At 38.2% G+C, this 72,089-nt stretch overlaps 2 protein-coding genes across 4 annotated transcripts in view; one reads left to right on the top strand and one right to left on the bottom strand.

The window, feature by feature from the left end:
- Positions 1-22,690, top strand: part of LOC133560751 (protein tweety homolog 3-like) — an 89,680-nt gene extending 66,990 nt beyond the window's left edge. For both annotated transcript variants that reach the window (XM_061913638.1, XM_061913628.1), the window contains 3 exons: positions 3,195-3,368; positions 8,472-8,547; positions 14,972-22,690. In XM_061913638.1, coding sequence (XP_061769622.1) covers positions 3,195-3,368; positions 8,472-8,547; positions 14,972-15,106 — 385 coding nt within the window. In that variant the 3' untranslated portion in view covers positions 15,107-22,690. The remainder of the gene's footprint in view (positions 1-3,194; positions 3,369-8,471; positions 8,548-14,971) is intronic.
- A 3,633-nt stretch (positions 22,691-26,323) lies between these two features.
- LOC133560738 (beta-1,3-N-acetylglucosaminyltransferase lunatic fringe-like) lies at positions 26,324-52,627 on the bottom strand. 2 transcript variants are annotated; one of them, XM_061913617.1, is made up of 8 exons: positions 52,255-52,627; positions 37,684-37,732; positions 37,504-37,606; positions 32,601-32,757; positions 32,443-32,528; positions 32,196-32,355; positions 30,742-30,815; positions 26,324-30,545 (listed from the first exon to the last, which is right to left on the bottom strand). In XM_061913617.1, the coding sequence occupies exons 1-8, from the start codon at positions 52,591-52,593 to the stop codon at positions 30,491-30,493; spliced, it is 1,023 nt and encodes a 340-aa protein (XP_061769601.1). In that variant the 5' UTR covers positions 52,594-52,627; the 3' UTR covers positions 26,324-30,490. The 2 variants fall into 2 exon arrangements, with proteins under 2 accessions (XP_061769601.1, XP_061769592.1); XM_061913608.1 differs by having other exon boundaries at positions 32,443-32,757.
- Between the last annotated feature and the right edge of the window lie 19,462 nt (positions 52,628-72,089).

Genomic DNA, 72,089 nt, shown 5'->3' with positions numbered 1-72,089 from the left:
CCTACAATTAAAGTGACTTTAAAAGTCTTATATAAGTGTTATAATGAAGGCAACACAGTGTCTGTATTAGCTATATTAGCCCATCCATCCATTTTCTACCGCTTATTCCCTTTTTTGGGGTCGCGGGGGGCGCTGGCGCCTATCTCAGCTACAATCGGGCGGAAGGCGGGGTACACCCTGGACAAGTCGCCGGCCTACTATCCAAATGACTTTAAAGTCTTATAAAAGTGTTATAATGAAGGCGACACATAATTTAAGTGTCTATATTAGCTCTATTAGCCTACTATCAAAATTACTTTAAAAGTCTTATATAAGTCTTATAATGAAGGCAACACATGATGTAAGTGTCTATATTAACCTACTATCAAAATGACATTAAACGTCTTATATAAGTGTTATAGTGAAGGCAACTCATAATTTTAGTGTCTATATTAGCTCTATTAGCCTACTATCAAAATTACTTTAAAATCCTTATAAAAGTGTTATAATGAAGACAACAGATGTGTCTATATTAGTTATATTAGCCTACTATCAAAATGACTTTATAAGTGTTATAATTTAGGCAACATATGATGTAAGTCAGTGGTACCCAACCGGGCCGCAGAATAATTTTTTATTAATTTATTTTAATTGTATTTTAATTAAAATGTTTTGTATTTTTTATTAAATCAACATAAAAAACACAGGATACACTTACAGTTAGTGCACCAACCCAAAAAAACCTTCTTTTTCATGACAAAAAAATAAATTTCGGGAGAACATCCACACCGTAACACAACATAAACACAACAGAACGAATACCCAGAAATCTCTTGCAGCGCTAACTATGCAGGGATGCTACAATATACACCCCCCCAACCTCCTCATGCTCTCTCAGGGAGAGCAAGTCCCAAATTCCAAGCTGCTGTTTTGAGGCATGTTAAAAAAAATAACGCACTTTGTGACATCTATGATAATTAAATTAATTGTTTTTCCATAATTTGAGTTGATTTATTTAGGAAAACCTCGTTAAATCGTTTATCGCATCCAGCGGGGCATCACAACAAAACTAGGCATAATAATGTGTTAATTCCACCGCTGTATGTATTGGTATCGGTAATTAAAGGCCTACTGAAATGAGATTTTCTTATTTAAACGGGGATAGCAGGTCCATTCTATGTGTCATACTTGATCATTTCGCGATATTGCCATATTTTTGCTTAAAGGATTTAGTAGAGAACATCGACGATAAAGTTCGCAACTTTTGGTGCTGATAAAAAAGCCTTCCCTGTACCGGAAGTAGCAGACGATGTGCGCGTGACGTCACGGGTTGTGGAGCTCCTCACATCTGAGCATTGTTTACAATCATGGCCACCAGTAGCAAGAGCGATTCGGACCGAGAAAGCGACAATTTCGTGGATGAGGAAAGTGAGAGTGAAGGACTAGAGGAAAAAAAAAAAAGACTATACAGTGGGAACGATTTAGATGTTATCAGACAAATTTACTAGGATAATTCTGGAAAATGCTTCACGGTGGCAGAGGGGTTTGTACGTCTGCCTCACAATACGAAAGTCCTGCAGTCCTGGGTTCAATCCCAGGCTCGGTATCTTTCTGTGTGGAGTTTGCATGTTCTCCCCGTGAATGCGTGGGTTCCCTCCGGGTACTTCGGCTTCCTCCCACTTCCAAAGACATGCACCTGGGGATAGGTTGATTGGCAACACTAAATTGGCCCTAGTGTGTGAATGTCGTCTGTCTATCTGTGTTGGCCCTGCGATGAGGTGGCGACTTGTCCAGGGTGTATCCTGCCTTCTGCCCGATTGTAGCTGAGATAGGCGCCAGCGCCCCCCGTGATCCCAAAAGGGAATAAGCGGTAGAAAAATGGAAAAAAAATAAAATTCTGGAAAATCCCTTATCTGCTTATTGTGTTACTAGTGTTTTAGTGAGATTATATGGTCGTACCTGTACAACCTGAAGGTCGGCACCGCACCTTTATTCAGCACCAGTCGACGGACGGGCGGTGGCGATGCCCATCTCTACCCTTCCAAAGGGACCCACTTCGAAACACGATCTTTCGAAATGATCGCTGCATAATACACTGTATTTTGTGTGTGTGGTCCAATCCAACCGTGTTCGCTCGACATCTCTGTTCCATAGTAAAGCTTCACCGTCATCTTTCGGGAATGTTAACAAGGAAACACCGGCTGTGTTTGTGTTCCTAAAGGCGGCCGCAATACACCGCTTCCCACCTACAGCGTTCTTCTTTGATGTCTCCATTATTCATTGAACAAATTGCAAAATATTCAGCAACACAGATGTCCAGAATACTGTGGAATTATGCGATGAAGACTTATAGCTGGGAACGGTGCTGGAACAAAATGTCCTCTACAATGCGTCGTCATACCGCGACGTTTCAGCAGGATACTTCGGCGCGAAATTTAAATTGCAATTTAGTAAACTAAAAAGGCCGTATTGGCATGTGTTGCAATGTTAATATTTCATCATTGATATATAAACTATCAGACTGCGTGGTCGGTAGTAGTGGGTTTCAGTATAGGCCTTTAATAGTTGGACAATATCGGGATATCGGCAAAAAAAAGGCATTATCGGACATCTTTAACCAGGGTTGCTTTGTCGCATTGACTGAGGGCCAAAGAAAAAGCACAAGACGGGCAGAAAGAATCACTTTGAGGCACATTTGCCTGCCGAGTGTTTGATCGCGTGGCCAGAGATCCAAGTTCCAAATCATTTCATGATGAGTTATGATTATTTTGAAGCCTCATCTATCCCGTTGCTGCCGGCTGCTTTACATTTCTGACCATTTTTTTGTGTGGAAAATGGATTATTATTTTTTCCTCTCTCTCTCTCTCCTTGATTTCCTTACTTCTTGGTTTTTGTTTGCTTGAAGCTCCACGGAAGCATGAGTGCCGACGGCAGAGACGTGGTTGTGTGTTTAGCGTTGGAAGGCAGGGAGGTTCCACCAGGCTGCATGCACAGCGACCGCCTGCATGCTCGTTGTCCAGCAGGGGGCTTGTCAGCTTCTTTGGCGCTTGGGGGGGGCGTGGCCTGATGCTCAGGACCCGAGCTAGTCCACCGCTCCTTAACTCCTGTTTACAATCTGTTGTCTCCCCCTTCCTACTCCTCCTCCCCCCATCTCCCTCTCTCCCACCGCGCCCCTGACCCGACCCGACCCGGCCCCCCCTCCCTCACCCCCGAAGGACGGACGAGGAGGACGGCGAGGACGAGTCGGGCGCCTCGCGGGGCGGCGTTCACGATAACCTGTACCGCGTTCACATGCCCAGTCTCTACAGCTGTGGCTCCAGCTACGGTAGCGAAGCTAGCCTGCCCGCCACCGCCCACACCGTCAGCAATGCCCCCGTCACTGAATACATGTGAGTTAGCAACACCCGACGCCACGGTGCTCCCCCACCCTCGAGTCAGCCTACTTGCAAGTGTAGCTCTGTGACGACTTGTTCAAAAAGTATTCCACCAAGCGGTGCAGTTCGCCGCTTTTCGGCACCCTTCCCGTCGGGCTCGTAGCGGATCGAAAGGTGCGGGGCAATGTGTGGACACGCTACGACGTCACCTCGTTCGGCGAGCGTGTCGGAAGTACCGTATTTCCTTGAATTGCCGCAGGGCATATAGTAAGCGCCTGCCTTGAATTACTGCCGGGTCAAACTCGCTGCCCAAAATAATTAGCGCATGCTTAGTATTACAGGTGACACTTCACCTGTCATTTTCAAAATGGACGAGGCTGAATTCAATAACTTGAAATCGCATAAAGGGAAGAAGATTAAGAGCTATTCAGTAGGATTTAAGGTCCGAGCTTACATCACACTCAAATTTTTACTGCATGCCTTTGGTAAGTCTCGGAGTGAGAAGAGGTTTTAAAATAATTAGCGCATGCTTACTTTTACCGCATGCCTTTGGTAAGCGCAGAAGTGAGAAGAGGTTTTAAATTAATTAGCGCCCCGGCGGTAATTCAAGGAAATACGGTATGTTAGCGCTTTTAGTAACCCGGATTTTGTGTGTCTGTAGCTTTAATGCTAATGAGCAGTGTGTCTCCAAAAAAAGCGCTATCGTTCACTTTTGACGCTAACACTTTTCCTCTGCACCTGTCCAACATAAAAGATGCAATATATCACATACAACAACTTAACATGAAGGAGAAGAACAGAAGGAGATAAACATTAGCAACATTAGCATAGCTATTTGAGCTAAAGTGCTAACATTACACTCGCATTTTTTAAGAGTAACGAAGACAAGACAACAGATGCTATATATACATATACATAAGTCGTAACATGAAGGAGTAGGACAGGAGGACAGAGACGTTGGCCACACTAGCATAACTATGTGATGCTATAGTGCTAAAATTACACCTGCATTTTTAAGAGCAATAGCTAAAGTGCTAACATTAACGGAATGAAGACAAGACAATAGATGCTATATATACATCTACATAAGTCGTAACATGAAGAAGTAGGACAGGAGGACAAAGACGTTGGCCACACTAGCATAACTATGTGATGCTAAAGTGATAAAATTACACCTGCATTTTTAAGAGCAACAGCTAAAGTGCTAACATTAACGGAATGAAGACAAGACAATAGAAGCTATATATACATCTACATAAGTCGTAACATTAAGAAGTAGGACAGGAGGACAGAGACGTTGGCCACACTAGCATAACTATGTGATGCTAAAGTGCTAAAATTACACCTGCATTTTTAAGAGCAATAGCTAAAGTGCTAACATTAACGGAATGAAGACAAGACAACAGATGCTATATATACATCTACATAAGTCGTAACATGAAGAAGTAGGACAGGAGGACAGAGCCGTTGGCAACACTAGCATGGCTATGTGATGCTAAAGTGCTAAAATTACACCTGCATTTTTAAGAGCAATGGCTAAAGTGCTAACATTACACTCGCATTTTTAACGGAATGAAGACAAGACAACATATGCTATATATGCATCTACATAAGTCGTAACATTAAGGAGTAGGACAGGAGGACAGAGACGTTGGCCACACTAGCATAACTATGTGATGCTATAGTGCTAAAATTACACCTGCATTTTTAAGAGCAATAGCTAAAGTGCTAACATTAACGGAATGAAGACAAGACAATAGATGCTATATATACATCTACATAAGTCGTAACATGAAGAAGTAGGACAGGAGGACAAAGACGTTGGCCGCACTAGCATAACTATGTGATGCTAAAGTGATAAAATTACACCTGCATTTTTAAGAGCAACAGCTAAAGTGCTAACATTAACGGAATGAAGACAAGACAATAGAAGCTATATATACATCTACATAAGTCGTAACATTAAGAAGTAGGACAGGAGGACAGAGCCGTTGGCAACACTAGCATGGCTATGTGATGCTAAAGTGCTAAAATTACACCTGCATTTTTAAGAGCAATGGCTAAAGTGCTAACATTGCACTCGCATTTTTAACGGAATGAAGACAAGACAACATATGCTATATATGCATCTACATAAGTCGTAACATTAAGGAGTAGGACAGGAGGACAGAGACGTTGGCCACACTAGCATAACTATGTGATGCTAAAGTGATAAAATTACACCTGCATTTTTAAGAGCAATGGCTAAAGTGCTAAAATTACACTCGCATTTTTAACGGAATGAAGACAAGACAACAGATGCTATATATGCATCTACATAAGTCGTAACGTGAAGAAGTAGGACAGGAGGACAGAGACGTTGGCCACACTAGCATAACTATGTAATGCTAAAGTGCTAAAATTACACCTGCATTTTTAAGAGCAAGAGCTAAAGTGCTAACATTAACGGAATGAAGACAAGACAACAGATGCTATATATACATCTACATAAGTCGTAACATGAAGAAGTAGGACAGGAGGACAAAGACGTTGGCCCCACTAGCATAACTATGTGATGCTAAAGTGCTAAAATTACACCTGCATTTTTAAGAGCCATAGCTAATGTGCTAACATTACACTCGCATTTTTAACGGAATGAAGACAAGACAACAGATGCTATATCTACATAAGTCGTAACGTGAAGAAGTAGGACAGGAGGACAGAGAGGTTGGCCACACTAGCATAACTATGTGATGCTAAAGTGCTAAAATTACACCTGCATTTTTAAGAGCAATAGCTAAAGTGCTAACATTAACGGAATGAAGACAAGACAACAGATGCTATATATACATCTACATAAGTCATAACATGAAGTAGGACAGGAGGACAGAGACGTTGGCAACACTAGCATGGCTATGTGATGCTAAAGTGATAAAATTACACCTGCATTTTTAAGAGCAATAGCTAAAGTGCTAACATTAAAGGAATGAAGACAAGACAACAGATGCTATATATACATCTACATAAGTCGTAACATGAAGAAGTAGGACAGGAGGACAAAGACGTTGGCCACACTAGCATAACTATGTGATGCTAAAGTGATAAAATTACACCTGCATTTTTAAGAGCAATGGCTAAAGTGCTAACATTACACTCGCATTTTTAACGGAATGAAGACAAGACAACAGATGCTATATATACATCTACATAAGTCGTAACATTAAGGAGTAGGACAGGAGGACAGAGACGTTGGCAACACTAGCATGGCTATGTGATGCTAAAGTGCTAAAATGACACGCATTTTTAAGAGCAATGATAATGATAAGACAATAGGTGTCATATATCACATATAAAAACTTAACATAAGATGAATTTAAAGTTAAAGTACCACTGATAGTCTCACACAGAGAGGAGTCGGACGGGAGGACAGGAACGTTAGCAATGCTAACCTAGCTATGTGAGCTAAATGCTAACATTAAACTCGCATTTTAAAAAGTAATGATATTAATACTCTGGACGTCATATAATACATAAAACCACATTGCATTAAAGACTAGGGCAGGAGGAGACAAACTTTAGCAACATTAGCATAGCTATGTGAGCTAAAGTGCTAACATTATTCTCACATTGTTAAGTGTAGTGATAATAAGACAATAGATGTCATATATATATATATATATATATATATATATATATATATATATATAGCGTCAAGTAACAAAAATATGATAAATGTTAGCAACATTAGCAAAGCTATGTGAGCTAAAGTGCTAACATTACACTCGTAATCTAAGAGTTATGATAATATATTAGACGTCATATATTACATTACATATAACAACATAACATGGAGTAGAACAGGAGGAGACAGATGTTAGCAACACTAGCATAGCTGCGTGAGCTTAAGTGCTAACATTACACTCGCATTTTAAGAGTAATAATAATAATACCCACATTTGCAGTCCTCTCCAAGGTTTCTCATAGTCATTCGCATCGACGTCCCACTGTGTTGTGAGTTTTTCCTTGCCCCCATGTGGGTGCCAAACCTCGGATGTCGTTGTGGCTTGTGTAGCCCTTTGAGACACTTGTGATTCAGGGTTATATATATAAACATTGATTGATTGATTGATTGATTGATAAGACAATTAGCATGCTAACTTTTTTAACACATTTTTCAGGTACCATATTTCCTTGAATTGCCGCCGGGGCGCTAATTAATTTAAAACCTCATCTCACTCCTGCGCTTACCAAAGGCATACGGTAAAATTAAGCATGCGCTAATTATTTTAAAACCTCTTCTCACTCCGGCACTTACCAAACGCATGCAGTAAAAATTTGAGTGTGATGTAAGCCTGGACCTTAAATCCTACTGAATAGCTCTTAATCTTCTTCCCTTTATGCGATTTCAAATTACCGAGTTTGACCAGGCGGTAATACTAAGCATGCGCTAATTATTTTGGGAAGCGAGTTTGACCCGGCAGTAATTCAAGGCAGGCGCACACTATATGCCCTGCGGCAATTCAAGGAAATACGGTATACATAAAATATGTCGGTGCTACAGTCATTACGTAAGCATGCTAGCTTTTTTTTTAGCTAAATTTACAGGCGTACACATCAGTGTCATATAATTCGGTATTTCACTGATGCTAGATATAAGCGTGCTATTGTTAGCATGTTAGCATAGCAATTTTGTTTAGCTCCTTTTTCTCATATTTTTGTTACTTGACGCTATCTTGCCAGCGTGCTAACTGTTCGCTTTTCCGTTCCGCTTTGACTCCAAGTTCTACCGGAATGTTCTAGTTCTTTGAAGGTAAAAACTACCAAATTAGGTCCCTTTGACATTTTTCCCGTCTGTGGCGCCCTCAGTGGAAAACCCATGTCATGAGCGGTTTCTAAGGACCCATATCACCGTGTCTGCGTACCGGAGGACTTTTTTAACGAGCTGTACTGGACCGCTTGGTGGAAACGTGGTAGTCCCAACTCGGCGATCCTTTGTGATGTTTTGACTGCCAAAAAGCCTCCAAACAGAAGAACACATCAGATATTGTGTCCACAGTCTTGACTATTCATCTGCCCTTGAGCAAGCGAACGCGATCGAGCCCGTCTTGCCGTTGAGTAACCTCTGATTCTACAATGCAGGAACCAGAACGCAAACTTTCAGAACCCGCGGTGTGAGAACACCCCCTTGATTGGCAGGGAGTCCCCTCCACCCTCTGTAAGTGCACACTTTCTAGGAGACCCCCACCTTGTCCTGTCCCCGCTGTCTTCCAACAGCCACACCGTTGGGACTCCTCATACGTCCAAGGTGTGGCTATTGGAAGGTAGACCCCCCCACCCCCCCGTGCAAACCCCCCGCACCCTCTTGCCTGCACCATGGCCCGGATCATTTTGTCAGCCCTGGAAGTGGTGGATGATGTCATTGGATTAGTGAGTTGTCTATTTCTGATGTCGGCTTGGATGCTTCGTGGTGGTGGTGGTGGTGGTGGTGGGTGAGGGAGGTGGGGTGTGGTACTGGAGAACTCTTTGAACTTGTGCGGAAAAACACGTCCAGTCGTCCCCCGCCCTCCTTTGGTCCACCCCTCCGGTCTTTCATACGTCCGTCGAGGTGTACAGTATGTGTCCTCTCTTGTTTCTGTGACCCCTGACCACCTGACCCTCCATGACGAAACACCCCCCCCTCCTCCCTCTCCAAGGCCAGAACTTCCCTTTGATTTATTGATCTTCACTTGGTGCGACTACTAGACCACTAACTCGTAGCAACCAGGCTAACATCAGAACTAGAACGCTAAACTAACTCAAACGATCATGAATGATAACATCATCTCCACCTAATCAACTGTTGACTGATTATTTGACTCCAATCAAACCCCAACTGTGCAAATGACTGGCCTAAATACTGATTTGTTTGTCTCTAGCTAGCTAGCTATCTAGTTAGCCAGCTAACCAGCAAGTTATGTATCCAGCAAGCTAGCACACTATTTATCTAGGAAGCTATCTATCTACCTATAGCAAACTATCTTATCTGTTCATCTATCTAGCTGTCAGGTTCAAACACTGATGACATCTATTAAACAGACAAGAAGCAAGGAATCATGCAGAGACAGAGTTCAATTTAGCTCATGAGGAGAACGCATGGCGCTGAACACTTAGTCACAGTCTCGCCCTACGCTCTAAGGTTCAGCTCCTGCCTCCCTCTATCAGGCTATCTATCAAGCAAGCTATCTATCTCAACCTATGTATCGAGCAAGCCATCTATCTTCCTATCTATTTATCTACCTATCCAGCAAGCTTGCAAGCTATCGAGCTAGCTATTTATCCAGCAAACTAGTTTTTTAACAAGCAAATTACTGGTTCAAATATTTGTTTTTCTTCTTACCGACCTATTTAAGCTATCTCTACCTAAGCTATCCAGCCAATGACTATACTAAATATTAGTTTGTTTGTCTCTATCTATCTAGCTATCTAGTTAGCCAGCTAACCAGCAAGTTATTTATCCAGCAAGCGAGCTAGCTACTTATCTGGCAAGCTAGCAAACATTCTATCGAGCCAGCTAGCAAACTATCAATCTAGGAAGCCATCTATCTACCTATAGCAAACTATCTTATATGTTCATCTATCTAGCTGTCAGGTTCAAACACTGATGACATCTATTCAACAGACAAGAAGCAAGGAATCATGCAGAGACAGAGTTCAATTTAGCTCATGAGGAGAACGCATGGCGCTGAACACTTAGTCACAGTCTTGCCCTACGCTCTAAGGTTCAGCTCCCGCTTCCCTCCTTTTATCCAGAGTTCCGTAGTCATCATCACTGAGGCCGTATCTAAAAGGAGTGGTCACATGTATTATGCAAAGCAGGTCCAGGACGCACAGTACGTGACGGGCCTTGCAATTTCGCCTTGTCCCTGCTTCGTCGGCGTGTTGTCATCTTATCTTTGTTGAGGTCCTTTTATAAATTAGAAAAAGTCTAACTTGAGCAAACTAGCTAACAACTAAAGCAAAAGACTTTAAGCATATTAAAGTTAGTGTGATAATATGTACATAATTATTCTAACAATAGCAAGCTATCTATTTATGTCACAAGCAGTCAATCTAGCAAGCTAGCAGGCTATATATCAAGCAAGCTATCTATCTACTTATCTATTTATCTACCTATTCAGCAAGCTTGCAAGCTATCGAGCTAGCTATTTATCCAGCAAACTAGTTATTTAACGAGCAAATTACTGGTTCAAATATTTGTTTTTCTTCTTACCTACCTATTTAAGCTATCTCTACCTAAGCTATCCAGCCAATGACTGTACTAAATATTAGTTTGTTTGTCTCTATCTATCTAGCTATCTCGTTAGCCAGCTAACCAGCAAGTTATTTATCCAGCAAGCGAGCTAGCTACTTATCTGGCAAGCTAGCAAACTTTCTATCGAGCGAGCTAGCAAACTATCTATCTAGGAAGACATCTATCTACCTATAGCAAACTATCTTATCTGTTCATCTATCTAGCTGTCAGGTTCAAACACTGATGACATCTATTAAACAGACAAGAAGCAAGGAATCATTCAGAGACAGAGTTCCATTTAGCTCATGAGGAGAACGCATGGCGCTGAACACTTAGTCACAGTCTCGCCCTACGCTCTAAGGTTCAGCTCCCGCTTCCCTCTTTTTATTCAGAGTTCCGTAGTCGACAACACTGAGGCCGCCTCTAAAAGGAGTGGTCACATGTATTATGCAAACTAGGTCCAAGACGCACAGTACGTGACGGGCCTTGCGATTTTGCCTTGTCCCCGCTTTGTCTGCTTGCTGTCATTTTATTTTCGTTGAGGTCCTTGCATAGATTAGAAAAAGTCTAACTTGAGCACACTTGCTAATAACTAAAGCAACAGACTTTAATTATACTAAAGTTAGTGTGATAATATGTACATAGTTATTCTAACACAGGGGTCACCAACACGGTGCCCGCGGGCACCAGGTAGCCCGTAAGGACCAGAAGAGTCGCCCGCTGGCCTGTTTTAAAAATAGCTCAAATAGCAGCACTTACCAGTGAGCTGCCTCTATTTTTTAAATTAAGTTTATTTACTAGCAAGCTGGTCTCGCTTTGCTCGACATTTTTAATTCTAAGAGAGACAAAACTCAAATAGAATTTGAAAATCCAAGAAAATATTTTAAAGACTTGGTCTTCCCTTGTTTAAATAAATTCATTTTTTTTTTACTTTGCTTCTTATAACTTTCAGAAAGTTTTTAGAGAAAAAATACAACCTTAAAATGATTTTAGTATTTTTAAACACATATACCTTTTTACCTTTTAAATTCCTTCCTCTTCTTTCCTGACAATTTAAATCAACGTTCAAGTATTTTTTTTTTTTTTTATTGTAAAGAATAATAAATACATTTTAATTTAATTCTTCATTTTAGCTTCTGTTTTTCGGACAAAGAATATTTGTGAACTATTTCTTAAAACTTATGATTAACATTTAAAAAAAAAAATATTCTGGCAATTCTAGAAAATCTGTACAAAACATTTTTCATCTTATTTCAAAGTCTTTTGAATTTATTTTAAAATTTTTGTTCTGGAAAATCTACAAGAAATAATGATTTGTCTTTGTTAGAAATATAGCTTGGTCCAATTTGTTATATATTCTAACAAAGTGCAAATTGGATTTTAACCTATTTAAAACATGTCATCAAAATTCTAAAATTAATCTTAATCAGGAAAAAAATACTAATGATGTTCCATAAATGCTTTTTTAATTTTTTTCAAAAAGATTCAAATTAGCTAGTTTTCCTCTTTCATTTTTTTTCGGTTGAATTTAGAATTTTAAAGAGTTGAAATTGAAGATAAACTATGTTTCAAAATTAAATTTTCTTTTTTTTCGGGTTTTCTCCTCGTTTAAACCGTTCAATTAAGTGTTTTTTTCATCATTTATTCTCTACAAAAAACCTTCCGTAAAAGGAAAAAAAACTTACGACGGAATGACAGATAGAAATCCCCATTTTTTATATATATATAGATTTATTTATTAAAGATAAATTGAGCAAATTGGCTATTTCTGGCAATTTATTGAAGTGTGTATCAAACTGGTAGCCCTTCGCATTAATCAGTACCCAAGAAGTAGCTCTTTGTTTCAAAAAGGTTGGTTACCCCTGCATTAGACGGTGATCAATACTGGGGTGGAGTGGTAGATACGCTAGGTCAGGGAAAAAAACACAGAGGCTACAAGCCTGTTTCACTGCTCATCCCCTGAAGAGCAGGGAAACCTGCGAAACAGGCTTGTTGCGATGATATAGCCTCTGTTTTTTCCTGACCTAATGTAGATATATAGCTAACTATATTCCAGATATATGGATAGATAGCATTCTATTTATCTAGGTAGCTAGCTAGAAAGATTATAAGTACATATATATATTTAGCTATCTTTTTAGCTAGCTGTCTATTTATTGAAATAGCTTGCTCGACATATATACTTAGCTATCTATCTGTCTAGCTAGCTAGATGGCAGTTTACATAGCTCAATAGATAACTAGAAAGATATTGATATTTAGCTATATAGCTCTCTATACAGCCAGCTATCTAGCTAGCTTTTAGTCTGTTCAACTGAATAGCTAGCAAGAAATATATCAATATTTAGCTAGTCGAGATTTTCGTGGTTTATCCATTATGCAGTGCTAAATACCGGGTTAGAGCAGAATATACGTTAGGTCATCAAAAAACACAGAGGCTATGTCATCCTTACAAGCCTGTTTCCCTGCTCTTCAGGGGATACAATCCCCTGATGGGCAGGGACACCTGTGAAACAGGCTTGTAGGGACGATATAGCCTCTGTTTTTTCCTGGTCAAGAAAAAAAACACAGGCTATATCATCCCTACAAGCCTGTTTCCCTGCTCTTCAGGGGATTCAATCCCCTGACGGACAGGGGAACCTGCGAAACAGGCTTGTAGGGATGATTTAGCCTCTGTGTTTTTTTCCTGACTTAACGTAGATATTTTGCTATACAGCTCTTTATACAGCCAGCTCGATAGCTAGCTAGCAGTTTATTCAACTGGATAGCTAGCAAGAAATATATAGATATTTAGCTAGTCGAGGTTTTTGTGGTTTATCCGTTAGACAGTGCGCAATACTGGGGTAGAGCAGAATATACGTTAGGTCAGGAAAAAACACAGAGGCTATGTCATCCCTACAAGCCTGTTAACCTGCTCTTCAGGGGATACAATCCCCTGACGTGCAGGGACACCTGTGAAACAGGCTTGTAGGGACGATATAGCCTCTGTTTTTTCCTGGTCAAGAAAACAACACACAGGCTATATCATGCCTACAAGCCTGTTTCCCTGCTCTTCAGGGGATACAATCCCCTGACGGGCAGGGAAACCTGCGAAACAGGCTTGTAGGGATGATTTAGCCTCTGTTTTTTTCCTGACTTAACGTAGATATTTTGCTATACAGCTCTTTATACAGCCAGCTCGATAGCTAGCTAGCAGTTTATTCAACTGGATAGCTAGCAAGAAATATATAGATATTTAGCTAGTCGAGGTTTTTGTGGTTTATCCGTTAGACAGTGCGCAATACTGGGGTAGAGCAGAATATACGTTAGGTCAGGAAAAAACACAGAGGCTATGTCATCCCTACAAGCCTGTTAACCTGCTCTTCAGGGGATACAATCCCCTGACGTGCAGGGACACCTGTGAAACAGGCTTGTAGGGACGATATAGCCTCTGTTTTTTTCCTGGTCAAGAAAACAACACACAGGCTATATCATGCCTACAAGCCTGTTTCCCTGCTCTTCAGGGGATACAATCCCCTGACGGGCAGGGGAACCTGCGAAACAGGCTTGTAGGGATGATTTAGCCTCTGTTTTTTTCCTGACTTAACGTAGATATTTTGCTATATAGCTCTTTATACAGCCAGCTCGATAGCTAGCTAGCAGTTTATTCAACTGGATAGCTAGCAAGAAATATATAGATATTTAGCTAGTCGAGGTTTTTGTGGTTTATCCGTTATGCAGTGCTCAATACCGGGGTAGAGCAGAATATACGTTAGGTCAGGAAAAAACACAGAGGCTATGTCATCCCTACAAGCCTGTTAACCTGCTCTTCAGGGGATACAATCCCCTGACGGGCAGGGACACCTGTGAAACAGGCTTGTAGGGACGATATAGCCTCTGTTTTTTCCTGGTCAAGAAAAAAAACACAGGCTATATCATCCCTACAAGCCTGTTTCCCTGCTCTTCAGGGGATAAAATCCCCTGACGGGCAGGGAAACCTGCGAAACAGAATTGTAGGGATGATACAGCCGCTATGTTTTTTCCTGGTCAAGAAAAAACACAGGCTATATCATCTCTACAAGCCTGTTTTCCTGCTCTTCAGGGGATTAAACCTGCAAAACAGGCTTGTAGGGTTTATATAGCCTCTGTTTTTTCCTGACCTAATGTAGATATTTCGCTATTTATATTCCAGATATATATGGATAGACAGCAGTCTATTTATCTAGATAGCTAACTAAAATTATATAAATATTCTATCTTTCTAGACAGCTTGCTATCTTGCTAACTATAAGTCTACTTTTCCTTCACAGCTAGTTTTTTTTATTTTTGTTGCATTTAAAAAAAAAAACTACTTTCTCATCTTCTCCCTGTCCGTCCCTCCTCCTGCCCAGTACACCTCCAGTATGAGAGCCAAGTACCTGGCCACCAACCGTCCGGACCAGAACCGCCGCTCCGTCCCCAACGACCAGCTGGACCCCGCCAGCCGGCCGCACGCCACCGCCCGACCACAGTCCTCGGTCCACTAGGGACCAGAACGGCTGAAAGAAGGGTTCCGTTCTCAACAACAGAGCCCGAACTCAACCGACGGACGACAAGAAGCACACTTTTGTCCACTTAACTTAAACACAACGCGCCTTGGCTCCTCCCCCTTACAACTTGCAAACCACTAGGCTCCGCCCACTGCCCCCTGGTGGACACACTCCCACACTGTACAAAGATGTACATAATAACGTGCTGTGCCGTGCACTTCATTACTCTAGCTCTTAAACACACATTGTGAAGAAATAATAATAATAATAATAATATCAGAATCATCCATCCATCCATTTTCTACCGCTTGTCCCTTTTGGGGTAGCGGGGGGTCGCTGGAGTCTATCTTAGCTGCACCTCATCGCAGGGCTAATAATACAAATTATGCAAATTTTAAAAAAAAACCTTGTTGTGAAAAATTAGTTGGAATTTCACACGAAAAAGGTCAAAATTTTACAAGAAAAACTTAAAAAAACTTTATTAGAATAAAAGTCGTAATTTTAGTCAACGCAATTCAAAATTTTACAAGGAAAATTTTTTCAAATGCTGACTTTTGTCATAATTTTGCCAAGTAAAATTCAGATTATTATTACAATATTGCCAAAAACTTTCAAGTTGTCTTATGAAATTGTGACATTTGTCGAGTAAAATTACAATTCTTTTCATAAAGAGAAAAAAAAAAGGTCACAATTTCACAAGAAATAGTTAGAATGTTGGGGTTGTTACAATTAAAGTCGTAATTTTAGCCAACGCAATTCAAAATTTTACAAAGAAAATTTTTGATTAAAATGCTGACTTTTGTCATATTTTGCCAAGTAAAATTCAGATTATTACAATATTGCCAAAAACTTTCAAGTTGTCTTATGAAATTGTGACTTTTGTCGAGTAAAATTACGACTCTTTTCATAAAGAGAAAAGAAAAAGGTCACAATTTCACAAGAAAAAATTTGAATTTTGGGGTTATTACAATAAAAGTTGTAATTTTAGTCAACGCAAGTCAAAATTTTACAAGAAAAACTTTGAATTTTGGCGGTATTAGAATAAAAGTCATAATTTTAGTCAACGCAATTCGAAATTTTCCAAGGAAAATTTTTGAGTAAAATGCTGACTTTTGTCATAATTTTGGCTAGTAAAATTCAGATTATTATTACAATATTGCCAAAAATGTTCAAGTTGTCTTATGAAATTGTGACTTTTGTCGAGTAAAATTATGACTCTTTTCATAAAGAGAAAAGAAAAAGGTCACAATTTCACAAGAAAAAGTTCGAATTTTGAAGTTATTACAATTAAAGTCGTAATTTTAGTCAACACAAGTCAAAATTTTACAAGAAAAACTTAAAATTTTGACAGTATTAGAATAAAAGTTATAGTTTTAGTCAACGCAATTCAAAATTTTACAAGGAACATTTTTGAGTAAAATAATGACTTTTGTCATAATTTTGCCAAGTAAAATTCAGATTATTATTACAATGTTGCCAAAAATGTTCAAGTTGTCTTATGAAATTGTGACTTTTTTCGAGTAAAATTACGACTGTTTTCATAAAAAGAAAAGAAAAAGGTCACAATTTTACAAGAAAAAGTTAGCATTTTGGGGTTGTTACAATTAAAGTCGTAATTTCAGTCGACGCAAGTCAAAATTTTACTGGAAAAACTTATAATTTTGGTGGTATTAGAATAAACGTCATAATTTTAGTCAATTCAAGTCAAAATTTTACAACAAAAACTGAACATGTGTGCAGTATTATGATAAAAGTTGGAATTTTACTCAATAACAGTCGCAATTTTACAAGAAAAGCTTAAAATGTGGGGAATTTTATGAAGAGTCGTAATTTTACTTGACAAAATTCACAATTTCATGAGAAAACTGACATTTTGGCAATATTGTAATGATTAAATTTGACTTGGCAAAATTATGATACATTTCGAATTGCATTGACTAAAATGACGACTTTTATTCTAATACCGCCAAAGTTCTAAGTTTTTCTTGTAAAATGTTGAATTGGGTTGACTAGAATTACGACTTTTATTCTAATAGCGCCAAAATTCCAAGTTTTTCTTGTAAAATTTTGAATTGCGTTGACTAAAATTACGATTTTTCTTCTTATAGTGCCAAAATTCGAAGTTTTTCTTGTAAAAATTACAATTGCGTTGACTAAAACATGACTTTTATTCTAATACCGCCAAAATTGTAAGTTTTTCTCGTAAAATGTTGAATTGCGTTGACTAAAATTATGACTTTTATTCTAAGACCGCCAAAATTCAAAGTTTTTCTTGTAAAATTTTGAATTGCGTTGACTAAAATTATGACTTTTGTTCTAATACCGCCAAAATTCAAATTTTTTCTTGTAAAATCTTGAATTGCATTGACTAAAAATTTGACTTTTATTCTAATAGCGCCAAAATTCAAAGTTTTTGTTGTAAAATTTTGAATTGCGTTGACTAAAAATACGACTTTTATTATAATACTGCCAAAATTCTAATTTTTTCTTGTAAAATCTTGAATTGCATTGACTAAAAATTCGACTTTTATTCTAATAGCGCCAAAATTCTAAGTTTTTGTTGTAAAATTTTGAATTGCGTTGACTAAAAATACGACTTTTATTATAATACTGCCAAAATTCTAATTTTTTCTTGTAAAATCTTGAATCGCGTTGATTAAAATTACGACTTTTATTACAATACCGCCAAAATTCTAAGTTTTTCTTGTAAAATTTTGAATTGCATTGACTAAAATTATGACTTTTGTTCTAATAGCGCCAAAATTCTAAGTTTTTCTTGTAAAATCTTGAATTGCGTTGCCTAAAATTATGAGTTTTATTCTAAAAGCGCCAAAATTCTAAGTTTTTCTTGTAAAATTTTGAATTGCGTTGACTAAAATTATGACTTTAGTTCTAATACCGCCAAAATTACAAGTTTTTCTTGTGAAATTGTGACCTTTTCTTCTGAAATTCGTACTCATTTTTCACAACAAGCTTTTTTATATTTGCATAGTATGTGTGTATTAGCCCTGCGACTAGGGGGCGATTTGTCCAAGGTGTACCCCGCCTTCCGCCCGAATGCAACTGAGATAGGTTCCAGCGACCCCAAAAGGGACAAGCGGTAGAAAAAGGATGGATGGATGGAATAATAATAATAATAATAATAATAATAATATGACGTTTAGCTAGAATCTAACTTCAAACATGGACTTTTTCCAGGAATTCTTTGGATTTCAGCACTTGAAGGACACACAAAAAAAAAAAAGGTGCCAAAACAAACAAAGGATGCCTGACTCTGTGGGAGAAGAGATGCTTATTTGTCGCCTCGAAATAACGACAACAAATGTCATCGTACGACGACAACGAGGGAAGACGGGAAAACAGGAGGTGTTTGCTCGGTGCTACGTGAGTAACGTTTTCCAGTCATTTTTTTTTTTTTTAGCCTAGGACTAAATATTGGACGTTTACAAAAAGTGATACTGTGACAAACTTTTACCGACTTTTTTATTGTTTAGTTTTTTTTACGTCCTCAGAAGCACAAGTTTTTCTTCTGCTAATGTACAGCCTGTGTAAAAACTACGCTAGCGTGTGAGACGGGTTAGCTTACGCCCCTTTTGTTGACATTATCGCTTTGACGTCGCGCGTCAACATGCTAGGAAAAATATAACGACTAAAGGCTGTAATGTGCATGCCAGACCAGTAGTTGGCGATGTTATTTAGTAAAGCTTTTTTTTTTATGCGACATGGCTTGCTAACGCAGCTGCGCACATTAGCAATTGCATTATATGTCAAGTGTAGTTCGTAAACGCTACTACCGTCTTCCGATGTTTTTGACTAAACACACTTCGTTTTTAGCGTTCCTATGACAAAAGTAAATTATCGGGTTTTTAGGAAATGTGGTACTTGTATGTAAACAAATGTCCAAAACTACTAAGTTTTAGTCGTTCATTTTAGTCGAGTGAGCATTTGTGTCGTAGCTGCCAACAATTACGACGTTAAAGCGTTACAACATTTCGATCCAACGACCACTTCTCATATTAGCGAGACGATCTCGTCTGATTCTTTCGGAACATGTTCGACGCTAAGAACAGTGTTCGACGCTAAGAACCGTGTTCTTGCGCTTTGGATGCGTTAAAAGTTCGTACAAAATGCAATTTAATGTTCCACCGTTACTGTGTAAAAGTTTTCACAGTTTTTTGTTTTTAGCGTTCATATGACAAAAGTACATTTATCGGAGTTTAGGAAATGTGCTACTTGTATACCAACAAATGTCCAAAACTACTACATTTTAGTCGAATTAGCATTTGTGTCGTAGCTGCCAACAATTACGACGTTACAGCGTTACAACATTTCGATCCAACGACCACTTCTCATATTAGCGAGACGATCTCGTCTGATTCTTTCGGAACATGTTCAACGCTAAGAACAGTGTTCTTGCGCTTTGGACGCGTTAAAAGTTTGTACAAAATGCGATGCAATGTTCCACCGTTAAAGTTTTCACAGTTTTTGGTTTTTAGCGTTCCTATGACAAAAGTAAATTTATCGGGTTTTAGGAAATGTGGTACTTGTATATAAACATATGTCCAAAACTACTAAGTTTTAGTCGTTCATTTTAGTCGAGTTAGCATTTGTGTCGTAGCTGCCAACAATTACGACGTTACAGCGTTACATTTCGATCCAATGACCACTTCTCATATTAGTGAGACAATCTCGTCTGATTCTTTCGGAACATGATCGACGCCCTGAACAGTGTTCTTGCGCTTTGGATGCGTTAAAATTTTGTACAAAATGCGATGCAATGTTCCACCGTTACTGTGTAAAAGTTTTCACAGTTTTTCGTTTTTAGTGTTCCTATGACAAAAGTACATCTATCGGGTTTTTCGGAAGTGCGCTACTTGTATGTAAATAAATGTCCAAAAATACTAAGTTTTAGTCGTTCATTTTGGTCGAGTGAGCATTTGTGTCGTAGCTGCCAACAATTACGACGTTACAGCGCTACAACATTTCGATCCAACGACCACTTCTCATATTAGCGAGACGATCTCGTCTGATTCTTTCGGAACATGTTCGACGCTAAGAACAGTGTTCTTGCGCTTTGGATGCGTTAAAAGTTCGTACAAAATGCGATGCAATGTTCCACCTTTACTGTGTAAAAGTTTTCACAGTTTTTTGTTTTTAGTGTTCCTATGACAAAAGTAAATCTATCGGGTTTTTAGGAAGTGCTCTACTTTTATGTAAACAAATGTCCAAAACTACTAAATTCTAGTCGTTCATTTTAGTCGAATTAGCATTTGTGTCTTAGCTGCCAACAACTGCGACGTTACAGCACTACAACATTTTAATCCAACGACCACTTCTCATATTAGCGAGATGATCTTGTCTGATTCTTTCGGAACATGTTCCACAGTAAGACTGCAACTAGCCGTACTGCAAGTGTTCTTGCGCTTCGGATGCGTTAAAAGTTCGTTCAAAATGCGATGCAATGTTCCACCGTTACTGTGTAAAAGTTTTCACAGTTTTTCGTTTTTAGCGTTCCTATGACAAAAGTAAATTTATCGGGTTTTAGAAAATGTGCTACCTGTATACAAACAAATGTCCAAAACTACTACGTTTTAGTCGTTCATTTTAGTCGAGTGAGCCTTTGTGTCGTAGCTGCCAACAATTACGACGTTGCAGCGTTCTAACATTTCGATCCAATTTCCACTTCTCATATTAGCGAGACGATCTCGTCTCATTCTTTTGGAACATGTTCGACGCTAAGAACAGTGTTTTTGCGCTTTGGATTCGTTAAAAGTTCGTACAAAATGCGATGCAATGTTCCACCATCCATCCATCATCCATCATCTTCTGCTTATCCGAGGTCGGGTCGGGTCGGGTCCAATGACCACTTCTCATATTAGCGAGACAATCTTGCCTGATTCTTTCGGAACATGTTCGACGCTAAGAACAGTGTTCTTGCGCTTTGGATGGGTTAAAAGTTCGTACAAAATGCGATGCAATGTTCCACCGTTACTGTGTAAAAGTTTACACAGTTTTTAGTTTTTAGTGTTTAAATGGAAACCGTTTTTATCACTTTTTTTGTAGTTATTGGCATTTTTGTCATAGTAGTTCGCAGTTTTGTTCAGCATTTCAACATTTTATTCATCTAACGGCCACTTCTCATGTTGGCAAGATCGGAAATTCTTTTCACGCTAACATTACGACTTTTCGTGTTACAAGTGTGTTTTCACTTTGGATGTGTTAAATGTTCGTACAAAATGCACAAACACGACAACCGCGATGCACCATTTTTGTGTAAGTTTTCACATTTGACCTCGTTTAGCGTTTGAACGGAAACCGTAACACAAATTCCACGTAACACAAATTCCACTGTTAATGTTTTTTAATCACTTTTTCCCCCGAGTTGTTAGCATTTACATCAAAGTAGCTAACAGCTCCGATGTTTCCGACAGAATTTCAAAAATATATTTCGCCCCCATTGACCACTTATCGTGTCAGCGAGATCGGAACTTATTTTTACGCTAACATTACGACTAGCCGTGTTACAAGTGTCCTTTCACTTTGGACGTGTAAAATATTCGTACAAAATACACAAACTCGACGACGATACGATATTCCACCATTTATGTGTAAATGATTTCAATTGTACCGTTTTTATCGTTTTAACGGAAATCGTGACAGGAATTCCCTTTTGTTGCCGTTAACCGACATTTTTGTTCTTTCAAGACGTACACGGGTTTTAAAACTCCCGCATTTAGACCCAGACCGTTTTTTATCTTTAATTAAAAAATCTCACTTACATTTTTGTCATGAATGTTGGCAGCTACGTTGTTAAAGCTTTCGGATTTTTTTCGATATTACACGGTTTATGCTAACAATGCTACTAGCTGTGCTAGCGCTAAAATTAAAAAAAAAGTACACTTTAAGACGTTTGCTCCAAAAATCCTGTTGTGTAAAATGAGCTGCCAAAACGTTTTATTTTATTTTTTTATAGCCCCTAGTTAGCACTTCAGTTAGTTAGCGAGACAATCTGTAGTTTTAAGACATTTTTAACGCTAACAGCGCTATTAGCTGTGCTACATGAGGATGCTAATGTCGAGAAAAAAAAAAAAAGGGATCTGAATGGAAAAGCCTTTCATAATGTTTTTAAAAATGTCTCCTTTCTCATATTCATATCACCAACATGTTTTTTTTTAAATAACAACAATAACGATAAAGTCCCTGTCTCGTAACAATGGACGTTAAAAAATAAAAATCGATGTTTTTTTGTAAGAGAATGACATGAATCATCGTAACTTGATTCCAGTGAAACACACACTATTGTCTTTTAAGTCCTGCTCTCTTTCGTGTGTGTGTGTGTGTGTGTGTGTGTGTGTGTGTGTGGGTGTGTGCGTGCGCGCGCGCACCAGGACTTGAGGTGCACGGAAGTGTCCAAATGTTAGCGATGTTTTTTCTATGGCTGTTTTTATTTCCCATGTCCGGAGTCCAATAAGGATGATTAATGATGTAAATGTCCAAAGTGTGGTAATGATATCATTCAAACTGGAATACATGTTGGAAAAAAAAAGGAAATGCAATTAAAGCAACTTTAACAACATCAAACCAATCAAGCTTTGTGAGTTCTGGCACCATCTAGTGGCCAAATATCAATTGTGCAGTTGTCTCACTTACATTATCTGTTCGTCTCTGGGTCTCACACTTTGTGCTGTAAGTTGTTTGTGTAACTTATACTTTTTATGTTATTTACTGTTATAGTTTTTATGTTATTAACTATTAGAGTTTTTGTTATTAACTATAACAGTTTTTATGATATTTACTGTTACAGTTTTTATGTTTTTTACTATTATAGTTTTTATATTAATAACTATTTTAGTTTTTATGTTAACTATTATAGTTTTTATGTTATTTACTGTTATAGTTTTTATGTTATTAGCTATTTTAGTTTGTATGTTAACTGTTATAGTTTTTATATTATTTACTGTTATAGTTTTTTATGTAAACTGGTATAGTTTTTATGTTATTACTCTTAGAGTTTTTGTTATTAACTATAACAGTTTTTGTTATTTACTATTACAGTTTTTATGTTTTTTACTATAATAGTTTTTATGTTATATACTATTTTAGTTTTTAAGTTAACTATTACAATTTTTATGTTATTTACTGTTATAGTTTTTATGTTAACTATCATAGTTTTAATGTTAATTACTATTATAGTTTTTATGTTATTTACTGTTATAGTTTTTATGTTATTAACTATTTTAGTTTTCATGTTATTAACTATTACAGTTTTTGTTATTAACTCTTACAGTTTTTATGTTATTTACTGTTATAATTTTTATGTTATTTACTATTAGAGTTTTATGTTCTTTACTACTAAAGTTTTTATGTTATTTACTATTATAGTTGTGTTATTTTACTATTAGTTTTTATGCTATTTACTATTATAATTTTTATGTTAACTTATTACAGTTTTTTTTACTATTATAGTTTTTATGTTATTTACTATTATAGTTTTTATGTTTTCAAACTATTAGTTTTTGTTATTAACTATTAGTTTTTATGTTTTTTACTATTATAGTTTTTATGTTATTTATTATTATAGTTTTTATGTTATTAACTATTATAGTTCTTGTTATAACTATTAGTTTTTTATGTTATTTACTATTATAGTTTTGTTATTTAATACTAGTTTTTATGTTAACATTATAGTTTAATGTTATAGTTTTATGTTAACTATCACAGTTTTTTATGCTTTTTACTATTATGGTTTTTATCTACTATTAGTTTTTTAATTGTTTTACTATTATAGTTTTTATGTTATTTACTATTATAGTTTTATGTTATTTACTATTACAGTTTATGTTAACTATTAGTTTTAAGTTTTTTACTATTATAGTTTTTGTCATTTAGTATTATAGTTTCATGTTATTAACTATTATTGTTTTTATGTTATTAACTAGTACAGTTTTTATTTACTATTATAATTGTTATGTGATTAACTATCATAGTTTTTATGTTATTAACTGTTACCGTTTTTATTTACTATTGCAGTTTTTATGTTAACTATTATAGTTTTTACATTAACTATTATAGTTACTACGTTAATAACTATTACTTTTTTATTGTATTTACTATTATAGCTTTTGTTATTTACTATTGTAGTTTTTATCTGAACTATTATAGTTTTTGTGTTATTTACTATTATAGTTTTTATGTTATTTATTATAATAGTTATGTTATTTACTTGAGTTTTTGTTATTTACTATTATGGATTTTACGTTATCACTTATAGGTTTTACATTAGTTAAGTATTAAAGTTTTTTGTTATTAACTATTAATTTTTACATAATTAACCATTAAAGTTTTTCTGTTAGTAACTATTATAGTTTTTGCATGATTACAGTTTTTTATAATAACTATTATAGTTTTTATGTTATTAAGTATTATAGTTATCATGTTAAATATTACAGTTTTGATGTTATGTACTACCATAGTTTTTACGTTTTTATTATAGGGTTTACGAAAATTAACTATTATAGTTTTTACCTTAATTAACTACAAAATATTTTACATTAACTATTATAGTTTTTGTGTTATTAACTAGTATATTTTTTACGTTAACTATTTGTAGTTTTTAAATGATTAACTATTATAGTTTTTATGTCATTAACTGGCAATTTTTATGCTATTAACTATGATAGTTTTTACGTTAACACTACTTTTTTTTATAATATTAACTATTAGTTTTCTTTATGTTATTAACTATTATAGTTTTTATGTTATTAATTAATATAGTTTTTCCGTTAACTATTACAGTTTTATATGCCATGAACTAAGATAGTTTTTACATAAATACTATTGTAGTTTCAGGGATCATTATCACCAGACCTATGCAAGCGTCAATATATACTTTGATGTTGCAGAAAAAAGACCATATATTTTTTTAACCGATTTCCGAACTCTAAATGGGTGAATTTTGGCAAATTAAACGCCTTTCTGTTTATCGGTCTTTTAGCGATGACGTCAGAACGTGACGTCACCGAGGTAACACACCCGCCATTTTCATTTTCACATTACAAACACCGGGTCTCAGCTCTGTTGATTTCCGTTTTTTTGACTATTTTTTGGAACCTTGGAGACATCATGCCTCGTCGGTGTGTTGTCGGAGGGTGTAACAACACTAACAGGGAGGGATTCAAGTTGCACCACTGGCAAGAAATCTGCCGCCAGACCCCCATTGAATGTACCAAAGTGTCTTCACATTTGACCGGCGATGCTGAGGCAGACATGGCACAGAGATGTATGGATAACCTGCAGATGCATTTGCAACGATTAAGTCAACGAAATCACAAAGGTGAGTTTTTTTGTTGATGTTGTTGACTTATGTGCTAATCAGACATATTTGGTCACGGCATGACTGCCAGCTAATCGATGCTAACATGCTACGCTAATCGATGCTAACATGCTATTTACGTTAGCTGTATGTACATTTGAAACTAGATACCCACATTTAATGCGAAACAAACACTTACCAATCGACGGATTTAAGTCGCTCCAGTGTCACAAGATGCAAAAGTCCTGATCGTTCGGTCCGCACATTTTACCGGCGATGCTAATAAGGCAGCCATGCTATGGGCCACTTCATTAGGTACACCCGTGCTATTGGCGAATAGTGTCAATAGCTTAAATTTCTTCTTCAATTTCGTTTTTTCTGTCTGCCTCCATACTCCGACCATCTGTTTCAATACATGCGTAATCTGTTGAATCGCTTAAACCCGAGTCTGAATCCGAGCTAATGTCGCTATATCTTGCTGTGGTCACCGCCATGTTGTTTGTATTGGCAGCACTGTATGACGTCACAGGGAAATGGATAGTGGTTTCGAACATAGCGAAAATAAGGCACTTTAAAGCTTTATTTAGGGATATTCCGGGACCGGTAAAATTTAGAAAAAAACTTCAAAAAATACAACAAGCCACTGGGAACTGATTTTTTATTGTTTTTAACCCTTTTTAAATTGTGATTTTAACGTCACACAGATGTAATAGTTGGCCAGAAGATTTAAAGTTTAGTGAGTACATTTTGACCAACGATCTAGCAAAGTGATGTTTACGTAAACCTTGATCATCATGCTTGTGACGTCGTAGAAAATGTGTCCTTTTGCAGCAAAATACCTAGAAGATGTGACTTTTAATGACAAAATGTATCATAAAAAAAAAAACACATTGAGAAAAATATGCGATACATCATTTTTATTAGCATGAAGATGAAAAAGTCCAGACACTGGACATGCTTTCAACACTTGCTGACCACAAGACGACTTAATATGAGTCACTGGTCTGCAAAACATCAACAAGCATTGGAGACCAACACAAGAATCAGGTGGACAGTCTAGAACCTTCCATTCTTACCAAGATGCAGCTTAAAAGGAAGAAGCCACCAAAAAAATAAAAACATAAGAAGAAAAGCTGTCAGTGAGGAGGACAAAGGAGCGTTTCAGCGCGGTGAATGACGGCGACAGCTGGGAGAATCGTCTCAATATTTACCGCGGCTCAGTCAGTTAGCCAGCGGCCACTCGGGACATTTTTATAGCAAATTGTCCCCCAAAAAAATGCTAAACACGCTAATGTCAATCGTTTTCTTTTTTAAGCCTAAAAACTAACTAAAAACATTTTAAAACGTGGGTGCGATTAGTTTACGTTTGATTGAATACAAAGTCTCCCTGCTGACTCACCAGTGCCTCCATGGAAATGCCCCCCCCCCTTCTACCCTAAAGAACTACTCACCCCGAAACCCTCCACACGACACCTCCGCTCCAGACGGGCTAACCTCCCCCAACCTCCAAGGACAAAGCTACGGACTTAGGGAGACCTGGCTTTCTGCTCCGCTGCTCCCAGTCTGTGGACCGCTCTCCCTGACCACCTGAGGGCACCACAGACTGTGAATGCTTTTAAATAAGCTTAAAAACCCTTCTTTTTAAAAAAGCCTTTTTTTTTATAGATATATGCATACTAGTTCGAGCTCAGTGGTTCTTAACCTGGGTTCGATCAAACCCTAGGGGTTCGGCAGAGCCTCCGCCGCGGAGCTCAAGACACACCCGACTCATCGTGTAAATAAACACTTCTTCCTGTCGGCGTATTATGGATACCCCCCCGAAAATGTTCCCTCTAATTTTCCATATGTGTGAACTAAATAACAATTTCAATGTTTTATTATTATAATCCAATGACAGCAGTCATTTCCATTATATTATTTTGTAGTATAAGTGTTTTGCCCCACTTAAAATAACTATAACATATTGTTTTTCATGAGCTGTGTACTAGTATTATATGTCTGGGTGGGGGGGTCGTGCTTTGGAAATAATGTGTACCCCTTTCAGATATCGCATTTAGTTCCCACTAAAACATTCACATGTTGCACAATGAGATGTAAACATGGGGTCATGTGTGCATTCCTGTAACTTTCAGTTTCTAAAATATACCTTTATTATTATTTTTTTAATATAATATTTTATGATTACGGTTCGGATTTGGTGAATTCGCATATGAAACATGTGGAGTTCGGTACCTCCAACAAGGTTAAGAACCACTGTTCTAGCTTTTAGGCTGTTCTAGTTTTTATATTTTATTATTATTATTTATTTTATTTTTTTAATACACTGTAGCAATTTGTGGTTGTTCGCTCAATTGAAAGTGCTTTTTACAAATAACATCTATTATTGTTATTATTGTTTCTTTGTTTTATGCTAACAATACTGCTAACTGTGCAGTTGTTCCGATTGTTTTTAAATATATTTTGGACGCTCATCTTAAAAACCAGAAAGTTTTTTCCTGGACAGACAATGTTATTGTGGAAAGGGAGTGTGATCAGCGCACTTGTAGGAGTAAAGGTCACCGCCTCTGTCCATGGTGCTGAAAACAGAGCACGGGGGAAGGGCTGTTGGCGAGACACAGCTGGCGGTACGTCTTCATCTAATCATCCGTTGTTAACTTTAACTTTTTCATTAGTGCTGTCCAATAAAACGATGCCAATACAACTTTCTGTAGAAACACGTAATCCATTTGAAAAAAAAACGGCGTTGATAAAACTTTCGATAGTATTTCGGAAGAACGCGGAAGTTGTGAAGCAAGGTTGGTTGCGTGAACTAGCGCAGGAAGTGATCGCTGATCGGTGGGAGTGACACGCTGACAGCCAATCAGGTAACAGTATCAACTATCAAGTTTGGTTGCATAGAGTCAGGATAGAAAGTAAAAATGAAGACATTTTGGATGAAACGGGAAAAAAGTCACCTGGACTGTATGGCACTTTTTGGGATATTTTAAAAAACGGACCGTAGTCAGACCAATGTGGTCTGTAAATGACCTTAGCCGCGCTCACCCTTTAGAGCACAGCTGTAACTTCCTGGCACGAAACCTACGGTTTCTCTATGTTAACATTTTCAAACGTTGCACTATTTTCTTACACGTGATGAAGCATTTCTTATCGATTCCTTATTTTTTTGCACCTTCATTTTTAGAACTTGTGAAGTGAAATATTTATATAGCGCTTTTTCTCTAGTGACTCAAAGCACTTTTACATAGTGAAACCCAATATCTGAGTTACATTTAAACCAATGTGGGTGACACTGGGAGCAGGTGGGTAAAGTGTCCTGCCCGAGGACACAACGGCGGAAGCGGGGATCGAACCCGGAACCCTCAAGTTGCTGGCACGGCCACTCAACCAACCGAGCTATGCCGCCCCCAAGTTATAGTTAAATGTTTACAATTTTGTTTACATTGTTTGTTTTCCGGGCCAATAATCCGACTAAGTTACGCGTGAAATAAAAATGTTTACATTTTGATTTTACTAGTCCTTCATTTTGATAGTTCGTGAAAAAAACATCAATAATTCTCGATATCGACTGATGCAAAACACTTTTATCGCGATACCTTCTTCAGCCCTATTTTTAGCACCTTAAAAAGTTGTCAAAATTAATAAAAAAAAAAAAAAGGCTGTAATGTGCATGCCAGGCCTCTAGTTGGCGACATCATTCTCCCAGGGATTGTTAAACAATTCCCCAAAATTTGCTCACCCTTTAGAGCACAGCTGGAACTTCCTGGCACTAAAAACCTGCAGAAAATAGTATTTCTAAGGTTTCATTTTCACACGTTGCACTATTTTCTTACGCTTTATTAAGCATTTCTTATCGATTCCTTATTTTTTTGCACCTTCATTTTCAGAACTTGTGAAGAGAATTATATTTATATAGCGCTTTTACATAATGAAACCCAATATCTGACGTAACTAGGGTTGAAGGGGGGTGTACATTGTAGCGTCCCGGAAGAGTTAGTGCTGCAAGGGAGTCTGGGTATTTGTTCTGTTGTGTTACGGTGCGGATGTTCTCCCGAAATGTGTTTGTCATTCTTGTTTGGTGTGGGTTCACAGAGTGGCGCATATTTGTAACAGTGTTAAAGTTGTTTATATGGCCACCCTCGGTGTGACCTGTATGGCTGTTGACCAAGTATGCCTTGCATTCACTCGTGTGTGTGTGTTAAAAGCCGTAGATATTATGTGATTGGGCCGTCACGCAAAGGCGGTGCCTTTAAGGTTTATTGGTGCTCTGTACTTCTCCCTACGTCCGTGTACACAGCTGCGTTTTAAAAAGTCATAAATTTTACTTTTTGAAACCAATACCGATGATTTCCTTGCGATGAGGTGGCCACTTGTCCAGGGTGTACCCCGCCTTCCGCCCGATTGTAGCTGAGATAGGCGCTAGCGCCCCCCGCGACCCTTAAAAGGGAATAAGCGGTAGAAAATGGATGGATGGATACCGATGATTTCCGATTTTACATTTTTAAAGCCTGCAATGAGGTGGCGACTTGTCCAGGGTATACGCCGCCTTCCGCCCGATTGTAGCTGAGCTAAGCAGCAGCGCCCCCAAAGGGAATAAGCGGTAGAAAATGGATGGATGGACATTTTAAAGCATAATATCAGCAGTCCGATATTATTGGACATCTCTAATTTTGATAGTTTGTAAAAAAATAAATAAAATAATAATAATTATCGATATCGACCGATACAAAACACTTTTATCTTCAGCCTTAATTTTAACACCTTAAAAAGTTGTCGAAATGACTATAAAAAAGGCTGTAATGTGCATGCCAGGCCTCTAGTTGGCGACATCATTCTCCCAGGGATTGTTGAACAACGGCCAAAAATGAAAAGGGACAAGCGGTAGAAAATGGATGGATAGATGGTGTGTTTTTCCAAGCTCCCAGTTGTGGTCGTTGCACAGAAAACTAAACCAAAACAAAAGCTTTTTATGCGTTTGGGGGGAAAAAAAAGTCCTGAAAAGGTTTCCTTCATGACTGCTCCGAGTCCCCGCCCTAGGGTCCTGGGGACGAGACGTGGTCGAGGTGCGATAATCAGCGGCGGCACCAGGGGGTGTCGGGGTACAAGGCACAATGCAGGCTCAGGAACCTGCAACAGCAGGAAGTGGGAGTCACTAAGTCTGCACGGCGCCGCGGAAATGGACGACAAAGGCAGGAAGTCGTGAGCAAAGTCAGATAAGTGCAGCAAATGGAAAATTGAAGTAAAAAAAAAAAAAAAAGAGATAGATTTTGAGAAGGTAGGAGTGGAACCCGCTTATGGCGTCAACATAGCAAAAAAAAGTTACCTGGTTGGATCCTGTTGCCGTGAAAAGGGTCCTCTGAGGTCCACGGTGTTCTTGCCGCTGTAGCTCAGAGTCACCTGACCAATCCACACCACTCATTAGAGTCCACTCAGGGTACGATATCAGTTATGTGGACGATACAGTGTTTGATGCTATCGTGATACCGCACGTTATCTTTAATGTAAGATTATTAAGACATTAAGTGCCATAGTGGCACCATCACGTGGAAGTCCATGACCTTTAATTGTACATTGATCAGACTAAAGTGCAGCATTTACTTATATCACCCGTTGCAAATAACCTTCCCTAATCAAGGTGCGAAAAAAAAAAAAAAAAGCATCGCAAAAAGTCAACACACAACCTGCACACTGCACTTTGTGGGTATTAAAAAATTAAAAAATCCATGCACCAAAAAATTACACCCACTTAAATCCATTCCAAAGCATGATGGGGAAATGTTAAACACTCCACATTAATATATATATATATATATATATACACACATATACATACATATATATAAACTTACGTATAGATATATATATATATATATATATATACAGTATATATGTGTATATATGTATACATATATATATTTGTGTATGTATATGTATGTATGTGTATATATATATATATATATATATAAATAAATATATATATACACATATACATACATATATAAACTTACGTATATATATATATATATAACTATATATATACATATACAGTATATATATATATGTGTATATATATATGTATACATGTATATATGTGTGTATATATACTATGCTTATATAGATGGATAGTACTTTATTGATTCCTTCAGGAAAATTAAAATAAATAATCTATACATACATATATATATATATAAATAAATATGTATATTTATAGTAGAGCGCAATATATGTGTGTGTGGGAAAAATCACAAGACTACCTCATCTCTACAGAACTGTTTCATGAGGGGTTCCCTCAATCGTCAGGAGATTATATATATATATATATACATATATATATAAATTGGGGGTTAAATCCCCAAAAATAATTCCTGAGCGCAGGAATATATATATATATTACATTTACATATATGCTGTCGGATTTCGTCCCTCAACTACATTTTTTGAACCCAACGTGGCCCCCAAGTCAAAAAGTTTGGACCCCTCTGGCCCGCACAGTGCTGCCATCTAATGCCTTGGTAGTGCAACTGCATCACGAACGAGACTGAAATGTTGTAATAAAACTAGATATAAGAACTGTAAAGCACAGTTACCATAATCATCTCATTTTTAATTATGTTAAAAAAATACACTGTTATTATCACACAAATAACATTTAATGATACACACCAAAGTACCACAACATGTATCATGTCGGTTATTAATTCAGGAATTTTTAAATAAATATTTAATTTTTTTTCTAGTCCTAACATTGCTCTCCTGGTGTTAAGGTGTGTGACTCACCTGTTGGTGCAGGTGTGACAGCAGCGCCAGGCTCTCCAGGTGGGAGTGGAACAAGGGCGAGCGGGTGAGGCCGACGCCCAGCAGCGCCCCCACGATGAAGCCCACCGCACAGTCGTCCGGCAGGCGGATGCGCTCGGCCGTCGCCACGAAGGCGCCGTCACTGCACCGAAGGCAAAAGTCCCGTGAGAGAGTCGGAGCGATGGGCAACGTGAGGGTGAGGGTGAGGGTGAGGGTGAGGCGGGCGTACCTGGCCCAGGGTCGCATCCTGAGGGCGAGGCTGCGGCTGAGGCAGAAACCCGCGCCTCCGGTGGCGAACCAGAAGGAAACCTTGGTCTGGACAACGACAACAACACCCTCAGGGGATACGTAGTGGTGGTCTACAAACCATCCGGTGTGGTCGTTTACCGTTTCCGTGGCGCCGCCGGACTCCTCGGAGGCCTCCAGGGGGCGCTCCAGGCTGGGCCGCCCGATGTAAACGTCCCCGGTGCTGCTGTGCTGGGACAGCAGCCTCAAGAGGGCGCCCACGTTCAGGTAGTTGTCGTCATCCAGGTGGCAGAACCACCTGCCGGGCCGCACATTGAGGAGTTGCTCTAAGTTAGCACTTTTGTGACACGTGAGCGCCGATGATTTATGATGTTAGCGGCTATCATATTTGCCCCACATTAGCAGTTAGCTCTTTCAAGACATTAGTCATTAGCTTGTTTAAGACACAGTTGCCATTGCTCTATTCTCAATAAGTTGTTGTGTTGTTTTGACACATTAGCACAGGGGTCACCAACCCACCAGGTAGCCCGTAAGGACCAGATGAGTCGCCCGCTTGCCTGTTCTAAAAATAGCTCAAGTAGCAGCACTTACCAGTGAGCTACCTCAATTTTAAAATTGTTTTTATTTACTAGCAAGCTGGTCTCGCTTTGCTCGACATTTTTAATTCTAAGAGAGACAAAACTCAAATAGAATTTGAAAATCCAAGAAAATATTTTAAAGACTTGGTCTTCACTTGTTTAAATAAATTAATTAATTTTTTTACTTTGCTTCTTATAACTTTCAGAAAGACAATTTTAGAGAAAAAAAATACAACCTTAGAAATGATTTTAGGATTTTTATACACATATACCTTTTTACCTTTTAAATTCCTTCCTCTTCTTTCCTGACAATTTAAATCAATGTTCAAGTATTTTTTTTTTTCAATTGTAAATAATAATAAATACATTTTAATTTAATTCTTCATTTTAGCTTCTGTTTTTTCGACGAAGAATATTTGTGAAATATTTCTTCAAACTTATTATGATTAAAATTAAAAAATAATATCCTGGCATATCTAGAAAATCTGTAAAATCAAATTTAAATCTTATTTCAAAGTCTTTTGGATTTCTTTTAAAATTTTTGTTCTGGTAAATCTAGAAGAAATAATGATTTGTCTTTGTTAGAAATATAGCTTGGTCCAATTTGTTATATATTCTAACAAAGTACAGATTGGATTTTAACCTATTTAAATCATGTCATCAAAATTCTAAAATTAATCCTAATCAGGAAAAATTACTAATGATGTTCCATAAATTATTTTTTTTATTTTTTCAAAAAGATTCGAATTAGCAATTTTTTTCTCTGCTTTTTTTCGGTTGAATTTTGAATTATAAAGAGTCGAAATTGAAGATAAACTATGTTTCAAGATTTAATTTTCATTTTTTTCCCTGTTTTCTCCTCTTTTAAACCGTTCAATTAAGTGTTTTTTTCAACATTTATTCTCTACAAAAAACCTTCCATAAAAGGAAAAAAAATGTACGACGGAATGACGGACAGAAATACCCATTTTTATATATATATATATATATATATATATATATATATATATATATATATATATATATATATATATATATATATATATGTATTTATTTATTAGAGGTAAATTTATTTAAGTGTGTACCAAACTGGTAGCCCTTTGCATTAATCAGTACCCAAGAAGTAGCTCTTGGTTTCAAAAAGGTTGGTGACCCCTGCATTAGCACATATATTTGACAAAAAAAAATTGTCAACATTTACTGCACTTTAGCATATTTCACAACATGTTAGCGCTTAGCATGTACGACGCATAGGAATGTGCGTATTTAGGACACACTAACAGTTAGCGTATCGACAGCATGGTAGCACTAAGTACACGTATCACACATCAACACATTAGAGTTAGCGTATTTTACACACATTTGCAGTTACTCTATTCACAATAAGTTAGCACTTTGCGTTGTTTTGACACAGCATATAGATTTGACAAAACATTTTTGTCAACATTTACTGCACTTTAGCAGATTTCACAACATGTTAGCGCTTAGCATGTGCGACGCATAGGAATGTGCATGCTTAGAACACACTAGCAGTTAGCGTTTTGACAGCATGGTAGCACTAAGTACGCGTATCACACATTGACAAACAGCATGTGTCAGGTACTAAGTTATATGACACTAAGATGTAAGGCTGCAAATTTAGCAAAAAAAATTGTTAGCATGCCAATGATGCCTAGCTAGCATACTAACATTAGCATGCTAACAGCATATGTTAATTACCAAGTTATATGTCTAATAAGAAAAGGGTTTAAAAGTTTGCAAAGAAGAAAGTTAGAATGCATGACAAATGCTAAAAGTTAGCATGTGTCAGGTACTAAGTTATATGACTCTGAGATGTACGGCTGCAAATTTAGCAAAACTTAATGTTAGCATGCCAATGTTGACAAGTTAGCATGCTAAAATTAACATGCTAACAGCATATGTCATTTACCAAGTTACATGACTCATGAGAAAAGGGTTTAAAATTTGCAAAATGACAAATGCTAACAGTTAGCATGTGTCAGGTACCAAGTTATATGACTCTGAGATGTACGGCTGCAAATTTAGGAAAAATAAATGTTAGCATGCCAATATTGGCAAGCTAGCATGCTAAAATTAGCATGCTAACAGCATATTTCAAGTACCAAGTTATATGACTAATCAGTAAAGGGTTTAAAAGTTTGCAAAAAAAGGCTGAAATTCATGATACATGCCAACAGTTAGCATGTGTCAGATACTAAGTTATATCAGTCGTGGATGTACGGCTGCAAAGTTAGCAACAATAAATGTTGGCATGCCAATGTTGGCAAGCTAGCACGCTAACATTAGCATGCTAAAAGCATATGTTAAGTACTAAGTTATATGACTAATGAGAAAAGGGTTTAAAAGTTTGCCAAAAAAAAGTTAGAATGCATGACAAATGCTAACAGTTAGCATGTGTCAGGTACCAAGGTATATGACTCTAAGATGTACGGCTGCAAAATTAGCAAAAATAAATGTTGGCGAAATGCAAGCTAGCATGCTACCAGCATATGTCAAGTACCACGTTAAATGACTCGAGAGAAAAGGGTTTAAAAGTTTTCAAAAAAAAGTTAGAATGCATGACACATGCTAATAAAGTTATATGAGTCTAGGATGTATGGATGGAAAATTAGCAAAACGAAATTTTAGCAAGCTAGCATGCTAAAACTGGCATGCTAACAGTATATGTCAAGTACCGAGTTATATGGCTCAAGAGAAAAAGTTTTAAAATTTTGAAAAAGTTGAAATGCATGACAAATGCTAACAGTTAGCATGTGTCAGGTAGCAACGTATATGACTCTGAGATGTACGGCTGCAAATTTATCAAAAATAAATTTTAGCATGCCAATGTTGTCAAGCTAGCATGCTAACATTAGCATGCTAACAGCATATGTCAAGTACCAAGTTGTGTGACTCAAGAGAAAAGGGTTTAAAAGTTTGCATAAAAAAGTTAGAAAGCATGCTACATGCTAATAACTATGTTTTATGATTCTAGGATGTAAGGATGCAAAATTAGCAAAACTAAAATTTAGCAAGCTAGCACGCTAAAATTAACATGCTAACAGCCTATGTCAAGTACCAAGTTATATGACTCAAGAGAAAAAGGGTTTAAAAGTTTGCAAAAAACAAGATGGAATGCATGACACGTGCTAACTAAGTTATATGAGTCTAGGGTCCATCCATCCATCCATTTTCTACCGCTTGTCCTTTTCGGGGGCAGCTGCCCATGTACGGATGCAAAATTAGCAAAAAATGTTAGCATGCTATATGTCAAGTACCAAGTTGTATGACTTATACATTTTACTTTTGAAAATAAGTTTAAGAAAATTAGGAATCGGGATGAATAGAAATTGTGACTCCAACCCGAATTCCATTTGATAGCTCGGTAGTTAACACGCTCTCCTCCCATGCCCACAAACAGTGGGACAGTGGCCTTGTGGTTAGATCGGTAGGTCGTGAGTTTAAACCCCGGCTGAGTCATGATGGACGGGACCGACTTTGGCTGCTGACCCCGCGTTTAGGAAAATTTTGTTTTGAAGGGGTTTTTGCCAACTTCCTGTTGATTTTTGCTGAAGGATGTCAATTATTAAAATGTAGGTCCAAGTGAGACCTACATAGAGGTTTTTGTTTCATGTCTCTCCGACATTCCTACCGGAAGCAGTATTGTCTGTGTTTTCTTCCTAGGAGCAGTTTTGTCCGTGTTTTATTCCTAGGCAGCGCTAGAGTGCAATTTTTTAGTTTTGGGGTTCGATTTTTTCAACAGATCGCAATTCTCCCCAGTCCTGATATGTGTGTCCAGTTTGGTGAGTTTTGAAGCATTTCAAGGGGGTCAAATTACAGCTAAAATAGGCAAAAATTACCATTTTTATGAAACTTTGCGCAGGCGCGTCAAATCCAAACCGGAGCAGTTATTAAAACTCTTTTGATAACTTTAAATTAGAAGGGTTCGATCTCTCTCCTGTGTGAGTTTGAAGCCGACCAAAGACTATGAAAATGGGACCTGTTACCTCCCTGCTAGGCACTCAGCATCAAGGGTTGGAATTGGGGGTTAAATCACCAAAAATGATCCCCGGGCGCGGGCACCGCTGCTGCTCACTGCTCCCCTCACCTCCCGGGGGGTGATTAAGGGTGAAGTGAATTATATTTATATAGCGCTTTTCTCTAGTAACTCAAAGCGCTTTTACATAGTGAAACCCAGTATCTAAGTTACATTTAAACCAGTGTGGGTGGCACTGGGAGCAGGTGGGTAAAGTGTCTTGCCCAAGGACACAACGGCAGTGACTAGGATGGCGGAAGCGGGAATCGAACCTGCAACCCTCAAGTTGCTGGCACGGCCACTCTAACAACCGAGCTATACCGCGCCAAAGGGTGATGGGTAAAATGCGGAGAATAATTCCGTCACACTTAGTGTGTGTGAGACAATGATTGGTACTTTTACCTTAACTTAACTTAAACACTTGACTTACTTCCGGTTGGACTGGAGGAAGGCGTCGTACTCCGCCGCCATTTTGCAGGAGAGCGCTTGGCGGCTGTGCGCGGCGGAGCAGTTGGTGTTGATCACGTGACCCCCTGGCGCCGGCAACAAAAGAAAAGACGTCCTTAGCGCTTTGACTGGCCGTCGTCCAGGTCGGCGGCCCACGACTCACCCATCCTCGTCCTCAGCTGCGCGTCCTCCCCGTCGGTGAAGACGTACGTCTGCGGCACAAACACACCGCCGTCATTTTTTACACTGCTGTGCGTTTACGGTGCTGACGGACAGACTGGGGGTCAGAGGTCAGCGTGCACTCACAGGAAGTAGACGCTCTCACTTTTAACCTTCATTGGCAAGCCCAACTAACACATCAACCTTGACAAACAATAAACATCACTCACACGACAACAATAAGAAGGCGGGGTCAGTGCCACACTGTTAAATAATTCAAGCAAAAAAAAAAAAAAAAGTTACCTATAGGTTTGCATCCGGCCCCTGAGATGAGATTGCAAAGTATAGAAATGACAGCAAAAAAATGTTTTTGTTTTTTAATGAAAGAAAGTGCTGTTCTAAATGTGTCCACTGGATGTCGCCATAGTAAGTCTTTGCAAGCGCATGGTTTCAGAGGGGGGCGGAGCTATGTTGGCTGTCAGACTCGCAGTTATGGGCCTTGTTTAACAATAGAGCAGGGGTCACCAAGCTCTTTGAAACCAAGAGCTACTTCTTGGGTACTGATTAATGCAAAGGGCTACCAGTTTGATACACACTTCAATAAATTGCCAGAAATAGACAATTTGCTCAATTTACATTTTATAAATAAATCTCTCTATATATATATATATAAAAAAAAGGGTATTTCTGTCCGTCATTCCGTTTTTCATTTTGGTTTCCTTTTACGGAAGGTTTTTTGTAGAGAATAAATGATGAAAAAAACACTTAATTGAACGGTTTAAAAGAGGAGAAAACAGGAAAAAAATTTAAATAAAATTTTGAAACATAGTTTATCTTCAATTTCGACTCTTTAAAATTCAAAATTCAACCGAAAAAAAGAAGAGAAAAACTAACTAATTCGAACATTTTGGAAAAAAAAAAAATAATAATAATAATTTATGGAACATCGTTAGTAATTAATCCTGATTAAGATTAATTCTAGAATTTTGATGACATGTTTTAAATAGGTTAAAATCCAATCTGCACTTTGTTAGAATATATAACAAATTGGACCAAGCTATATTTCTAACAAAGACAAATCATTATTTCTTTTTAGATTTTCCAGAACAAAAATGTTAAAAGAAATTCAAAAGACTTTTAAATAAGATTTCAATTTGATTCTACAGATTTTCTAGATTTGCCCGAATATTTTTTGGGGAATTTCAATCATAATAAGTTTGAAGAAATATTTCACAAATATTCTTTGTTGAAAAAACAGAAGCTAAAATGAAGAATTAAATTAAAATGTATTTATTATTCTTTACAATAAAAACATTTTTTTTATTTGAACATTGATTTAAATTGTCAGGAAAGAAGAGGAAGGAATTTAAAAGGTAAAAAGGTATATGTGTTTAAAAATCCTAAAATCATTTTTAAGGTTGTATTTTTTCTTTAAAACTGTCTTTCTGAAAGTTATAAGAAGCAAAGTAAAAAAATAAATGTATTAATTTAAACAAGTGAAGACCAAGTCTTTAAAATATTTTCTTGGATTTTCAAATTCTATTTGAGTTTTGTCTTTCTTAGAAATAAAAATGTCGAGCAAAGCGAGACCAGCTTGCTAGTAAATAAATACAATTTAAAAAAATAGAGGCAGCTCACTGGTAAGTGCTGCTATTTCAGCTATTTTAGAACAGGACTCATCTGGTCCTTATGGGCTACCTGGTGCCCGCGGGCACCGCGTTGGTGACCCCTGCAATAGAGTATATACCTTATTTCCTTGAATTGCCGCCGGGGCGCTAATCAATTTAAAACCTCTTCTTACTTACCTAAGGCATGCGGTAAATTTAGGCCTGCGCTTAAAAATTTGAGTGTGATGTAAGGATGCCATCCTGAAAAGCACATTCAATAAAAAAACAAAACGTTATTATGGTCTTACCTTTACTTATAAATGAAGTCCATGCACAGCTCCTTCTGATCAAAAGCATCGATAACTTGTTTATAGAAGTCTTCCTTATCTTTCTTCAGTTTTAAAAGTCTCTCTGTCTTGATGGCTATCTTCCTTTTATTACCTCCTGCTTCGATTGAAAGTCCAGTTTAGAAAACGGTTTTATTTTAGATATGTAATCCTCCATGTTAAAAGTGCAAGCGAGAGGAAAAAATAAACACCCGCTGCTCACTCTTGCTGCTTGTTGTCACTTCTTCTGCAGCCGAGTAGTCGCAAGAAGGATATCTAGCGCCCTCTACCACCAGGAGGCGGGAGTCATTTAATGACTCATATTTGACACACGCAGCTACGGTATATCAATAAAACCTAGCTGCTTACTGTTCTTTTTAGCATATTCAATAGCTTTGGACCTTAAATCCTACTGAATAGCTCGTAATCTTCTTCCCTTTATGCGATTTCAAATTATTGAAATCAGCCTCCTCCATTTTGAAATTGGTGACAGGTGAAGTGTCACTCGTTACATGACGAATTTGACCCGGCGGAAATTCTAGGCGTATGCTAATTATTTTGCGAAACGAGTTCGACTCGGCGGAAATGCTAGACATGCGCTAATAAAAATACTATTTTACTAAATGAGTTTGACCCGGCAGTAATTCTAGACAGGCTCATACTATATACCCGGCGGCAATTCAAGGAAATACGGTTTATGAATTAGGTCTGGGCGATATGGCCTTTTTTCAAATCTCCATATTTTTAGGCCATATCACGATACACGATATATATCTCCATATTTTGCCTGAATGAACACTTGATACATATAATCACAGCAGTTTGATGATTCTATGTTTCTACATTAAAACATTCTTCTTCATACCGCTTTAATATGTGCTCATTTTAAACTTTCATGCAGAGAGGGAAATCACAACTAAGTCAATTGACAAAAAGTGTATTTATTAAACAGTTATTAAGCAGTGGCGCAAAAATAAATGTCATTTCCAAAAATGTACTAAATATTCTGAGACATTTTAAAACAAGCTATTAGTGCACTTTTGTGCATGATGTCACTAAGGTGACAAATCAAAACAACACTAAATTAAAGTGCACTTTATGTACAGAACGCCACTACCAATAGTTTAAAACAAATTAAGTGCACTTTTGTGCATGATGTCACACAAGATATTTCAAATCAAATAGTGTATGTCCTTCGCTATGTGGTAGGTTCTTGCGGACGTTATCTCCTGTTGTTGACTATTTTTTTCATACGGTGCTGATGTGGAAATTGTTGCTTCGGCATTTTGTGGGCGTGGCCGCGAACGGAGATGTTGACATGCGGAGTTTCAAGCACTCTTCCTTCTCTAGCGGGGTGACTTTTCAAACGATGCTAAATATTAGCAGTAATGCTACATTTTGTAGCAACGCTTTTGCCCCACACTTGACAAATTACGGTTGTCTGTTCGACATTGCACATTTTTCTTGTTACATTTCACCTGTTCCCCTTTCAGAATCAGAATCAGAAAAGTTTTTATTGCCATTGTTTGAAAACATGTTCACAAAGTAGGAATTTTACCTGCCGCAATCGTGCAACATAAAGCTATCATAGTAGTGTCAAAGCGCTTTGAGTACCTTGAAGGTAGAAAAGCGCTATACAAGTACAACCCATTTATTTAATTTATATCTTGTTATTGTATGTTACATTGTATTATTTCTTTTGTAATAGTATTTTTCGTATTCGCGGCCCATAAAAAAATGACATGCGAACCACAAATGGCCCCTGTGCCGCACTTTAAATACCCCTGTTGTAATATATCAATGTCAATAACTTTTACTTTCTGCTATTATTTCACTGTTAGTCCATCCAAATAATAAAACAATGGTGTCAAATGTTTTCGGGTTTTTTGCATAACGTACGGAGTACAAGAGGTAGAGAAAATGTACGGATGCACAACGTTAGATCAAAGGCAGCACTGCAACTCCTTTTGAATCTATGCACACCTTGCCATCCATTTTCTACCGCTTGTCCCTTTCGGAGTCGCGGGGGTGCTGGAGCCTATCTCAGATGCACGCGTTTCTGTTCCTGAAAAGGTGTTTCCGTGAGTATGTCGTGAAGAAGTTAAATGGTGCCGCTTTGGACTACGTTTTGTTGTTTACTATCACTTCCTGTCCTGGTGCTTTTGTTTTGTCAGTATTTCCTGTTTTCAAGCGCCTCGACTTTCTGTTCCTTGTCCTGCCAGCGCACCTGTTCCTCATTAGCTAATTAGTTCCCTCCAGTCCCACCTGGTCCCGTCTTTCAGTGCCAGATCATTTGTAGTCTTTTCAGTGGGCTTGTGTTCTCTTTAATGTGGTTCTTTCCTGCATGGAGTTCTCTATGCTTCCTGTGCACTCCCAGCTGCACTGTTTTTTTGTGATGGGGTTTCCAAGCGGGGGCATGTGACGGCCGACCAAACACCACCGTCAGCATCACAACCAAGGTGAGACAAAGTGTGTGTGTGTGTGTGTGTGTGTGAGATCAGACACAAGTTGAACTTCCCATGAGAAATCAGCTGACTTTCCCAGGACGTGTGTGTGTGTGTGTGTGTGTGTGTGTGTGTGTGTTGCATTTGCCTTAGTCAGCTTTCTTTCACGCATGTACATAGGTGTGCCTGGGAAACAGGTAGAGTGACACCAGCTGATTGTCACACACACCACACCACACACACACACACACACTCTATTTAGCCCTCAACAACTGACATTGAATAAATGCCGTCATTAAGCATGTTGTTTAAACGTTGTATTAGTGTTGTAGAGTATCAGTAGGGAAATGACCAAAAAGAAGAGCAGGAGAAATGAGAAAAAGACAAGAGGTAGGAAACGTTAGCCTACATGAAATTGTCTGTTACAGAATAATAAATAATAAATAAATGGGTTGTACTTGTATAGCGCTTTTCTACCTTCAAAGTACTCAAAGCGCTTTGACACTACTTCCACATTTACCCATTCACACACACATTCACACACTGATGGAGGGAGCTGCCATGCAAGGCGCCAACCAGCAGCCATCAGGAGCAAGGGTGAAGTGTCTTGCTCAGGACACAACGGACGTGACGAAGTTGGTACTAGGTGGGATTTGAACTAGGGACCCTCGGGTTGCGCACGGCCACTCTATTATGGTAAGAGTCATTCAAATAACTATAATATTTTTATTATATTTTTTTATATTTATATAGCGCTTTTTCTCTAGTGACTTAAAGCGCTTTACATAGTGAAACCCAATATCTAAGTTACATTTAAACCAGTGTGGGTGGCACCGGGAGCAGGTGGGTAAACTGTCTTGCCCAAGGACACAACGACAGTGACTAGGGAATCGAACCTGCAACCCTCAAGTTGCTGGCACGGCCACTCTACCAACCGAGCTAAACCGTGATAGTAAACCTGGCTTTTTAGCATTAAGCTAATGTTACATGATTCGGCAATTGCTAATCAACAAATAGCTGGTTCTGTTTTAACGTCGGGTTGATATTGTGGAGGCGGCTAAATTGTTATGGGAAATAATAATGTAACGTTAAGTAATTGCAGTACGCCCACCTTACATTTCTCAGGGACATTTGTATTAGATCTTTTAAGCAGGTGTTTTTTTGTTTACATTGTTATTGCCTTCTGGTGAGCTAATGTTTGCCCTGCAGCTAATAGTCACTTTTCCACCCCTTTTATATATATTAGGTGTAGTTGTAAGCCTAATTGTTAAAGTGCACATCATTAATGTTAATTAAGCAATATCACATGAGAGGGAATGCTGTTTTTTGATTTGAGCACTGCTGTGATTCGGTTAAAGATAATCATAACATAACATTCTCATATATTATACTGTTATTTTGCATTCTGCTATTCAGCATGTTACTGTTACAGTGGCTGCTGCTGAAAGAAGCTTCTCTAAGCTTAAACTCCTTAAAACCTACCTGAGATCTACTGTGATGCAAGTGGACTTTCCATCATAAACATAAATCATGTGGTCTCAAATCAGTTGTCATATGATGATGTTGTAGATGACTTGGCTGCAAGAAAGACTAGGAGAGTGAGGCTCTAGCAGGTGAGGTGAGGTTGATGATGTACAGTCGTTTGTAAGTCATTCTAGTTAATGCAATATTAAAAAAGCACAAATAGAGAACTCTGTAGGATCCCCTTTTTTGTTAATTAGTTGTTAAAGTCATACTGCTTTGTGCAGTGCCTTATTTATATTGTATTTTGAATTTATTTTATGCAACTTGTTGACACGTTTTATTTTGTGTTAATGTATGTAAAAAAATATTGTATTTTTTACATACATAACACAGGACCCCGAGAACACACTAATAGATTATTTATAAAAAACATTTGATTTAAAACTACCAGATCTCATCCAACTCAAGACAGCCCAAATGATTTATAAAGCAAGTAAAGATTCACTTCCACCAGGGTTACGGAGAAGATTTTTACAGAGAGAAGGGACTTATAATTTAAGAGGATAACTACTTTTTAAGATCCAATATTGTAGAACAACGCAGAAACGAATGAGTATAACAATAGCAGGGGTTAAAATATGGAACTGTTTAAAGGATGAAATAAAACACAGCACCAACATAAACCAGTTTAAAAAGCTTTTTAAATCATTTATCATTAGTAAATATAAGAAAGAAGAGCAAACATTGTTTTAGAAAGACAATATGTATACAAATACAATTTATGATTTCATAATTATACATATAGGTTATATTAAAATGTATATATTACCACTTTATATGGAATTTAAATTGTGTATGTATAATATATATATATATATATATATATATATATATATATATATATATATATATATATATATAGTGTACAAATGTATATGTTTGATTTAAATGTTAAACTGTGTATATGAGACGTGTGCTACATATATGTTGCTTATATATTGCTTAAAAAAAAAGTAATATAAGTGAAGCATGTTTTAGATTTGATATATTTTTGAATCTTGTTCTTGTTGTGATGGGGTAGGTTTATATATATTTATTTATGTCAACCTACACCCTTTCAGCTCAATCATTGCTCAAATGAGTTTTTTTGTTTTCCTTTTTTTGTTGTTGTTCTTTGTTTTATGTGAAGATTGCCGAAATAAATAAATAAATAAATATTTCATATATTCATTTTTCTTTTTTTTTGTATTTATTTATTTATTCATTTTTTTTATCTTGTTAACTATTCTGATTGTTAATTTGCTATCTTTAAAGGGGAACATTATCACAATTTCAAAAGGGTTAAAAACAATAAAAAATCTTGTTGTATTTTTTGAAGTTTTTTTCAAAATTTTACCGGTCTCGGAATATCCCTAAATAAAGCTTTAAAGTGTCTTATTTTCGCTCTCTGCGAAGACACTGGCCATTTCCCTGTGACGTCACACAGTGCTGCCAATCTAAACAAACAATGGGAATACCACAGCAAGATATAGTGACATTAGCTCGGATTCAAACTCGGATTTCAGCGATTTAAGCGATTCAACAGATTACGCATGTATTGAAACAGATGGTTGGAGTATGAAAGTATTGAAGAAGAAACTGAAGCTATTGACGCTATTCATAGCCATAGCATGGCCGAATAGCTTCTTTAGCATCGCCGGTAAAATGTGCGGACCAAACGATCAGGACTTTCGCATCTTTTGACGCTGGAGCAACTTAAATCCGTCGATTGGTAAGTGTTTTTTTTCGCATTAAAAGTGGGTGGAAGGAAACGTAATATAGTTGCAAATGCATCTACAGGTTATCCATACATCTTTGTTCCATGTCTGCTTTAGCACCGCCGGTAAATAGCATGTTAGCATCGATTAGCGTAGCATGTTAGCATTGATTAGCTGGCAGTCAACATCAACAAAACTCACCTTTTGTGATTTTGTTGACTATAGTTGCAAATGCATCTGCAAGTTATCCATACATCTCTGTGCCATGTCTGCTTTAGCATCACCGGTAAAATGTGGAGACACTCCGGCACATTCAATGGGGGTCTGGCGGCAGACACTTTGGCATCTTCGGGCCAGTGGTGCAACTTGAATCCCTCCCTGTTAGTGTTGTTACACCGACGAGGCATGATGTCTCCAAGGTTCCAAAAAATAGTCAAAAAAACGGAAAATAACAGAGCTGAGACCCGGTGTTTGTAATATGTTGAAAATGAAAATGGCGGGTGTGTTACCTCGGCGACGTCACATTCTGACGTCATCGCCTCCAGCGCCATAAACAGAAAGGCGTTTAATTCGCCAAAATTCACCCATTTAGAGTTCGGAAATCGGTTAAAAAAATAGATGGTCTTTTTTCTGCACCATCAAGGTATATATTGACGCTTACATAGGTCTGGTGATAATGTTCCCCTTTAAGTAAAAAAAAAAGGTCAAAGACGAAGCTATTCGGTTTCTTGTAAGTACCGTATTTTTCGGAGTATAAGTCGCTCCGGCTGAAAATGCATAATAAAGATGGGAAAAAAACATATATACGTCGCATTTTAAAATCTTGCCTAGGGCGCCAGATTGGTTAGGGCCTGCGACATTGATTAAACGTCGTCAAAAGGCATTTTGTTTCAGCGTTATGTCTGGGTTGCTCTACATCAGGATCTAATTCAACAAGTTCTCAACGTTGTTTCAATGTCTTGTGGAAGTTCTTTTAACGCAAATGTTCTTCCTGAAAACCTGCGGACTTAAAGGGGAACATTATCACCAGACCTATGTAAGCGTCAATATATACCTTGATGGTGCAGAAAAAAGACCATCTATTTTTTTAACCGATTTCCGAACTCTAAATGGGTGAATTTTGGCGAATTAAACGCCTTTCTGTTTATGGCGCTGGAGGCGATGACGTCAGAATGTGACGTCGCCGAGGTAACACACCCGCCATTTTCATTTTCAACACATTACAAACACCGGGTCTCAGCTCTGTTATTTTCCGTTTTTTGGACTATTTTTTGGAACCTTGGACGGTGTGTTGTCGGAGGGTGTAACAACACTAACAGGGAGGGATTCAAGTTGCACCACTGGCCCCAAGATGCCAAAGTGTCTGCCGCCAGACCCCCATTGAATGTGCCAGAGTGTCTCCACATTTGACCGGCGATGCTAAAGCAGACATGGCACAGAGATGTATGGATAACCTGCAGATGCATTTGCAACTATAAAGTCAACGAAATCACAAAGGTGAGTTTTGTTGATGTTGACTGCCAGCTAATCGATGCTAACATGCTACGCTAATCGATGCTAACATGCTATTTACCGGCGGTGCTAAAGCAGACGTGTAACAAAGATGTATGGATAACCTGCAGATGCATTTGCAACTATATTACGTTTACTTCCACCCACATTTAATGCGAACAAAACACTTACCAATCGACGGATATAAGTTGCTCCCGTGTCAAAAGATGCGAAAGTCCTGATCGTTTGGTCCGCACATTTTACCGGCGATGCTAACGCAGCTATTCGGCCATGCTATGGCTATGAATAGCGTCAATAGCTATTCGCTCAATAGCTTCAGTTTCTTCTTCAATACTTTCATACTCCAACCATCTGTTTCAATACATGCGTAATCTGTTGAATCGCTTAAGTCGCTGAAATCCGAGTTTGAATCCGAGCTAATGTCGCTATATCTTGCTGTGGTATTCCCATTGTTTGTTTACATTGGCAGCACTGTGTGACGTCACAGAGAAATGGATAGTGGCATCGCAGAGAGCCGAAAATAAGGCACTTTAAAGCTTTATTTAGGGATATTCCGAGACCGGTAAAATTTCGAAAAAAAACTTCAAAAAATACAACAAGCCACTGGGAACTGATTTTTATTGTTTTTAACCCTTTTGAAATTGTGATAATGTTCCCTTTTAAAAAAAAAACAGCCCTTTTGACGTCTAAATGTTAGTTTCAGAGCAAAGTGACGCGATGAATGAAGCCGTCCTGTATGAGAGGTAAATAAAGTCGACGCATGTGTCTTGCATCACAAAAGGCGAGCGCCTCATTGTTTTACAACCTGAACATAATCTCGCTTCAAAGCAGACTTTTTTTTACGACTCAGGAAATCCCCCCCAGTGTGGCCCCTTAAATGACAATAGACTGGGGTGTATGCAGTGACATGGAACTTGCAATGGCCAGCGTGTGATACTTCATGTCGACTTGTACTCAAAAGGGCAGCTTCAACAATTGATTTAATCGGCCAAAAAGCCTTCCATGCATTTACCTCGTCACTAATTGCATAATGAAGCATAAATGACACAGGTGAGGCCCAGAAAAGTGAGGCGTGTCTGGGAAGGTGTTACAGTATATTGCCAAAATTATTTGGCCACCTGCCTTGACTCATATATGAACTTGAAGTGTGATCCATTCCTAACACATAGGGTTCAATATGATGTTTGCAGCTATTACAGCTTCAACTCTTCTGGGAAGGCTGTCCACAAGGTTGCAGAGTGTGTTTATAGGAACTTTCCATCAAACACTGATGTAGCTCAAAAAGGCCTGGCTCTCGGTCTGCGTTTTATCCATTTTCTACCGCTTATTCCCTTTTTTTGGGGTCGCAGGGGGCGCTGGCGCCTATCTCGGCTACAATCAGGCGGAAGGCGGGGTACACCGTGGACAAGTCACCACCTCATCGCAGGGCCAACACAGACAGACAACATTCACACTCACATTCACACACTAGGGCCAATTTAGTGTTGCCAATCAACATGTCCCCCGGTGCATGTCTTTGGAAATGGGAGGAAGCCGGAGTACCCGGAGGGAACCCACGCATTCACGGGGAGAACATGCAAACTCCACACAGAAAGATCCCGAGCCTGGATTTGAACCCAGGACTGCAGGACCTTCGTATTGTGAGGCCGACGCACTAACCCCTCTGCCACCGTGAAGGTCTGCGTTTTGATTAATCTTAAATGTCTTCTATCGGTTTCAGGTCAGGACTCTGTGCAGGCCAGTCAAGGTCACCCACACCAGACTCTGTCATCCATGCTTTGTGCACAGTCATGTTGGAAAAGGAAGAAGGTGTGCTCCAAACTGTTCCCACTAGCTTGGGAGCATGGAATTATGCAAAATATTTTGGTGTCCTGGAGCATTCAAAGTTCCATTCACTGCAACTAACTCCTGAAATAAACAACACCGCGCCATAATTCCTCCTCCACCAAATCTCACACTCGGCAACCTCCAAACCCAGACTCGTCCATCAGAAATGTCACGGCTGGGTTTGTTGCACGGGTGGCATCCTGTGACAGTTCCACGCTGGAAATCACTGACAGCGGCCCATTCTTTCCCAAATGTTTGTAGAAACAGCCTCTCCATGCCTAAGTGCTTGATTTTATACACCTGGGATTTATTTATTTGTTTACATTTATTGATTAAGACACCTGATTCTGATCACTTGGATGAGTGTCTAAATCAGGGGTGTCAAACTCAAATACAGATTGAGACAAAATTTTAAACTGAACCTGGGCCGAGGTTGAACAATTTAATCCTTTAATAGGGACCCAAACAAGTTTTGCATTGAATATTGACCAAGCAAGGCTTATATAACTTTATAGTGACATGCAAAATCGAGTTTTAAATAATAATAATTAAAAAATATCAATGGCATATCAAATAAAATAAAAATACAAATTGAATGCCTCTTTTCGGCGGCGGGTTTGAGTTGGGGCGGGGTTAGTAGCAGGGGTGTATATTGTATTATCCCGGGAGAGTTAGTGATGCAAGGGATTCTGGGTATTTGTTCGGTTGTGTTTATGTTGTGTTACGGTGCAGATGTTCTCCCGGAATGTCTTTGTCATTCTTGTTTGCTGTGGGTTCACAGTGTGGTGTATATTTGTAACACTGTTAAAGTTGTTTATACGGCCACCCTCAGTGTGACCTGTATGGCTGTTGAGCAAGTATGCCTTGCATACACTTGTGTGTGTGTATGAGCCGCATATATTATGTGAGTGGGCCGGCACGCTGTCTGTATGGAGGAACAGCGGACGTGGCGACATGTAGAGAACGCCAAAGGCAGTGCTTTTACGGCCCGCCCCCAATATTATTGTCTGGGTGGAAATCGGGAGAAATTCGGGAGGGGCACTGAACTTCGGGAGTCTCCCCGGAAAATCGGGAGGGTTGACGAGTATGAGATTTAGTGATGAATGCGGTGTTACAGCGGCAGGCCAGCTCTAATGTTAATTTGATATTGCCTCAAGGGCCAAATTAAATTACACGGCGGGTCAAATTTGGCCCGCGGGCCAGAGTTTGACACCCATGGTCTAAATACTTTTGGCAATATTGTGTAAGTCAGTTATTATCAAACTGTGGTATGCGTACCGCGAGTGGTACATGGGCTCTATTTTGTGGTACGCAAAATAATCAATTAAATATTAAACGACCCCAAAAAGGGACAATCAGTAGAAAATGGATAGATGGACTATATATATTATACTTTATGCTTCAGTACATTTTCTTTTAATATTTATTTTGATATCTATATTAATACAATGTTTATTTAACATGTATGTGCGTTTATTTTCATTTCATCCAATATTTAAGTTTTATTTTCTTATATTTAAATGCAGTGTTACTGTTCAAACTGTGTAATGTTATAGTAGCCAACAATATTAAAGGCCTACTGAAACCCACAGTCTGATAGTTTATACATCAATGATGAAATATTAACATTGCAACACATGCCAATACGGCCTTTTTAGTTTACTAAATTGCAATTTTAAATTTCCCGCTGAGTTTCTTGTTGAAAACGTTGCGGAATGATGACGTGTGTTTGTGACGTTATTGGTGGTAACGGACATATTAACCCAGCACCACATACGGCTAAAAGTCGTCTCTTTTCGTTGCATAATTACACAGTAATTTGGACATCTGTGTTGCTGAATCTTTTGCAATTTGTTCAATTAATAATGGAGACGTCAAAGAAGAATGCTGTTGGTGGAAAGCGGAGGATTGCGGTGTTTCTTTGTTTGTTGTGACGCTTTAACACAGAGCGGTCGAGCGAACATGTTTCTCTACGTCAACCAGCAAGTTTTTGGATGGGAAAATTGTGATATTAAGTCGGCTCTTACCGGAGACTTCAGTGGCGTATGGGACCTCCTCCTTTAGCTGTCAAAAAGGCAGCTGTGATCTTGGCTCCTCGGCTTCTCTCAGAGACACTGGCATTCACTGCAGCCATCCGATTTTGAGGTATGACTTTATAATCTCACTAAAATACTATTAACACAATAAGCAGATAAAGGATTTTCCAGAATTATCCTAGTAAATGTGTCTAATTACATCTGAAACGCTCCCAGTGCCGCTGCCCGGAGCCGTCACTTTTTTTTTCCTATTCTTTTTGTCACGATCCGGTACACGGATCGTTTATTGTTTGCTTTTGTTTTGATCACGTTTTGGACTCTGCCGATCCCAGTATTTGAGTACTTCCTTGTTTGTATTCGTCACCATAGCGACTTCATTTGTTCCACCTGCACTGACGCCCGGCGCACACCTGTTTTTGATTACCGTTTCTGTATTTATACCTGCCTCCTCACTTTTTTTCTGCCTGAGTTCTTCACTTGCTTTTTGCAAACACTCACGTTCGATGATCTGGTCCTGTTTTTGGCTTGCTAAGTTCCACCTTAGCTTTTGGGCGCACGACACGCGCAGCTTTTGGACTTTACCCCAGTGCTAGTGTTAGCCTAGCTCCCCGTGCGTTGCACGCGCTCCCTTTTGTCTTTGCATCAGTGTTCTTTTATCATTTGTGGCGTGGCGCAGTGGAAGAGTGGCCGTGCGCAACCCGAGGGTCCCTGGTTCAAATCCCACCTAGTACCAACCTCGTCACGTCCGTTGTGTCCTGAGCAAGACACTTCACCCTTGCTCTTGATGGGTGCTGGTTGGCGCCTTGCATGGCAGCTCCGTCCATCAGTGTGTGAATGTGTGTGTGAATGGGTAAATGTGGAAGTAGTGTCAAAGCGCTTTGAGTACCTTGAAGGTAGAAAAGCGCTATATAAGTACAACCCATTTATCATTTAATTATTTAAACCAGCTCTTACCTGCTAACTTGCTCGTCTGGTCCCATGCATCTTGTGCTGACGCCTCCGCGCATCTCAATGCGCACCGAACGTGACACTTTTAAGTTCTTCACTCTAACTTTCCTCATCCACAAATCTTTCATCCTCGCTCAAATTAATGGGGAAATCGTCGCTTTCTCGGTCCGAATAGCTCTTGCTGCTGGAGGCTATGATTATAAACATCGTCTGCTACTTACGGTAAAGGCAAGGCTTTTTTATTACCGACCAAAAGTTGCGAACTTTATCGTCGATGTTCTCTACTAAATCCTTTCAGCAAAAATATGGCAATATCGCGTAATGATCAAGTATGACACATAGAATTGAATAAGAAAATCTCATTTCAGTAGGCCTTTAACTTTTATGTGCGTTTATTTTCATTACATTCAATATTTAAGTTTTATTTTCTTATATTTAAATGCAGTGTTACTGTCCAAACTGTGTGTAGTGTTATAGTGGCCAACAAAATTAAATATACTTGTTAATTAAAACCACTACCTTGATTTTAATGTATACTTAGGCCTACTATGCTACTGTATTTTAATGTTAGTTATCATGGTGGTTAAGAACCTGGTGTATGTTAAGGTTGACTAAAAAGTTGGACAAAATGACAAATACGGTAAAGAGACTCACGTTTTGCATATTTCTGGAGATCCAAGTGTCCAAAAGGAGATCCAGTCTGCTGCGGTGGTATTTGCTGCTGCTTTTCACCGCAACGAACAGGTCCCCCGGGGAGAGAAGCTCCACAGCCCGGGGCGGGACGCTGCTCCGCGCCAGCCCGCTCACGGCGCTCCTCTCCCGGGTCAGCTGTCTGAAGTAGTCCGTGAAAAGCCCGCGCGTCGCCGGAGGCTCCGCCGCGTGTCCGTCGGCGAGTAACCCGCAGACCAGCAGGGAGGCGAGCGCCACGCCAAGTCCCGCTGGGCCGGCGGACCTCCACATGGCGGCAACGTGGAGGACTTTACCCGACTTCATTCATCCGAGAGAGTCGAGCTTGTGGACGCGGCCCGGCGCCCATGGCTGGGTTATTTCACTGAGTGGGCGGGGCTTGATGGCGGGGAACCAATGGCGGTTTTGAGCGCCTGTTAGCGGGCGATGGAAAAAGGCGGAGACGCTCCTTTAAAGACCCGGGCTTTGTCCTAAATCAGAGGTCGGCAACCCAAAATGTTGAAAGAGCCATATTGGACCAAAACTACAAAACACTTAATCCGTCTGGAGCCGCAAAAAATGAAAAGTCTTATATAAGTTTTATAGTGAAGGCAACACATTACGTAAGTGTCTATATTAGCTTTAGTAGCCTACCATCAAAATGACCTTAAAAGTCTTATATAAGTGTTATAATGAAGGCAAGACATTACGTAGGTGTCTACATTAGCTATAGTAGCCTATTATCAAAATTACTTTAAAAGTCTTGTGTTTTAATGAAGGCAACACATGACGTAAGCGTCTATATTAGCTATAGTAGCCTACCATCAAAATGACCTTAAAAGTCTTATATAAGTGTTATAATGAAGGCAACACATCATGTGTCTGTATTAGCTATAGTAGCCTACTATCAAAATTACCTTAAAAGTCTTAAATAAGTGTTATAATGAAGACAATTTATGACGTAAGTTTCTATATTAGTCATAGTAGCCTACCATCAAAATAACCTTAAAAGTCTTATATAAGTGTTATAATTAAGGCAACTCATGACGTAAATGTCTACATTAGCTATAGTAGCCTACTATCAAAATGACTTTAAAAGTCTTGAGTGTTTTAATGAAGGCAATACATGACGTAAGTGTCTATATTAGCTATAGTAGCCTACTATCAAAATGACTTTAAAAGCCTTGTATGTGTTATAATGAAGGCAACACATGATGTAAATGTTTACATTAGCTATAGTAGCCAACTATCAAAATGATTTTAAAAGTTTTAAGTGTTTTAATGAAGGCAACTCAGGACGTAAGTGACTACATTAGCTACAGTAGCCTACTATCAAAATGACTTTAAAAGTCTTATATAAGTGTTATAATGAAGGCAACACATCATGTGTCTATATTAGCTATAGTAGCCTACTATCAAAATGACCTTAAAAGTTTTACATAAGTGTTTTAATTAAGGCAACTCATGACATAAGTGTCTACATTAGCTATAGTAGCCTACTATCAAAAGGACTTTAAAAGTCTTGAGTGTTTTAATGAAGGCAACACATGACGTAAGTGTCTACATTAGCTGTAGTAGCCTACTATGAAAATGACTTTAAAAGCCTTATATGTGTTATAATGAAGGCAACAAATGATGTAAATGTCTACATTAGCTATAGTAGCCTACTATCAAAATGATTTTAAAAGTCTTAAGTGTTTTAATGAAGGCAACTCATGACGTGTCTATTAGCTATAGTTGCCTACCATCAAAATTACTTTAAAAGCCTTATATAAGGGTTATAATGAAGGCAACACATGATGTGAATGTCTACATTAGCTATAGTAGCCTACCATCAAAATGACCTTAAAAGTCTTATATAAGTGTTATAATGAAGACAACTTATGACGTAAGTTTCTATATTAGCTATAGTAACCTATAATCAAAATGACCTTAAAAGCCTTATATACGTGTTATAATGAAGGCAACACATGATGTAAATGTCTACATTAGCTATCGTTGCCTACTATCAAAATTACTTTAAAAGTCTTAAGTGTTTTAATGAAGGCAACACATGATGTAAGTGTCTACATTAGCTATCGTTGCCTACTATCAAAATTACTTTAAAAGTCTTAAGTGTTTTAATGAAGGCAACACATGACGTGTCTATATTAGCTGTAGTAGCCTACTATGAAAATGACTTTAAAAGCCTTATATGTGTTATAATGAAGGCAACACATGATGTAAATGTCTACATTAGCTATAGTAGCCTACTATCAAAATGATTTTAAAAGTCTTCAGTGTTTTAATGAAGGCAACACATGACGTAAGTGTCTATATTAGCTGTAGTAGCCTACTATGAAAATGACTTTAAAAGCCTTATATGTGTTATAATTAAGGCAACTCATGACGTAAATGTCTACATTAGCTATAGTAGCCTACTATCAAAATGACTTTAATAGTCTTGAGTGTTTTAATGAAGGCAACACATGACGTAAGTGTCTACATTAGCTATAGTAGCCTACTATCAAAATGACTTTAAAAGCCTTGTATGTGTTATAATGAAGGCAACACATGATGTAAAAGTCTACATTAGCTATAGTAGCCTACTATCAAAATGATTTTAAAAGTCTTAAGTGTTTTAATGAAGGCAACACATGACGTAAGTGTCTATATTAGCTGTAGTAGCCTACTATGAAAATGACTTTAAAAGCCTTATATGTGTTATAATTAAGGCAACTCATGACGTAAATGTCTACATTAGCTATAGTAGCCTACTATCAAAATTACTTTAATAGTCTTGAGTGTTTTAATGAAGACAACACATGACGTAAGTGTCTACATTAGCTATAGTAGCCTACTATCAAAATGACTTTAAAAGTCTTGTATGTGTCATAATGAAGGCAACACATGATGTAAATGTCTACATTAGCTATAGTAGCCTACTATCAAAATGATTTTAAAAGTCTTAAGTGTTTTAATGAAGGCAACACATGACGTAAGTGTCTATATTAGCTATAGTTGCCTACTATCAAAATGACTTTAAAAGTCTTATATAAGTGTTATAATGAAGGCAACACATCATGTGTCTATATTAGCTATAGTAGCCTACTATCAAAATGACCTTAAAAGTTTTACATAAGTGTTTTAATTAAGGCAACTCATGACGTAAGTGTCTACATTAGCTATAGTAGCCTACTATCAAAATGACTTTAAAAGTCTTGAGTGTTTTAATGAAGGCAACACATGACGTAAGTGTCTACATTAGCTGTAGTAGCCTACTATGAAAATGACTTTAAAAGTCTTAAGTGTTTTAATGAAGGCAACTCATGATGTAAATGTCTACATTAGCTATAGTAGCCTACTATCAAAATGATTTTAAAAGTCTTAAGTGTTTTAATGAAGGCAACTCATGACGTGTCTATTAGCTATAGTTGCCTACCATCAAAATTACTTTAAAAGCCTTATATAAGGGTTATAATGAAGGCAACACATGATGTGAATGTCTACATTAGCTATAGTAGCCTACCATCAAAATGACCTTAAAAGTCTTATATAAGTGTTATAATGAAGACAACTTATGACGTAAGTTTCTATATTAGCTATAGTAGCCTACTATCAAAATGATTTTAAAAGTCTTAAGTGTTTTAATGAAGGCAACTCATGAAGTGTCTATTAGCTATAGTTGCCTACCATCAAAATTACTTTAAAAGCCTTATATAAGGGTTATAATGAAGGCAACACATGATGTGAATGTCTACATTAGCTATAGTAGCCTACCTTCAAAATGACCTTAAAAGTCTTATATAAGTGTTATAATGAAGACAACTTATGACGTAAGTTTTTATATTAGCTATAGTAACCTACCATCAAAATGACCTTAAAAGCCTTATGTACGTGTTATAATGAAGGCAACACATGATGTAAATGTCTACATTAGCTATCGTTGCCTACTATCAAAATTACTTTAAAAGTCTTAAGTGTTTTAATGAAGGCAACACATGACGTAAGTGTCTATATTAGCTGTAGTAGCCTACTATGAAAATGACTTTAAAAGCCTTATATGTGTTATAATGAAGGCAACACATGATGTAAATGTCTACATTAGCTATAGTAGCCTACTATCAAAATGATTTTAAAAGTCTTCAGTGTTTTAATGAAGGCAACACATGACGTAAGTGTCTATATTAGCTGTAGTAGCCTACTATGAAAATGACTTTAAAAGCCTTATATGTGTTATAATTAAGGCAACTCATGACGTAAATGTCTACATTAGCTATAGTAGCCTACTATCAAAATGACTTTAATAGTCTTGAGTGTTTTAATGAAGGCAACACATGACGTAAGTGTCTACATTAGCTATAGTAGCCTACTATCAAAATGACTTTAAAAGCCTTGTATGTGTTATAATGAAGGCAACACATGATGTAAATGTCTACATTAGCTATAGTAGCCTACTATCAAAATGATTTTAAAAGTCTTAAGTGTTTTAATGAAGGCAACACATGACGTAAGTGTCTATATTAGCTGTAGTAGCCTACTATGAAAATGACTTTAAAAGCCTTATATGTGTTATAATTAAGCCAACTCATGACGTAAATGTCTACATTAGCTATAGTAGCCTACAATCAAAATTACTTTAATAGTTTTGAGTGTTTTAATGAAGGCAACACATGACGTAGCTATAGTAGCCTACTATCAAAATGACTTTAAAAGCCTTGTATGTGTCATAATGAAGGCAACACATGATGTAAATGTCTACATTAGCTATAGTAGCCTACTATCAAAATGATTTTAAAAGTCTTAAGTGTTTTAATGAAGGCAACACATGACGTAAGTGTCTATATTAGCTATAGTTGCCTACTATCAAAATGACTTTAAAAGTCTTATATAAGTGTTATAATGAAGGCAACACATCATGTGTCTATATTAGCTATAGTAGCCTACTATCAAAATGACCTTAAAAGTCTTACATAAGTGTTTTAATTAAGGCAACTCATGACGTAAGTGTCTACATTAGATATAGTAGCCTACTATCAAAATGACTTTAAAGGTATTGAGTGTTTTAATGAAGGCAACACATGACGTAAGTGTCTATATTAGGTGTAGTAGCCTACTATCAAAATGATTTTAAAAGTATTAAGTGTTTTAATGAAGGCAACACATGACGTAATTGTCTACATTAGCTATAGTAGCCAACTATCAAAATGACTTTAAAAGTCTTATATAAGTGTTCTAATGAAGACAACTTATGACGTAAGTGTCTACATTAGCTATAGTAGCCTACTATCAAAATGACTTTAAAAGTCTTGTATGTGTTATAATGAAGGCAACACATGATGTAAATGTCTACATTAGCTATAGTAGCCTACTATCAAAATGACTAATGTATAAATTAGGGCTGGGCAACGATTAAAAATTATAATCGAAGTTAATCGCACTATTTCTCCGATTAATCGCGATTAACTGCATTGTATACGCAAAGCCCAATAATGAATTCAAAAGTAGTGTGTAGTGCACCTTTATTGGAATATTCTCCCACATGAACAAAAGCGCCCAAACATTTGTTGTGCAAACACAATTTAAATCAGTCCTTGTTAAACAGTAGCAGTTAAATAGCATATTTTATGAAAATCAACTCAAAAAATGTAAATACAAACATTTAAGCTTATTGCCACTGCCAGGGTATTTAAGTTATCCTGTTTGTTATGGAAAATAAATATAATCTACATACAAATCTCTGAGCCACAATCATAACATCTGAACAGGCAATTTCTGAGGTAACAGCAGAAACATTTTTTTTATCAGGGATCTTATGTTTGAAAAACCTATATTATAGGTAGTGGGCTGTTTTAGGGAATTTTTGATCAAATTATCCGTAGTAGCAATATTAATAATGTTGTGTTTATTCTGCGTAGTGCACTTAAAATAATTATGACCATATCTAGGAATTGATATGATGGGAATTTTCCGATTGTTTGCTTGGTGCTTTGATAAACTGAACGTATATACATGGTACTATATTGTGATGTTATGAGCCAGGGAAAAAAAGAACTACCCTACCCAGCATGCAACAGGAGTGACGAGCATGCGCGGTAGCCCGGTATAGGTTGTGTCGCCATGACGGCATCTTGTATGTTGTGATATGCACGCTCTGAAAGTAAACATTAAGAACTCAGCCAACACTCCTCGTCTGCATGATTCATAAATAGACAGACAACACATATACTCCGCTGCTTCACAGGCCGCTGGATGTAGCCGGCAAAGTATTCCCATGCTAGCTAGCCGGTCTAGCAAGCACGCGTCATTCAGTCCAAAACGGCCCGATCTATCCACATTCAGAATTGTCTGGCGGTCGTAAGTGATCCCGGAGTGACCACGCTGTAAGCCAGCCATGAAATCTGCAGAATTGTCAGGTATTTTTGCCAAATGTTCCATCTTTACCAAGAGCCCCTCCACGCCGAAGCCTATCCGGCCGACGCCATCTTGTTAAGAAAAGGCGTTAACAAAATAAAAGCATGTAAACAACATACGCAAATGTGCAATAAAATAATTGTCGGCGTTAATAGATTGATGAGTTAACGCGCAATTAACGCATTAATTTGCCCACCCCTAGTATAAATGTGTGTCCATTGTGGATCTAGCATAATAGTGAGAGTCCAGTCCATAGTGGATCTAACATAATAGTGAGAGTCCAGTCCATAGTGGATCTAGCATAATATTGTGAGAGTCTAATCCTTAGTGGATCTAAGATAATGGTGTGAGAGTCCAGTCCATAGTGGATCTAGCAAAATATTGTGAGAGACCAGTCCATAGTGACTCTAGCATAATATTGTGAGAGTCCAGTCCACAGTGACTCTAGCATAATATTGTGAGAGTCCAGTCCATAGTGGATCTAAGATAATAGTGTGAGAGTCCAGTCCATAGTGGATCTAGCAAAATATTGTGAGAGACCAGTCCACAGTGACTCTAGCATTATATTGTGAGAGTCCAGTCCATAGTGGATCTAAGATAATAGTGTGAGAGTCCAGTCCATAGTGGATCTAGCAAAATATTGTGAGAGACCAGTCCACAGTGACTCTAGCATAATATTGTGAGAGTCCAGTCCATAGTGGATCTAAGATAATAGTGTGAGAGTCCAGTCCATAGTGGATCTAGCATAATATTGTGAGAGTCTAATCCTTAGTGGATCTAAGATAATGGTGTGAGAGTCCAGTCCATAGTGGATCTAGCATAATATTGTGAGAGTCCAGTCCATAGTGGATCTAAGATAATAGTGTGAGAGTCCAGTCCATAGTGGATCTAGCAAAATATTGTGAGAGACCAGTCCACAGTGACTCTAGCATTATATTGTGAGAGTCCAGTCCATAGTGGATCTAAGATAATAGTGTGAGAGTCCAGTCCATAGTGGATCTAGCAAAATATTGTGAGAGACCAGTCCATAGTGACTCTAGCATAATATTGTGAGAGTCCAGTCCATAGTGGATCTAACATAACAGTGAGAGTCCAGTCCAAAGCGGGGCCAGCAGGAGACCATCCCGAGCAGGGGGACAGTTCAGCAGCACATAGACGTCCCCAACCGATGCACAGACGAGCGGTCCACCCCGGGTCCCGACTTTGAACAGCCGGCGCTTCATCCGTGGCCACCGAACCCGTAATAAAACCTCCGCCTTGTTTTTAACGAATACATAGTCCTGCTACGCTACTGTAATTTCAAAGTGGGTCATTATCAAAGTTTGAGAACCACTTCTAAAAATGACTGAGCATGTGTCGACTGATGATAGGACTTTGAGAGTGCCGGTGTTGCTAGAATGTTCCACAGAGTCCTTTCCTGTGCATACGCTGGTGGAAACATGAGCAACAGTTGTTGCAAAATCTACTCGCCTCTTGCCAGGCAGGACAAATGTTCGCTTCTTTTGTGCAGACCGAAGGCCGGCCGCGAGTCCTCCGGTCCTCGTTTCGTTCGAACAGCCATGTGCCGCAGGACTCCAGGGTGCAAGGTCAGCATTTTCCATGCGCCTCTATTTGGGATTTTCCCCTTCTGTTTCCTGTCAGTGGTGTACACACACACACACACACACACACACACACACACACACACACACACACACACACACACACACACACACACACACACACAAACTAAGTCCTGAATGAAACGATTAGTTTTCTTCTAAGAAACGACGGAGGAACAAAGGAAGCCTCTTTCCTTTACTCGGGGTCTCCACAATGTGCGTCTTGTTAAAAATGTCCTAAAAACAGGACGAGTAGACGATGCATCTTTATGTCAACAACCCAAGTGAGGTTTCAGTAAAAAAAAACCTGTGCAGTGCATGATGGGTATCATGCTTTTTTTCTCTCTAGAAGTATTTAACCATGTTTACGATGCACACTCAAAAATGCTGGGTTATTTTCATAACACAATTTATGAGTTGCGAGTGTTGGGGGTAAATTTTGGAGTTATTTTTAGGGTTATAAGGCTATTATTTTAACTCAATTTCTGGGTTTTCCCAATAACTCAACTTTTGGGTTAAATAATTCAACCCGATAGTTGGGTTGGGAATAACCCAACATTAAGTTAGCGTAACTCAACTTTTGGGTTAAATAATTCAACGCAATAGTTGGGTTGGGAATAACCCAACATTAGGTTATCATAACTCAACTTTTGGGTTAAAAAATTCAACCCAATAGTTGGGTTGGGAATAACCCAACATTAAGTTAGCGTAACTCAACTTTTGGGTTAAATAATTCAACCCAATAGTTGGGTTGGGAATAACCCAACATTTAGATATAATAACTCAACTTTTGGGTTAAAAAATTCAATCCAATAGTTGGGTTGGGAATAACCCAACATTAAGTTTGTCATGTCTGTGTGATCATGTTTTGTTTAAGTCATGTCCTGTTTGTTTTTTGGATACTCAGTTCCCGTTTCTGCAATTCCTTGTTTATTTTGTTTCCATGACTATCCATTAGTTTTCACCTGTCCTCATGTCTCGCACCTGTTTTCACTGATCATGTCACTGCTAATTAAGCCTGTCTGTTTCTGTTCTTCGTCCTGACAACACCACCATCTATCACCCTCGATACCTTTACCCACATCATGCCATTATTTTAACTCAATTTCTGGGTTTTCCCAATACATTGAGCTAGCATAACTCAACTTTTGGGTAAAATAATTCAACCCAATAGTTGGGTTGGGAATAACCCAACATTAAGTTATCATAACTCATCTTTTTGGTTAAATAATTCAACGCAAAAGTTGGGTTGAAAATCCATCTATCCATCCATTTTCTACAGTTTATTCCCTGTTGGGGTCGCAGGGGGCGCTGGCGCCTATCTTAGCTACAATCGGGCGGGAGGCGGGCTAAATATCAACCCAAAATGTTAATTTAAAATAACTCAAATAGATAGATAGATAGTACTTTATTTATTCCGTCAGGAGAATTCCTTCAAGAAAATTAAATAAAGGGTTCATCGTTTTTTAAAACAGTATTTGGATTTAAAAAATGCGTTTTTTAACCATTTTTTTGTGTAATCCCACTAAAAAATGCTGTGTTATTTTTGATAACACAATTTATGAGTTGCGAGTGTTGGGGGTAAATTTTTGAGTTTTTTTTAGGAAGAGTAATCCATTTTGGGGGCTATGTGGCTATTATTTTACCTAAATTTCTGGGTTTTCCCAATACATTGAGTTAGCATAACTCAACTTTTGGGTAAAATAATTCAACCCATTAGTTGGGTTGGGAATAACCCAACATTAAGTTATCGCAACTCAACTTTTTGGTTAAATAATTCAACGCACAAGTTGGGTTGAAAAAAATTAACCCAAAATATTGAGTTAAAGTAACTCAAATAAGGTGTTCGTTCTTTTCCGAACCAGCAGTTAGGTTAAAATTTGATAATTTTTTAAATGATTTTAAACAATTTTTTTAATAACCCAATTTTTGATAACCCAATTTATGAGTTGCGAGTGTTGGGGGTAAATTTTGGAGTTATTTTTAGGAAGAGTAATCCATTTTGGGGGCTATGTGGCTATTTTTTTAACTCAATTTCTGGGTTTTCCCAATACATTGAGTTAGCATAACTCAACTTTTGGGTTAAATAATTCAACCCAATAGTTGTGTTGGGAATAACCCAACAGTAGGTTATCATAACTCAACTTTTGGGTTAAAAAATTCAACCCAATAGTTGGGTTGGGAATAACCCAACATTAAGTTATCATAACTCAACTTTTGGGTTGAAAAATTCAACCCAATAGTTGGGTTGGGAATAACCCAACATTAAGTTAGCGTAACTCAACTTTTGGGTTAAATAATTCAACCCAATAGTTGGGTTTGGAATAACCCAACATTTAGATATAATAACTCAACTTTTGGGTTAAAAAATTCAATCCAATAGTTGGGTTGGGAATAACCCAACATTAAGTTTGTCATGTCTGTGTGATCATGTTTTGTTTAAGTCATGTCCTGTTTGTTTTTTGGATACTCAGTTCCCGTTTCTGCAATTCCTTGTTTATTTTGTTTCCATGACTATCCATTAGTTTTCACCTGTCCTCATGTCTCGCACCTGTTTTCACTGATCATGTCACTGCTAATTAAGCCTGTCTGTTTCTGTTCTTCGTCCTGACAACACCACCATCTATCACCCTCGATACCTTTACCCACATCATGCCATTATTTTAACTCAATTTCTGGGTTTTCCCAATACATTGAGCTAGCATAACTCAACTTTTGGGTAAAATAATTCAACCCAATAGTTGGGTTGGGAATAACCCAACATTAAGTTATCATAACTCATCTTTTTGGTTAAATAATTCATCGCAAAAGTTGGGTTGAAAATCCATCTATCCATCCATTTTCTACAGTTTATTCCCTGTTGGGGTCGCAGGGGGCGCTGGGGCCTATCTTAGCTACAATCGGGCGGGAGGCGGGCTAAATATCAACCCAAAATGTTAATTTAAAATAACTCAGATAGATAGATAGTACTTTATTTATTCCGTCAGGAGAATTCCTTCAAGAAAATTAAATAAAGGGTTCATCGTTTTTTAAAACAGTATTTGGATTTAAAAAATGTGTTTTTTAACCATTTTTTTGTGTAATCTCACTAAAAAATGCTGTCTTATTTTTGATAACACAATTTATGAGTTGCGAGTGTTGGGGGTAAATTTTTGAGGTTTTTTTAGGAAGAGTAATCCATTTTGGGGGCTATGTGGCTATTATTTTACCTAAATTTCTGGGTTTTCCCAATACATTGAGTTAGCATAACTCAACTTTTGGGTAAAATAATTCAACCCATTAGTTGGGTTGGGAATAACCCAACATTAAGTTATCGCAACTCAACTTTTTGGTTAAATAATTCAACGCACAAGTTGGGTTGAAAAAAATTAACCCAAAATATTGAGTTAAAGTAACTCAAATAAGGTGTTCGTTCTTTTCCGAACCAGCAGTTAGGTTAAAATTTGGTAATTTTTTAAATGATTTTAAACAATTTTTTTAATAACCCAATTTTTGATAACCCAATTTATGAGTTGCGAGTGTTGGGGGTAAATTTTGGAGTTATTTTTAGGAAGAGTAATCCATTTTGGGGGCTATGTGGCTATTTTTTCAACTCAATTTCTGGGTTTTCCCAATACATTGAGTTAGCATAACTCAACTTTTGGGTTAAATAATTCAACCCAATAGTTGTGTTGGGAATAACCCAACAGTAGGTTATCATAACTCAACTTTTCGGTTAAAAAATTCAACCCAATAGTTGGGTTGGGAATAACCCAACATTAAGTTATCATAACTCAACTTTTGGGTTGAAAAATTCAACCCAATAGTTGGGTTGGGAATAACCCAACATTAAGTTTGTCATGTCTGTGTGATCATGTTTTGTTTAAGTCATGTTCTGTTTGTTTTTTGAATACTCCAGTTCCTGTTTCTGCAATTCCTTGTTTATTTCATTTCCATGACTATCCAATAATTTTCACCTGTCGTCATGTCTCGCACCTGTTTTCACTGATCATGTCACTGCTATTTAAGCCTGTCTGTTTCTGTTCTTCGTCCTGACAACACCATCATTTACGCCCTCGATATCTTTACCCACGTCATGCCACGCTACCTCCAGTCTGCTTCATGTTACATTTACAGTTCCATGCCAAGTAAGTTTTTTTTTTAATTGTTCATAGTTTCTGCCATTGTGCAAGTTTTGTTTCTTTAGTCAGTTTTGTACTTCCGCCCTTGTGCGCGCTTTTTGTTTGCCTTTTTTTGTAGTTATGGTGTTCAAATAAAAGATGTCTCTACCTTCACGACATCTCTGGTCCAAGTTCACTTACATCTCGGGAAAATAACCACCCCATAGTCCACGCGTTGACCAAATTAGCATAACTCAACTTTTGGGTTGAATAATTCAACCCAAAAGTTGGGTTGGGAATAACCCAACATTAAGTTTTCTTAACTCAACTTTTTGGTTAAATAATTAAACGCAAAAATTGGGGTGAAAATATTAACCCAAAATGTTGAGTTAAAATAACTAAGGGGTTCGTCCTTTTCTGAACCAGTGGTTAAAGCAGTTTAACCCAACATTTTTTTAGTGTGTATAAAGTTTTCAATAAGACGAGAAAAAGTTGTCAAATTTGGTGCTGGTGTTTTTTTTTAAATGAAGTGTTTCGAGTTTTGAATAATCACTAAATATAGCAACAAAGTCGCCAAGTTGCCACGTCTTTGTATTCTCTGGCAGACCAGGGGCCTCATGTAGCAAAAGTTGCGTGGCGTTCCTACCAAAAAAGAGACGTACGTCTCAGATGTTGGTGTGGCCTTTACATACACGAATCATATCGAAAGTTGCCAGTAGAGGGTGCTCCTTTCTCGTGTTTTGAGCTTTTGCTGCATCTGGGAGAACTGAACACTGACTGAAATTGATAAAAATAATAAATAAATGGTCGCTTCAAGAGGAAAGCGAAGAATGTAAATTAGTGAAAAATGTAAAAAAGATGGTCTGAAATGGCAAATTAAGCGCCTTTATATAAGTGTTATAATGAAGGCAACACATGATGTCTATATTAGCCTACTATCAAAATGACCAAAACATTAGTGAAACAGAGGCTGTGTTGTTCCAGACTACGGCAAACGTTACCCAGCTTGCAAAGACTGTAATAAATCCGTTAGATGTGTGTCCATCCATCCATTTCCTACCGCTTGTCCCTTTCGGGGTGGCGGGGGGTGGTGCTGGTGCCTATCTCAGCTGCATTCGGGCGGAAGGTGGGGTACACCCTGGACAAGTCGCCACCTCATCGCAGGGCCAACACAGATAGATTGTCCAAGTCTTCTTCTGACGGATTTATTACAGTCTTTGCAAGCTGGGTAACGTTTGCTGTGGTCTGGAACAACAAGGCGCACAACTATTACATACAGATAATGAGTCGCAAGATATGCAAATATAAATTAAATACACAGAGGACGTAAGTAAAGGAAATTAAATGGAAAACAAACCAGGCAAGATGATGCAATATGTACATACAGCTAGCCTAATTAGCATGTTAGCACTCCACACAAGTAAACATACAAAAAGCTCACCTTTGTGGATTCAGGGACACAGTATAAAACGTTTGGTGGACAAAATGAGGCAAAGGCGTGGCATTAAACACGTCTTTTTGTGGCGGCGTCAGAGAAGGTTGTACGTGTAAACAAACCACGGTGAGTTCAAGGACCGCCGAAACTAGCAGGACCAAACGGCGCTTGCCAAATACTCATCAGTGAAGCATGTTTAATATACAATAAACACTCAGATTTCTAACAATTAAGAGGCTTTGTGTCATGTTTGTCCTCTACACACACTAAAACATGTTGGGTTGAAAAAAATAACCCATTTTTTTTACCCCACTGCTGGTTCAGAAGAAGACAAACCCCTTATTTGAGTGAACTCAACATTTTGGGTTAATTTTTTTTAACCCAATTTTTGCGTTGAGTTATTTAACCAAAACGTTGAGTTATTATTATAACTTAATGTTGGGTTATTCCCAACCAAACTATTGGGTTGAATTATTCAACCCCAAAATTGAGTCATACCAACTCATTGTTGAGTGATTGAAAATAATGTGAATGAGATTAATCCATAATAAAATTCCCTTCAGCAAAAAAAGTACCCTTTAAAAAAAATAAAAATAAAATATAGCCTTTAACCCAAAATGCGTTTGTGGAGGGGGGCGTGGCCTGCGGGCCTGCAGCGGAACGAAGTGTACCAGGACCGGCCTCGAAGACAGCAACGGGTGAGTAGATGGCCCAGGTGGGCTTTGTTATATACTCACCTGTCGCTTTTATTAGCAGCAGCCAGGATGAGACCCGGAGTTGGGGTTGGAGTGGGAGCCAGAAAATATATTTTGCTGGAAAACCAAAACCCTGCAGTATTGAATGAAAATAAAACAGTATTTTCCCTGAAATAAGGGCTCTCCTGGCAGTGTGTAGTGGTCCGAGGAACCCACTAGAGGGCGACCTCTACAGCGTTACTCATTGAAAAACCCAAAAGTGGTTCATCATTTTGAAAACCCAGAAAATGACTTAAATTATTTTGCCTTATAACCCCCCAAAAAAACAAACTCCAAGATTTAACCCATCTGGTCAGGATGCCGCCCGAACGCCTCCTTAAGGAGGTGTTTAGGGCACGTCCGACTGGTAGGAGGCCACGGGGAAGACCCAGGACACGTTGGGAAGACTATGTCTCCCGGCTGGCCTGGGTACGCCTCGGGATCCCCCGGGAAGAGCTGGATGAAGTGGCTAGGGGAGAGGGAAGTCTGGGCTTCCCTGCTTAGGCTGCTGCCCCCGCGACCCTACCTCAGATAAGTGGAAGCTGTATGGACGGATGAAGATTTAACCCAACATGAGCAACCCATGAATCGGGTTATCAAAAATAAGCCAGCATTTTTTTTAGTCTGCAGAAACCGTATTAAAAGGAAAACTGTATTTTTCTTTTTCTATTGATGTAGATTTTTGAAAAAGCTCCATGCTTACGTCTTCAAAAAGTGTGTCTACGTAAACCTTTGACTGAAACTGTTATTATGTTGATGACATTTCCAACTGAGAGTCTTGTAAGATCACATTTGAGGAAAGGAAAGCCTTGTCATCTTGACCGGGATTTTACAGTCATGTGCTTCTTATTAAAATACTTGCCTTCACTTTTGGATGAAAGGAATGACTGCAAAGTCGCTTTGATAACTGGAAAACTGTTGTGTGTGTGTGTGTGTGTGTGTGCTCTTGTATTTCCACCCTTCTTGAGACACCAACAAGGAAAAGTACCTTCCATATGAGGAGGTGTGAACAAGTTAGGACATAAATCACGGTCCCAATACGGAAAACCATTGCATCTAATAGAGAGCCAAATACTAGAATCTGTGAACATTGCTCCAAAGTTAGGATTTTTGGTTGATTTAAATCGCATGCAAAAGTAAACATTGACAGGTGCAAAGGCAGCAATATATGATAAAACCAAACGGCGGCTGAAGAAGGACTTCCCTATTCATCCCCGAAAAAAGAATGGCCAGGTGAACTAGCTGATTTTACGACTTCTGGTGCTAACGTGAGACAACCCGCGTCCCATATGTGACCATGTAATGAAGAAATACACTACGGTACTAAAAGACTATAGTGGCCATTAACGGTTAGCATCTACAGCAAGAGTGCTCAAAGTGCGGCACAGGGGCCTTTTGTGGTCCTTGTGTTATGTTTTAACTAAGGGAGATGACGGCAGACAAACACCAGGTGGCAGTGTTCAATAATTTATTATATATATAGTAAGTATTTATATATATATATAATAAGTCTACAAAACAATACTAACAACAAACCAAGGATATGAAGTGTGGCAAAGACTCAAGAGTGTATGGTGTAAGGCAGGGGTGCCCATTACGTCGATCACGAGCTACCAGTCGACCGCGGGGGGTGTGTCAGTTGATCTCCAGCCAGGCTTTTAAAAAAAATAGACCTAAAAATTAGTGATCATCAATCTTCACCAAGACGTCACTTAAATGACATTCACGGTACCGGAGGGTCTTGTGAGATGACGCTGGCTGCTGCAAGATCATTATTATGAAAATATGACCGAGAGGAAGGCGAGAAACACTTTTTATTTCAACAGACTCTCGCGCCGTACCTTCCGTCAAAACTCTAAAGGCCGACTGCACATTTCCTATCTTCACAATAAAAGCCCTGCTTCATGCTGCCTGCGCTAACTAAATACAGAGTCTCGGAAAACTGGCGTGCACAAGCGATCCCTCAGAAAGCTGGCGTGCACATCACTTGTGCACGCCAGCTTTCCGAGACTCTTATTTTGTTAGCGCAGGCAGCATGAAGCAGGGCTTTTATTGTGAAGATAGGAAATGTGCAGTCGGCCTTTAGAGTTTTGACGGAAGGGACGGCGCGAGAGTCTGTTGAAATAAAAAGTGTTTCTCGCCTTCCTCTCTGTCATTTTTTCATAATAATGAACTGGCAGCAGCCAGCGTCATCTCACAAGACCCTCGGGTGCCGTGAATGTCAATCAAGCAAGCTACGGAATTTGCCACCAATGTTTTTCTTGTAAAGTGTATGGAAGCTGGATGAATTAGATGCCAAAAACCAACCACTTTCATGTGGTATTGTACAGAAAGGACAACTTTTTTCTCCTCCATTTGAAAATGTGGGCGTTATCATCATTACTGTCTGATTCCAATCAATGCAAGTCATCAGAATCAGGTAATACACCAACTTTTATTCTTGTCTTTGTGAAAGAAAGACATCTATATGTGTTACACATGCTTGTATTATCATTAAACACATTTAACTTGTTTACAAAAATGTATCTTTCATAAATAAATAAATATAAATGATATATATAAATGAGGTAGATCCCCTCGAGTTGGTCAATTGAAAAGTAGCTCGCCTGCAGAAAAAGTGTGGGCACCTCTGGTGTAAGGCTAAGTGGAAATTAACTTACCAAAGTGTTGGAGGTGGTGTAGACAGGGGAGAGGCAGGCAGGGAAGTCCATGGCGGAAGCGGGGTCAAAAGCAGGAGAGCGAGTCCAAAGTCCAAAACAGAGGTCGGGGATCCAGGAAGGCAAAATGGGAGCCACGAGGGAAGCAGGGGTGATGACACGACACTGTGGGAAGAGCAGGGGAAACAGGGATCAGGAAAAACACAAGGGCACAAGGAAATAAGCAACGAGCAAGGAGGAGTAGTTTCACCATCTGAGAACTAAGTTCCCGCGCCGATCCTTGGGTCCACTGGTCCTTTATTGGGCTTGAACTCATCGGTGCCAGGTGAGCAGATTGATAATAGACTGCAGGCTAGTTGCTGCGTGGGCGTGCTGCACTCAGCACGAGTGAAGGCGTGTCTGAGTGCGCTGTCAGCAGAGGGGCCTCTTGGCGCACTGTTCGTAGAGGCGCATGCAGCTCGAGGAGACGTGGGTTCGAATCCGCGCCGTGACACCTTGACTCACTTGTCATCAGCCTGAAGCACTTTACAAAGAACAAAATATAGAGATCTCATTTGCACCCCTTATGTGCGGTGTTCCACCAGGATGCAAACGGACCACTCTGGACAGGACGTGCAGGTACGAACATGATTTATTTGTAGAACTCGAAGTACCAAAAACTGAAAACAAGCCAGTGGAAAAATGTGCCGATGGCACTCGAAGCAAACGCTAACACTGACCGGCAAAGGCAGGCTTAAATAATGTCTCTGATTAGTGCTCGGGGAACAGATGAGCGTCCCGAACACCAATCAGAGGCAGGTGAAAATAATGAGCAACCATGGTAACTAAAATGAACTCAAGGGTGGACAGAACAGGAACTGAGGGAGTCCAAAACAAACCGAAAATACCAAAACATGATCCGGGCCACAGATCATGGATCCCTGATGGTGAAATCTATCAAAATGAGGGTGGTCCCAAAAAGGAGGGCTTTTTCTAATTGACTGTGTGTCGGTTTTAAAAGTGTTCCCCCCTATGGTCAACATATGAAATAACAAGTGTGTGTAAGAAATTGAAATGCACCCCCTTTGGCCAAAATCATTAGAAAAATAAAATAAATATGCATATAGAGACACACTGTGACAACTTGTAGTAAATAATGAAGATTGAAGCCAATTACAAAAAATAAATAAAAATAAAACATGTACTAAAATCACTCTTTTTCTCACAATGTGCTGACTTTTAAAAATTTTTTTTTATAAAATTGGGAAACATTTCTCATATAGTTTCTGTAATATTGCAATATTTTCTCATAAATTGATTACTTTAATATGTAAATGTATTACTTTTCAATGCAAAACGGTGATATTTGTCATATATAATTCTTGACTTTAATGACAATATTGCCAATTTTTTTGGGGTTCTTGTAAAACTGACATTTTTGGAGTAAAATGATGAATATTGTCATAATTTTGCCAATTAAAATTCCGACAAAGGTTTCTCATTGTCCCATTGGGTTCAGTTTTTCCTTGCCCTGATGCGGGATCTGAGCCGAGGATGTCGTTTGTGGCTTGTGCAGCCCTTTGGACTGGACTCTCACGGTTATGTTGGATCCACTATGGATTAGACTTTCACAATATCATGTTAGACCCGCTCGACATCCATTGCTTTCGGTCCACTAGGGAGGGGGGGTTGCCCACATATGCGGTCCTCTCCAAGGTTTTTCATAGTCATCATTGTCACTGTCACCGACGTCCCACTGGGGTGAGTTTTTCCTTGCCTTTATGTGGGCTCTACCGAGGATGCCGTTGTGGCTTGTGCAGCCCTTTGAGACACTTGTGATTTAGGGCTATATTAGTAAACATTGATTGATTGATTATTATTTTAAAATTGCCAAAATTTTAGTTTTAAAATAAAATTATGACCTTTGTGGAATAAAATCACGACTCTTTTCACAAAATTGCCAAAATGTTGAGCTTTTCTTGTAAAACTGCGACTGTTACACAGTAAAATTCCAACTTTTATCACAATATTGCACAAATGTTCCGGGGTTTTTTTTGTAACATTTTGACTTGTGTCGAGGAAAATTACGACTTTTACTATAATACCGCCAAAATTCTAAGTTTTTTTTCTTGTGAAATTCCGACTCATTTTTCACAACAAGCTTTTTTTATATTTGCATATTTTGTATATGTTATTACTGTTGTAAATATACATCTTTATACATCTAGAAAGGGTGGTCCTAAGGAGGTAGGGATTTTTCGGAGGTCTCAAGTAGGTAACAAATACAAGTTTGTGTGTGTGTGTGTGTGTGTGTGTGTGTGTGTGTGTGTGTGTGTGTGTGTGTGTGTGTGTGTGTGTGTGTGTGTGACTTGACAGCGCCTCCCAGGAGTGAGTGGACGGAATAAACGCACGGCCTTTTGGAGATTTTGTAACGTGCGGAACCCTGGATCACATGATTAAAAGTCTCATGCTGCCTGCATGCAAGAACAATCTCTCCCACAGGAAATATTGCAGCAAGAAAAAGATAGAATGTTCCAGAGTAAGAAGCAAAGAGTTTATCCAGGATCGCTCTCTACTTTTACATCAGGGGTCACCAACCTTTTTGAAAGCAAGAGCTACTTCTTGGGTACTGATTAATGCGAAGGGCTACCAGTTTGATACACACTTCAATAAATTGCCAAAAATAGCCAATTTGCTCAGTTTACCTTTAATAAATAAATCTATATATATTTAAAAAAAAAAAAAGGGTATTTCTGTCTGTCATTTCGTCGTATGTTTTTTTTCCTTTTACGGAAGGTTTTTTTGTGGAGAATAAATGATGAAAAAAACACTTAATTGAATGGTTTAAAAGAGGAGAAAACACGAAAAAAATGAAAATAACAAAGTTTATCTTCAATTTCGACTCTTTAAATTCTAAATTCAAC

The sequence above is a fragment of the Nerophis ophidion genome, linkage group LG01, assembly GCF_033978795.1.
Source record: "Nerophis ophidion isolate RoL-2023_Sa linkage group LG01, RoL_Noph_v1.0, whole genome shotgun sequence".
Lineage (NCBI taxonomy): Eukaryota > Metazoa > Chordata > Actinopteri > Syngnathiformes > Syngnathidae > Nerophis > Nerophis ophidion.
Note: the sequence above shows the minus strand (reverse complement) of the source record. Positions and strands in the feature narration are given on the sequence as shown.

Coding starts and splice junctions, on each gene's coding strand:
- LOC133560738 (XM_061913608.1), bottom strand. CDS start 52,593: ATGAAGTCGGGTAAAGTCCTCCACGTTGCCGCCATGTGGAGGTCCGCC. Junction 30,816..32,195: donor TGTCACACCTGCACCAACAG/GTGAGTCACACA, acceptor TGGATTGGTCAG/GTGACTCTGAGCTACAGCGG. Junction 30,546..30,741: donor CGGCAACAGGATCCAACCAG/GTAACTTTTTTT, acceptor CTGCTGTTGCAG/GTTCCTGAGCCTGCATTGTG.